The sequence below is a fragment of the Lathyrus oleraceus genome, chromosome 2, assembly GCF_024323335.1.
Source record: "Lathyrus oleraceus cultivar Zhongwan6 chromosome 2, CAAS_Psat_ZW6_1.0, whole genome shotgun sequence".
NCBI lineage: Eukaryota > Viridiplantae > Streptophyta > Magnoliopsida > Fabales > Fabaceae > Lathyrus > Lathyrus oleraceus.
The window spans coordinates 53,118,124-53,190,212 of record NC_066580.1 but is presented as its reverse complement, the minus strand read 5'-3'; the positions used below and the strand labels follow the sequence as shown (position 1 = coordinate 53,190,212).

General features: G+C 36.2%; 4 protein-coding genes across 4 annotated transcripts; 2 read left to right on the top strand and 2 right to left on the bottom strand.

Annotated features, from left to right (window-relative positions):
* Nucleotides 1–1,090: 1,090 nt before the first annotated feature.
* On the bottom strand, nucleotides 1,091–2,569 carry LOC127121897 (uncharacterized). Its single transcript, XM_051052325.1, has one exon. The coding sequence runs from the start codon at nucleotides 2,567–2,569 to the stop codon at nucleotides 1,091–1,093; it is 1,479 nt and encodes a 492-aa protein (XP_050908282.1).
* Nucleotides 2,570–3,227: 658 nt separating this feature from the next.
* Nucleotides 3,228–4,943, bottom strand: LOC127121896 (uncharacterized). Its single transcript, XM_051052324.1, has 2 exons — nucleotides 4,155–4,943; nucleotides 3,228–4,016 (listed from the first exon to the last, which is right to left on the bottom strand). Exons 1-2 carry the CDS (start codon nucleotides 4,941–4,943, stop codon nucleotides 3,228–3,230), a joined length of 1,578 nt encoding a protein of 525 aa, XP_050908281.1.
* A 26,368-nt stretch (nucleotides 4,944–31,311) lies between these two features.
* LOC127121895 (uncharacterized) lies at nucleotides 31,312–34,005 on the top strand. The gene is made up of 5 exons (XM_051052323.1): nucleotides 31,312–32,092; nucleotides 32,605–32,675; nucleotides 32,748–33,008; nucleotides 33,082–33,415; nucleotides 33,854–34,005. Exons 1-5 carry the CDS (start codon nucleotides 31,312–31,314, stop codon nucleotides 34,003–34,005), a joined length of 1,599 nt encoding a protein of 532 aa, XP_050908280.1.
* Nucleotides 34,006–57,955: 23,950 nt separating this feature from the next.
* Nucleotides 57,956–58,930, top strand: LOC127118064 (cold and drought-regulated protein CORA). The gene is made up of 2 exons (XM_051048205.1): nucleotides 57,956–58,122; nucleotides 58,379–58,930. Exons 1-2 carry the CDS (start codon nucleotides 58,011–58,013, stop codon nucleotides 58,726–58,728), a joined length of 462 nt encoding a protein of 153 aa, XP_050904162.1. The 5' UTR covers nucleotides 57,956–58,010; the 3' UTR covers nucleotides 58,729–58,930.
* Nucleotides 58,931–72,089: the final 13,159 nt, after the last annotated feature.

Below are 72,089 nucleotides of genomic sequence, written 5' to 3'. Positions count from 1 at the left end.
GAAGCTCAAAGTATTACAAGCTGTGATGTTTGCCACTACCCCATCAAATTGGTCTACTGTTATGCTTTGTGTTACATGAGCTTGAGCAAGCACCTTTAACAAAGCCTCCCTATGGGCTTGGGAGTTCAGTAGCAGAGACAGAATAGAGATTTTAGATGGTGTTTGATGCAGTTGATCCACCACTTAGTAGTCACTTCTCTTGATTAACTTCAAGAATTCAACAGCATCTTCGGATTGGACCACTTCGGGTTCTTTAGTGGGAGCTGCAACTGTTGATTCCTTGGTCGGCCTTTGAGGAGTTACATTGAATTCGGGCGTATAAACCCGACCACTACGGGTCATTCTGCTCATTCCTGCAATATTGGTGACGTCTTCACTTACAGCTTCTGTCACCTCAGCGTCTGAACTTCCTTCAACCACCTTATCCACATCAGTAATCTCATATTTCCAAGGCACAGCCTTGGTGCTCTCGTAGGGAAAAGGCGTGGGTATACATATCTCGACAGGCGATGGCTTACTGTTCACCGGGACCACTCCACCACTATAATATGGGATTTCGACTGGTTCAGGTAAATTGAAACAAGGTTCAATCACCAACACATCTTCGTTCTTCACAGCACTGGATATTTGAAGCATTCCTTCATCCATCAAGCCTTGAATATTGTCTCGCACCACCTGACATCCTCTTGGGTGTGTGGCACACTCTTCACAGTTGTCATGATCAACATTAACCAGGCCAGCTTCCACCAATCGGGCATGGAATGCTGCCAAAGGAGTCTTTACATCCTCCACCTTATCAACCGTAACACCAACAGAAGCGTCTTCAATGGCGTTGACTTCAGGATTTCCATGGGGAGGAAGGGGATTGTTCTTCACATTCGGTCCCATGTCCTTAAAAGACAAGATCTTGCTCTCAATCAACTCCTGAACCCTATGCTTTAGAGCGTAACAACCTTCTAGGTCATGCCCGGGGGTACCTTCATGAAAAGGACAGTGTGCATTAGGGTTGTACCATGGAGGAAGACGATCAGGTGGAGGTCCCATAGGTCTGGGAACTACCAACCCCTTTTGCAACAAGGAGGGATAAATCTCAGTGTAGGACATTGGGATTTGGTTTGAAGGTCACCCTCTCCCCTTGTCTCCTATTTTGGTTCTGAGCATTCTGCCTCGGCGCTTGAGCTCTCGGTTGTTGATAAACAGGAGCTGCTGGTGCTTGTTGATAAGTTGGCGGAGCCGCAGCACGTTGTTGAACTGGAGCTGGTCGGTAAGCTGGAGGCGCTTGATAAGCCTGAGCAGGTTGTTGATTGAATGCGGGCGTCACGGCAGCCACGTATGGTTGCGGAGCATACTGGACGGGATACATGGGTTGTTGAACATATTGCTGAGGTGGATATTGTTGTGGTCTCCTTCTTGGAGGAGCTCTTCCTTGACCAATGGTCACAGCATTTGTTTCCCCTTCCTTCTTTTTAGGAAACCCTCCAGAGAACTTCTTTTGATTAGCGTTTGAAGTTCCAGCTACAGCCGCCAGCTTGCCATTCCTTACACCATATTCAACACGAGCTCCTATAGCAACAAGCTCGGAGAATCCCAAGGAAGCACTTCCAACCATCTTCTCGTAGAACTGGGGTTGGACAGTGTCGATAAACAGTTCAGCTAATTCCTTCTCAGCAAGAGGTGGTTCAACCTGAGAAGCCAGTTCCCTCCATCTTTGAGCATATTCTTTAAAGAACTCCTTATCATGCTGGAACATGCTTTGCAACTGTCTTCTGTCAGGCGCCATGTCCATATTGTATTTGTAATGTTTTATGAACGCATCTGACAGGTCTTGGAAACACCTGATCCTGTTCTGATCCAGACTCAAATACCACTTGGAAGGAGCCCCACTCAAGCTATCCTGAAAGCAGTGGATCATCAGCTTGTCATCCTCCACGTGTGCAGCCATTTTGCGGTAATACATGATGATATGGCTTTTTGGACAAGTATGCCCCTTGTTTTTGTCGAAGTCTGGAGTTTTGAATTTGGCCGGAATCACCAAACCGGATACAAGGCACATTTCTTTGGCAGCAGATCCAAAGACGTGGTCTCCTTCTAGATCTCGGAATTTCTTCTCAAGGAGCTGCATGTTCTCCTTTACCTCCCTGAAGTCCTCAAACCTTACTTCGTCACCCGCAACAGTTGAGTCAACAGTCTGATACATATGGTTTTGATCTTCATAATGAGGAACATGCCTAGCGTAGGCGGCTGGTGGAACCACAGTATGGATGACTGGACGTGCGTCGGCGTAAACTGGTAATGGCACAGCTTGTTGGACAGATTGCCCCATTTCGTGCACCACCTCCGCTCGGGGGACAAAATCATAGGGTAGCCCATATGGAGGAAGGGTTGAGGGTAACGTCCTTTGAGGTGGGACTTCCACTGCTGGGCCCGTGGTCTCTGAAATAACGGTCGCTTGTGGAACCTCAAACCTGAAGGTTAAAGCTTGCAACATCTCTCGCATCTGGGACATGCCTCCTTTGATTTCGTCTAGTTCAGCTCTAACTCGGGCGCTCTCTTGTTCTTGTTCAGCCATTCTCTGTCTTGCTCTGGCGCGAGTATTATACTGGTGTTGAAAATTCAGCGTGAAACTGTTGGAAGAAAGGGCGGAGTGAGACTCTTTTTTTTTTGAAAATGTATGAATGCATGTATGGATGCATTTGTTGCAAAACTCTTAGTTATCTTTATTATTTATTCAAGCAATGTTAGAATATAAGAACAACATGTAATAATTGAGACCCAAAATGACAACTTCCATTAATTAAAATCAGATTCGAATACAAAGGGATTTCACTTCAAGTACACATGATTCGAATACAAAAAGATTTAAACACCAACAATTCAAATTCAAGTACAAGTAAACTTAAGTTCTGTCTCAGCTCTTAAGATCATAGCCAGATCTGTGGTGAGCTCATTCATCATCTTCTTGATAAACTTGACGAAGTTGAAAACCTGAGGAGGTGTGTTTTCTAGACACATACACAATCCGCTTCCTGGAGTTTTTCTGAGAGTTCCAACATGTTGAGGTTAACAAACCTAGCCAAGTTGCGGAACTTACCATTCCATTCAACATAGAGCTCTTGGAGTTTCTGGACGACCTTTTGATCTTCATCTAGGGTTGCTCTAGCTTCTCTGTACAACCTCTTCCAGTACACACAATCATTTTTTAGGAGTAAGTAGGCTGCATCACCTTCCTAGCTCTCCAAAACTGCAAACCTCCTCGTAGCTTCTTCCAACTGGTACCTGAGACGGTGACAATTTCTTTCAGCTTCTTCCTTTTGGAGGATCTCGTGAGACAACTTTTCCTCGCATTTCTTCAGAGCGTCCCTCAAGTCACGGATTTGTGCCTCAAAGTCAAGCTTAATTTCTTTTTTATCTATAAGAGATTTATCCAACAGCCTCCCTAACTCACAAATCCTATACTCAGCTTTCTTGAGCTCTTCCTTCCTGGTTCGGATCACTGATGTGGAACCTAATAGGATATGATCAAGATCATCTTTCTGGTCTTCCAAAAGCCTAGCTCTCTTGTTGCTATCCTCAAGTTCTTGGGCTTTTCCCTTACGTTCCTCTTTCAAATTCTGATTTTCCAAGATAACCCGGTTCATCTGAATTCGTAATTCAGTATTCTCCACTTTGAGCTCCTTAACCTTAGTAACGAGTTTCTCCATGTCCTCAGGGAGTATGGGCTCAGGCTCAGGAGTTTTAGGAAAAGCTGGAGCCTTTAAGATATATGGCAACTGGATTTTCTCAACTATTTCTTTCACCCATTGCGTGTAAGGTTCTTTGGCAAGAATGTTTCTCTTTCCAAACTCTTTACCCTTTCTTACAATCTTTAACCAAGCCTTTCGTACTGCTCTTACATCAGGACTGCTTGCTTGGATGTCAGAGAGCACAAATGGCTGTAAGTCCTTTGCGTCAGGAGGACCATCCATGGGGTAACCGTGTTGTAATCGAGATAACATAGGGTTATAGTTGATGCAACCCTTGGTGCCCAACAACGGTACATTAGGAAATTCCCCACAACTGACTATAATGTCTGGGGTTTCCCACTCTCGGATATACCATCTGATGGAACTTGCGGTGAGAGAAGCTAATTTCTGAGGAGACTTAAGTTCTTTTGCCACAAAAGGACCTTCTTCAGGCATGTGTTGCATGAACCAAGTGTAAAGCAAAGGAGCACAACACAATAACATTCCACCCCTCTTTTCATGTCGAGCGTGAAGGGCATAGTAAATATCAGCTAAGAGAAATGGTACTGGATTGCCAGAGAAAAAGACTTCTATCGCCACTTGATCCACAAATTTTTCAACATTTGGGAATAACACAATCCCATGGATCAATAAAGCCACCACAGCATAGAATGCATTCCAATTTCCACTTTTCTTGAACTTTAGAGCTAAATCCTCCAAAAACATCGCGGCAAAACCTTTGCAACCCCCTTTTTCAGCCCAATTGTCTCGAACAGTCGGGACATTGATGCTTAGGGCCGAAGCTATCTTCTTTGGTCCCATATCTCCTTCGAGCTTTGGAAATGGATTAAAATCTTTCATTTTGAGACCCACAATTCTCTCAACTTCTTCCAAAGTATGAGCTAGCTGGAAATCAGCGAATGTGAAACAACGCAGAGGTGGATCATAATATTGTGCCAAAGAGCCAATAATTCCATAGTCAACTTTCTTATTTAGAAGGTTCAAAATTTTCCCATAGTTTTTTCCGAACTCATCACGTCTGCCGAGAGACAAATCAGAGATCAAACCCTTTAGACTGTCCAACTTAGGTTCCTTGTACTTAAGCGTGAAAGTGTGTCTCATTGAAGTTGTCATTTTCAAGTTCTCAATTCCTGAAACAAATAAGAGGTAACTAAGAGCTTGCTTTTTATGATGTTGATGCAATGTATGAATGTAATGCATTTTTTGTATAGGTTCAATATGCTTAAGGCATGGATAAGTCTGATTGCTTTGTATAGAACATGGTTCTCACCAGGTATGATTTAAGGTTTTTTTTGAAAAAGTTCCTAGAGTCATGGATCCATTAGACTGTTTGTTACCTGCGGCAACTTACTTGTCGGGCATCAACTCCATCTAAAGAATCTACTCTAAGTGAGGTTCTCGTATCGATCCAACGAGAAATACATCTCGCAGACCCACACTACGCAACCATATTTCCTAGTTGGGCAAAGAACTAAGGTTCTACAAATGGTTCTCAGAGTCATGGATCCTAAAGAAAATATCGAAGCTTACGGCAACTTACTTGCCGAGCGACAACATCCTCTCAAGAATCTACTCTAAGTAAGGTTCTCGTACCGACCCAACGAGACATACATCTCGCGGACCCGCACTACTCAACCCCGTCCTATCTTATGTTTTTACTCGAGACTCGGGTAAAAATTCTTTCCCACAAGGTTTGCAATCAGAGTATCCAAGTACCAAACCATAATCGAACCAATACAACATATTCATATCAATATGACAATAGAGATAGTAAAAACAAAAAAGAAAAGCCACATAGGTAAACAAACAAAGGCACACAAACGACCCAACTAGGCTTGACTCACTTAGGGATTTGTCCTCCCCAGCAGAGTCGCCATCTGCCGCACCTCGAAAAAAATGGGGATACGACTTCAAAGCGAAGCGCGATCGCACGCTCGCAATGATGGACTGAACAGAGTCGCCACCGAACTTTATTTATTCCTAAAAAGGAAAGGGGAAATATCGATAAAACCTCTAAAAGAAAGGATAAGATATGGTCATCGCAACCAATATCAGGGTTCGAGAGTCGATTACGCAAGGGGAAGGTATTAGCACCCCTCACGTTCGTTGTACTCAACGGGAACCATTAGGTCAGTTGTGTGCGTTAGTGTTAGTTTGAAATGTTAGGCTTTTCAGTTTATTAGGTGGGAAAAGAAAGAATATAAGAGAGAAGAAATGTTTTTGGATTTTTTTAACGAAGGACTTAACCTAAGTTTTTTATTAGTGGGCCTGACAAGATTTACAAATCCTGCTCCTACGTATCTCAAAAGAGAAATCAAGGCTTACGTAGTTTTGGGTAGAAAAATGTTTGTTTGTTGGTCGATTTTAGCGAAAGCTATATTGTATTAATCGACAAAAACATTGTTTTACCCAAAACAGATGAGGAGTAGACGCATACCACACATCGAACGGATTTATAAATCTACATTCGGAAAAGCGTCATTTATCTCTACTCAACAATCGTGGCCGAAACATTGTTTTGCATCACCTTAAGACAATATATCTTTCATTTATAAAAAGGTTTTTGATTAATCGCACGGCGGCGAGAAAAGAGTTTGATTGGTTGGAGGTATTTTGAGTGATGGCGAGAACTTGGATGAGCGAGATATACATCTCGAATCCTAGCCTCAGGAGTGCACGGTATACACCATGTTCCATTTCCATCTTTATTGGCAAAGTATTAAGGTAAGAATTAGGTATTTTGAAGTTTGAAAGACGAGTACTTGTGACCTACAAGCTCTTACAGCTTGGGTCTAATACTCGGGACTGCGTCTGGACATTCCACCCAGGCAGTCTGTTTCTTTCCAATATTGCTAAGAAAATGATTCGAATATTTATGAATGTTTTGGAGGGAAGACGAATATTTATGGCTTGCAAGCTCTTACAGCTTGAGCATAATATTCGGGATTACAACTGGATATTCCCTCCAGGTAATCTTTTTCTTCCAACTTTATTAAGAAGAGGTTTTGAATCTTGGAGTGTGAAAGAGAAGACGAATATTAACGGCTTGCAAGCTCTTACAGCTTGAGCCTAATATTCGGGATTAAGACTGGATATTCCCTCTAGGATAATATTTTTCTTCACGTTTTATTTAGAAAATGATTTGAATATTTGAGTGTTAAACAGAAGACGAATATTAACGGCTTGCAAGCTCTTACAGCTTGAGCCTAATATTCGGGATTACGACTGGACATTCCATCCAGGTAACCTTTTTCTTCCAACTTTCATTTAGAAAATGATTTTGAATATTGGAGTATTAAAGAGAAGACGAATATTAACGGCTTGCAAGCTCTTACAGCTTGAGCCTAATATTCGGGATTACGACTGGACATTCCATCCAGGTAATCTTTTTCTTCACGTTTTATTTAGAAAACGATTTGAATATTAAATTAAAACAATTAAAGTATCGAGGTTTGAAATTATTGAAAGTTTAGTTGATGTTGCTTAAGAGCTCATTGTAAGAAGGCCCAAGAGTAAGCCATGTGAGGTTGATGGCGATGCTTAAAAGCAATCGACTTACAAGGGTATGGAAATGGGCTCGACGTTGAATCGAGAATTAAGTGATATTTATCATTATTACTCTTTTTTTAATTTATTTTTTATCAATGAAATTGAGATGATTTATCATGATTGAAACATATCTCACACATAAAAATAAATAATTCACATAAATCCCAAAGAAAGAATAATCACCTAAGTTATGTTAAAAATAAAATTATAAAAATGAATAAACAATAGAAACATGTTAGTTAAGTAGTAAGACTATATAATCAAATGTGAGAATTAAAGAAATATGAGAAAATCAAAAATGTTGAAAAACCAAGACCACACACATGGGTGTCAAACACAGGACCAAAGAGGAGGTGAGTTAATCTCCATCTCCACTAGGCCACAAGTTTCCTGTTGCTAGACTTAGGACCAACAAATAACAAAATAAGGGTGGAAACCAACTAACCGAAAAAAATAAAAAATAAAAAAATGAAATAGTAAACATGAACATGAATGAAGGATATGAAGGTGAATGAAGAAAGAATGCAGACGAGTGATTGATGGGGGAAAATTTTCAGGGCCAAAATCGGGGTATGACAATAACCAACCCCCTTACCCCGATCTCTGACATTATTATTAGTTTTTGATTCGATAAAACTTCTCGGTTTTTGTTCGCTTTCTAACCTTTCCTTTGGATAAATAGAAGTGCGGTGGCGACTCGACTTGTATGGTTTACTTTTGATTTAGTCAATAAATCTAAAGGTAACGAATACCCCGCTACAAGTTATAACTACCAGCTATGGGCCTTGGCACAGATGAAGGGTCTGCATCAGATGTCTTTTACTTCTTGGAGGATATGAGTTTTCTAGGACACATTTATGCAAAAAATCAAACAAAAACAACATAAACCACATCATAACCATTAATCAATCCAAAAGTATGTTTTTACAATCCTATGTATAATAAAACATGACAAAAATACCACAAAATTTGACAAAACGAGAAGTTGGGCAGCAGGTAGGGCGCTAAGCGCCATACATCGTGTTAAGCGATAACAAAGCCACTACAGAACTTTTCTTCACATGGTTTTGAGCCCTGATGTATCTTACAACAACACTATCACTCTATAACAGTTTGCATAGTAATTTGTTCGACATAAATGTACATTAATCTAACCATAACATGAACAATACAAGAGGAAAAACCACATTCAAATATTTAGAAACTTGAAAAATGAAAGTTAACCTTAAACAATCTACAAAATGAAAAACTTAGAACTAAAATAGAGATCTACCAGAGGATTGATATTATAGTGAGGAAGCAAAAATGGTTTGGAGGAGTTATTTTTTGCAAGGGTTTAGTCTTGAGAGAATTTGGGAGGCTATGGTTTCTAAATTTTGAAAGGGAATGAGGGTTAGGCAAAGTTTTTGTGGATGTTTTTTCTCAGCAAGGGCTTAAAACGGGCCTTGGTAAAAATTGGTCTCAGTATGTAAAACCTAACTTTTTAACTAAACTCATAGAGCGTGCTTAACGCCACCTGAATGTGCTTAGCATGATATATGTTGCCTCAATTTTTTCAAAATGCTCCAAAGCACGCTTAGCGCCATCAGTCATGAAATTTTTTCTTGTTTGCCTCAAATTTCTAAGACAAAATTGGGTTACCTCCCAAGAAGCACTTGTTTAACGTTAATTAGCTCAACGTTTATTTGGTGACTTCAAGGATCAACAACTAGAACTATTGTTGTTAGCTGATCAATTTCACTACGAAGGTAGAGCTTCAATATTTGACCATTGACAGTCCAACTTTCTTTTGAAATTGGATCTTCCAACACAATTTCACCATAATGCTTCACTTCCTTGATTTGGAAAGGCCTAGACCATTTGGAATTTAATTTGTTCGGAAACAGTTTTAATCTTGAATTGAACAATAACACCATTTGTCCAGGTCTAAAATATTTGATGAGGATTTTATTGTCATGGTAATTCTTTACCTTTTGCTTGAATAGTTTATGGGAGTCATAAGCTTGAAGTTTTAGCTCATCCATCTCATGTAACTGCAACTTTCCTTTTTTCTCCAGATAGCTTTGAATCAAAGTTCAGAAACTTCAATGCTCAGATCGCTTTGTGCTCTAACTCGACAAGAAAGAGACATGCTTTCCCATATACCATTTGAAAAGGAGTAAGACTAATTGGGGCCTTGAAATCTGTACGACATGCCCACAAAGATTCATCAAGCTTGAGAGACCAATCTTTTCTTGAAGCATAAACGGTTTTCTCCAAGATTTTCCTGATTTCTCTATTGGAAACCTCAGTTTGGCCATTTTTATGTGCATGGTATGGTGATTCTACATTGTGCTTGACACCATAGTGCTCAAGGGCTTTTGGTAACTGAGAATTGCAAAAATGCGAACCTCCATCACTAATTAAAACTCTTGGAGTACCAAAATGAGTGAAGATGTTTTTCTTTAGAAACTTTATCACTGTGTTGCCATCGGTCTTTTGAAACGCAATTGCTTCTACCCACATGGAAATATAATCAACTATTACCAATGTGTATTCATTTGAACATGAAGTAAGAAATGGACCAACAAAATCAATGCCCCAACAATCAAAAACTTCAAATTCAAGCATGTTTTGCAATAACTTTTAATTTTGTTTACTCATTCCTCCTGTCCTTTGGCAACTATCACAATTTTGGGCATGTTCATGTGTACATTTGAATAAGGAAGCCCAATAAAATCCCAAATGTATAACTTTTGTTGTCGTCCTTTGACCATTGTAATGAGCGTCATAAGGAGAATTGTGACAATGCCATAGTATGCTTCTTGCTTCTTCTTTAGTAACACACCTCTTCAACAAATTATCTACTCCAATTTTGAACAAATACGACTCATCCCAAACATAAAACTTTGAATCACAAAGGAATTCATTTTTCTGTTTCTAAGTCAAATCCTTATGTAACCAACCAGTGGCCTTGTGATTAGCTAAATCTGCAAATCACATTCTTTCTGGTATCATTAGTAAGTTTTTATCAGGGAATTCTTCCATACTTATTTTTCTTTTTTTGCTATTTCATCATTCACTAATCTAGACAATTGATCTGCTGCCAAATTTTCTGTGCCCTTTTTAACACGAATCTCAAGATAAAATTCTTGTAACAAAAGAATCCATCTTATGAGTCTTTGCTTTGAGTCAAGCTTGGTAAGCATGTATTTTATGGCTACATGGTCAGTATAAATAATATCTTTTGAACAAATGAGATAAGATCTAAAATTTTCCAATGCATACACTATATCAAGCACTTCTTTTTCTATGGTAGCATAATTAATTTGAGCCCCATTCAAAACCTTACTCGCATAGTGTATATCATGAATTTGTTTTGTCTTTCTTTGGCCAAGAGCTGCACCTACCGCATAATCATTTGCATCACAAATTTGTTCAAAATCAAGTTTCCAATCAGGATCAATGATTATGGGTGCAATTTCAACCTTCCTTTTAAGTCCTCAAAAGCAATTAAACAAGAATTATCGAAATCAAAAGACTTATATTTGTTAAGAAAATTTCTCAACGGTTTGGCAAATTTTGAGAAGTCTTTGATGAATTTCCGATAGAATCATGCATGTTCCAAAAAAGTTTATGATTCCTTTGACATTCAATGGTGGTGGAAGTTTTCCAATCAATTCAACCTTTTTCTTTATCAACTTTAATGCATTTGGAAGAGATTTTGTGGCCAAGTACTATGCCTTCAGTGACGATACAATTGCATTATTTTTTGTCTATGTTTTTCATTATGTCTTGGAACTGTTTTGATGTTTTAATGTTTTTGTTTCCGTTTGGTTTTCATTTTGGTTTCTAATGTAGTGAATTATGATGATGTTGGTTCTGTTTTTCTTGGTTATGTAAGCCTTAGTATGTTATGTTATATCATGTTCTATCTATGTTTGTGTTATGTCAAAAGCATTGTGTTATATTTGTCAAAGATTTATTATATGTTCATAATATTTTCAAAGACTTTTCCCATCCTTTTTGATAATGACAAAAGAGGAGAAGATGTTATTGTGTGTGTATATGCATTTCTCTAACATTTGCAGCAAGCAACAAATTTTCAAATACTCTAATTCAAGTATCAAGGGGGAATATTGATCAAATGGGGAGTTAATATTGTTAAGGGGAGAAAAGTTTATCGAAATTTCAACACTTTGTCATCATCAAAAAGGGGGAGAATGTGAACTAAAGTTTCTCCAACTATTAGCTTTGTTGAAGACAATTTAGAAGAAAATGCTCATATCAAAAGAATGGAAAAATCCTTCATGGTAAAAGATAAGGCATCAAGTGTTCAATATCATTAAAATTTATGAAGACTAGCTTTGGGACTTTTGGTTGATCAATATTTTTGAGGTGCAAGTAGAAATTACATTATTTTAATACTTAAGTGCTCAAGAAAAATCATGTTGATCATTTACATATGCTTACACTCATTTTAAATATTTTGGAACTTGGTTTAAACACATTTTTTAAGGTATTTTTTTATTTCAAATCAGGTGTAACCGGTTAAACCCTTCCTGGTAACTGGTTACACATACATAAATTTGACTTCTTTGTTGTGCAATAACAGGTGTAACATGTTGCACCATTTCTGGTAACCGGTTACACACACGAAAAATTTGAATTTTTTTATACTGCTTAAGGTGAAACTGGTTACCCATTTCTGCTAATCGGTTGCCATTGAAGCAGTGGCATTGTTTCATTCAAAATTAGATTTTAACGAACTTAACTTTTCATCCTTCAAGCATGGCATCTTTTCATGATTACATGAACATTCAAAAAGGTATTGAGGTACTATAAACACTGTGCTTATCATATTTTGAAAAGTTACCTCTTTCATTACAATTTAAACTCATTACTCGCTCAGTTTCAAAACAAGTGTCTTGTGATACAAAGTTTGTATGAAACTTAATGCATACATTTTCATTTCATTTCTGAAAGTTACAACATTATAATCTTTGAGAACTTTTTTAACATATTGTGAATTGTTTGCTTGATAGATAAGATCAATTATAGTAATTGATACATTGTTATCCAACTTTAAACTCTTGTAAAAATTCAGATTATTGTGAATGCATTGCTGTCCAGGTTTGTTGGAAGCAAGAGAATGAAAATTTCAATTTGTGAAGATCATAAGGGGATTGTCCTTATTGATTAATTTAGGAACTTATGTATAGTGGCTAGGATAAGCTTGTACAAAGTTCTAAATAGATAGTGAGATCTCTTATCACGTAAGAGGACTGGAGTACTCTCGGATTGTGAGGGGAGCCATGATACATCGTCGTGATCTTTAAATTTCAACACTTCACTGCTTTCTAAATCATCACTAAACCATAAAGTCATAAGCATAATTTCAATAAACCAAAAATTGATCAAAGTACCTAATTCACCCCTTCTTAGGTGCAATATCTACTTACATATTTGATCTTAATAAATCTTTTTAGCAAATCTTTTTAAATAGCATACTGCTAAAGAGATACAACAACAAAACTTATTTCATTCAAATAGAATTTTGCTCAAAAAAATTCACTGATTTTGTCTTCCAGGCTGGGGACAAATGTTTCACACATGCTGGAACATCTTGTTCCACATGTTCCATGTAACACCCCGATAAAATATGATAATTATTTAATTTAAGTTAATAGTATATTTATTAATTTAATTAAATAATTGGAATATTATTGGATTATTATTATTGGAATAATAAAGTTGGAATATATATAAAGAGTTCCATTTGGTAAAAAGGGTTTTTCATTTGAAAACCAGAGAAGCGACAGAAACTGAGAAAAGGGCAAAAAGGAAGAGCAAGAGAACAAGGGTTGAAGAAGGGAAAAGCTTGAAGCTAAAGGATTTGTCGGATTAACTCAGGTAAGGGGGGTTTATCGTCGTTTGATGGGTATTATGGATTAACATGTGATGGGTAGTAATAAGCCATTGATTGACTCTAATTAGGTTTTGAGAAATACCTTTGAATTGGGATGAATAAGTTAGGTTAAAACTGTGAATGAACCTATATTTGGATGAGTTGTGATTTTCTAGACGTGTAGCTTTTTACGGAATCGAAATCGGAGGTCCGGAAGGCCTCCAACGGCGAAAAATGCGGGTAATCCTGCATTCTGTTCGTGTTAGCGCAGGAACAGCTTTCTGTCTTGCGTTAACCGGTTAACCCAGGGTGTTAACCGGTTAACACTGTTATGATAATTAAAAGAATTGATGTTTGTCTGCGTTAACCGGTTAACCCAGGGCGTTAACCGGTTAACACTGTTGGAAAAGTGAAAATTTGATATTCAAATATTGTGTGCATATTTGACGTTTGGCCTATATTGGTGTATGATATAGTAGGGATCATTTCCCGTTGTTTTGAGCAGTAGGGGTATTAGTAGAGTGTGCTAATACTGTAATTTATTATTTGGCATGACATGATATGATTCTGTGATAAACATGCTGATAATGTATGATGGTATGCATAATGCTGTGAATATATCTATTATGTATGCAATTATGGATGGACTTTTTATGGCTTAGAGTGTGAGCATATGTCCATTGTGGATTGTTGTTGATGGTTGCATGCTAGGTGATTTAGCGTGCATAGTATGGCCTTTATGGTGGTAGCTAATTCCCATGGTGAGGAATTAGTGAGTGAGTTATTGTGGATTGTTGTTGATGTTTGCATGCTAGGTGATTTAGCGTGCATAGCATAGCCCTTGGGGTGGTAGCTAATTCCCATGGTGAGGAATTAGTGAGTGAGTCACTAGGTCTCAAATGAGTGGGACTAGTGAGCTTGGTAGCCGTATCTGGGTTTGATCGGTGAGGTTGAACTATGTGTTCACGAATAGTCGGTACCGCATGCATGGAGTCTCATTGCATAATGTATGTATGACGTATAATATGAATGGATGTATTCCAATATTACACGTGTGTTTTGTGTTGTGTTGTGTTGAGTATGATTATGAGTTGATGTTGCCGTTGCTGAATGTGTGATATGATTAGGGTGATGAAATGTGTTAATTTACTTAGCATTACATGATATTTTATAATGCTTATTATATCGATTGAGGAACTCACCCTTACAACTATGTTTCAGGTAACGAGCAGTGATTGAGTAGAAGCTAGTGCTTGGAGTCTAGTGTAGTTCCTTAGTGGGTCATGCTCTAGTAGATGTAACATCGGGACGGGATGTTTTACCTTGTCTTCCTTTTGGTTGTTGAACAGTTTTACATGTAATGTGATTACATGGTTTGCATGATTGATTAGATCTCTATCCGCTGCGAATTGTGCAATGTTTTATTTTGATTAATAAATGAGCATGACAAGTTATTATGGTGAATGGTGTGAAGTGTCAAGTGTGACACCCTTAAATTGCATATCTACTCTGATTTATATTTTGTTGAATTAATTAATTATTGGGGTATTTTAGAAGGGTGTTACATTAGTGGTATCAGAGCATAGTCGGTCGAGTCGAGTCGTAATTATTCTGTTTCCCTGTATGTGATAGGTATTGTGTAACCCTATCAGTACTTATTGTTTTTAGCTTGTTGGATTAACTCAGAATAGAGATGGCTGGAAGAGGTAGAGACGATGCTGCGATTGCTGAGGCCCTGGGTATGCTAGCTGGAGTACTTGGAGGGAATCCGAATGTTGTGGGAATGGGAGCTGCTCGTCAACTGAGTGAGTTCCAGAAGAATAATCCTCCAATGTTCAAGGGAGCATACGATCCAGATGGTGCTCAGAAGTGGTTGAAGGAGATCGAGAGGATCTTCCAAGTGACTGAGTGTGCCGATAACCAGAAGGTCAGGTTCGGTACGCATATGCTGTCAGAGGAAGCAGATGATTGGTGGGTTGCTGCCCGCACTGAGTTGGAAGCTGCGGGGAGCGCTGAGATCACTTGGGCGGTGTTCAGAGAGAGATTCCTGAGGAAGTACTTTCCAGAGGATGTCAGAGGAAAGAAAGAGATAGAGTTCTTAGAATTGAAGCAGGGCAACCGGTCTGTTACTGAGTATGCTGCTAAGTTCACAGAGCTGTCGAAGTATTACACTCCCTATGATGAGGCTACTGGGGAATTTTCAAAATGTGTGAAGTTTGAGAACGGGTTACGTCCCGAGATCAAGCAGGCCATTGGATATCAGCGGATTAGAGTGTTTTCTGACTTGGTTGACTGTTGCAGGATTTTTGAACAGGATACCAAGGCCAAAGCGGAGAGCTATCAGCAGAGGGTTGATAGGAAAGGCAAGAATCAGAATGATCATGGGAAACCGTATGCAGCTGGCAAAGGTTTCCAGAGGCAGAGTGGGATGAGGAGAACTAGTGGGGGAGACTCCAGTGCTCCTGCTAAGTGTTACAGATGTGGTCAGGCTGGACATCGTATCCATGAGTGTACCAGTACTGAGAAGAAGTGTTTCAAGTGTGGCAAAGGTGGTCACTTGGCTGCAGAGTGTCGGTTGAAGACTATGACTTGTTTCAACTGTGGAGAGGTGGGTCATATCAGCCCACAGTGTCCTAAGCCGAAGAAAGAGAACCAGTCGGGAGGCAAGGTCTTTGCTTTATCGGGTTCTGAGACTTCTGCAGATGATCGTTTGATCCGAGGTACGTGTTATATTAATGGCTTTCCTCTTGTATCTATTATTGACATAGGTGCGACTCATTCCTTTATATCTTTGGATTGTGCTGTTAAACTTAAATTAGAGATATCTGAGATACATGGGAGTATGGTGATTGATACTCCTGCGAAGGATTCAGTGACTACTACTTCAGTTTGTTTAAATTGCCCTTTGAGTATTTTTGGTAGAGATTTTGTGATGGACTTCGTGTGTCTTCCACTAGTGCAGATTGATGTTATCCTGGGTATGAACTGGTTGGTGTTTAACCGGGTTTATATCAACTGTTTTGATAAGACTGTGATCTTTCCTGAGATTGAGGAAGGAAAGAGTTTGTTTCTATCAGCAAGGCAGGTGAATGAGGCAGTAGCGGATGGGGCAGAGTTGTTTATGCTGTTAGCGACTTTGGAGGCTAAAGATAAACTGGTGATTTGCGATCTAGCCGTGGTGTGTGATTTTCCTGATGTGTTTCCTGAAGAAGTGAATGAATTACCGCCAGAGCGTGAAGTTGAGTTCTCGATTGATTTGGTACCTGGTACTAGGCCGATATCCATGGCTCCGTACCGTATGTCTGCTGTTGAGTTAACTGAATTGAAGAGTCAGCTGGAAGATCTGTTGGATAAGAGATTTATTCGTTCGAGTGTGTCACCGTGGGGCGCACCAGTGTTATTGGTTAAGAAGAAAGAAGGTACTATGAGGTTGTGTGTGGACTACAGGCAACTGAATAAAGTGACGATCAAGAATCGGTATCCTCTGCCGAGGATTGATGATTTGATGGATCAGTTGGTTGGTGCGAGTGTGTTCAGCAAAATAGATTTGAGATCGGGGTATCATCAGATACGTGTGAAAACTGAGGATATTCAGAAGACTGCTTTCAGAACAAGGTATGGACATTTTGAGTATTCTGTAATGCCTTTTGGTGTGACTAATGCGCCTGGGGTATTTATGGAGTATATGAATAGGATTTTCCATCCGTACCTAGACAAGTTTGTTGTGGTGTTTATTGACGATATTTTGGTGTATTCGAAATCTGAAGAAGAGCATGCTGAACATTTGAGAGTGGTTTTAGGAGTTCTACGAGAAAAGAAGTTATTTGCTAAACTGTCCAAGTGTGAATTTTGGTTAGAAGAGGTTAGTTTTCTTGGTCATGTGATTTCAAGAGGTGGTGTTGCTGTTGATCCTTCTAAGATAGAAGCGGTATCTAAGTGGGAAGCTCCGAAGTCAGTTTCTGAGATAAGGAGTTTTCTTGGACTTGCAGGTTATTATAGGAAATTCATTGAGGGATTTTCTAAGTTGGCGTTACCGTTGACGATGTTGACTAGAAAGGGGCAAGCGTTTGTTTGGGACTCAAAATGTGAAGAAGGTTTCCAAGAGTTAAAGAGAAGGTTAACTACTACTCCTATTCTGATATTACCAAGTCCATCGTAACCATTTGAGGTTTACTGTGATGCTTCATTGTTGGGTTTGGGTGGTGTTTTGATGCAGAATAAGCAGGTTGTAGCTTATGCTTCGAGACAACTGAAGGTTCATGAGAGGAACTATCCGACACACGATTTAGAGATGGCAGCTGTGGTATTTTTTCTGAAGTTATGGAGGCATTACTTGTACGGGTCAAGATTTGAGGTTTTTAGTGACCATAAAAGTTTAAAGTATTTGTTTGATCAGAAAGAGCTGAATATGAGACAGAGGAGATGGTTAGAGTTTCTGAAGGATTATAACTTTGGTTTGAATTACCATCCGGGTAAAGCAAACGTAGTGGCTGATGCATTGAGTCGGAAATCATTGCATATGTCTATGTTAATGGTTAAGGAATTGGATTTAATTGAGCAGTTTAGAGACTTGAGTTTGGTGTGTGAGAGTACTCACAATAGTGTTAAATTGGGAATGTTGAAGTTAACGAGTGGTATTCTGGATGAGATTAGAGAGGGTCAGAAATCCGATGTGCTTTTGGTTGATAAGTTGACTCTAGTGAATCAAGGTCAAGGTGGTGAATTCAGAGTTGATGAGAATGGTGTTTTGAAATTTGGTAATCGGGTGTGTATTCCGGATGTTACCGAACTTAAGAAGAGTATTCTTGAGGAAGGACATCGTAGTGGCCTGAGTATTCATCCTGGGGCTACGAAGATGTATCATGATTTGAAAAAGTTATTTTGGTGGCCGGGAATGAAAAGAGAAATTGCGAGTTTTGTTTATTCTTGTTTGACTTGTCAGAAGTCAAAGATTAAGCATCAGAAGCCGTCTGGGCTAATGCAACCGTTGGCTATTCCAGAGTGGAAGTGGGATAGTATCAGTATGGATTTTGTTTCTGGTTTACCGAGGACAATTAAGAATTTTGAAGCTATTTGGGTGATTGTTGACAGATTGACAAAATCGGCTCATTTCATTCCGATCAGAATGGATTATCCGTTAGAGAGATTAGCTGAGTTGTATATTGAGAAAATTGTAAGTTTGCATGGTATTCCGTCGAGTATTGTTTCGGACAAAGATCCTAGATTTACATCGAAGTTCTGGGAAGGTTTGCAGAGGGCTTTGGGAACTAAGCTGAGATTGAGTTCTGCATATCATCCGCAGACTGATGGTCAGATTGAGAGGACGATTCAGTCACTGGAGGACCTTTTGAGGGCTTGTGTTTTGGAAAAGGGAGGTGCTTGGGATTGTTATTTACCTTTGATTGAGTTTACCTACAACAATAGTTTTCATTCGAGCATTGGTATGGCACCGTTTGAAGCTTTGTATGGTAGGAGATGTCGGGCACCTTTATGTTGGTATGAGTCCGGTGAGAGTGTTGTGGTTGGACCGGAGATTATTCAACAAACTACGGAAAAGATTAAGATGATTCAGGAGAAGATGAGGATTGCTCAGAGTCGTCAGAAGAGTTATCACGACAAGAGGAGGAAGTCACTTGAGTTTCAAGAGGGAGATCATGTGTTTCTTCGTGTTACTCCGATAACTGGGGTTGGTCGAGCTTTGAAGTCGAAGAAGTTGACACCTCGATTTATTAGTCCTTATCAGATTTTGGAGAGGATAGGGGAGGTAGCCTATCGTATCGCTTTACCGCCGTCACTTGCGAATTTGCATGAGGTTTTTCATGTGTCTCAGTTGAGGAGGTACATTCCTGATCCATCGCATGTGGTCCAAGTAGATGATGTACAGGTGAGAGATAACCTGACTGTTGAAACATCACCTATGAGGATCGAGGATCGAGAGTTGAAGCAGTTGCGGGGTAAAGAGATTGCTTTGGTAAAGGTAGCTTGGGGAGGACCAGCAAGTGGCAATGTGACTTGGGAACTTGAGAGTCAGATGAAGGAGTCTTATCCAGAGTTATTCGCTTGAGGTATGTTTTCGAGGACGAAAACTCTTTTAGTGGGGGAGAGTTGTAACACCCCGGTAAAATATGATAATTATTTAATTTAAGTTAATAGTATATTTATTAATTTAATTAAATAATTGGAATATTATTGGATTATTATTATTGGAATAATAAAGTTGGAATATATATAAAGAGTTCCATTTGGTAAAAAGGGTTTTTCACGTGAAAACCAGAGAAGCGACAGAAAGTGAGAAAAGGGCAAAGAGGAAGAGCAAGAGAACAAGGGTTGAAGAAGGGAAAAGCTTGAAGCTAAAGGATTTGCCGGATTAACTCAGGTAAGGGGGGTTTATCGTCGTTTGATGGGTATTATGGATTAACATGTGATGGGTAGTAATAAGCCATTGATTGACTCTAATTAGGTTTTGAGAAATACCTTTGAATTGGGATGAATAAGTTAGGTTAAAACTGTGAATGAACCTATATTTGGATGAGTTGTGATTTTCTAGACGTGTAGCTTTTTACGGAATCGAAATCGGAGGTCCGGAAGGCCTCCAACGGCGAAAAATGCGGGTAATCCTGCATTCTGTTCGTGTTAGCGCAGGAACAGCTTTCTGTCTTGCGTTAACCGGTTAACCCAGGGTGTTAACCGGTTAACACTGTTATGATAATTAAAAGAATTGATGTTTGTCTGCGTTAACCGGTTAACCCAGGGCGTTAACCGGTTAACACTGTTAAAATGTGCCAGGAAGCGTGTTCTGTTTTGCGTTAACCGGTTAACCCAGGGCGTTAACCGGTTAACACTGTTGGAAAAGTGAAAATTTGATATTCAAATATTGTGTGCATATTTGACGTTTGGCCTATATTGGTGTATGATATAGTAGGGATCATTTCCCGTTGTTTTGAGCAGTAGGGGTATTAATAGAGTGTGCTAATACTGTAATTTATTATTTGGCATGACATGATATGATTTTGTGATAAACATGCTGATAATGTATGATGGTATGCATAATGCTGTGAATATATCTATTATGTATGCAATTATGGATGGACTGTTTATGGCTTAGAGTGTGAGCATATGTCCATTGTGGATTGTTGTTGATGGTTGCATGCTAGGTGATTTAGCGTGCATAGTATGGCCTTTATGGTGGTAGCTAATTCCCATGGTGAGGAATTAGTGAGTGAGTTATTGTGGATTGTTGTTGATGTTTGCATGCTAGGTGATTTAGCGTGCATAGCATAGCCCTTGGGGTGGTAGCTAATTCCCATGGTGAGGAATTAGTGAGTGAGTCACTAGGTCTCAAATGAGTGGGACTAGTGAGCTTGATAGCCGTATCTGGGTTTGATCGGTGAGGTTGAACTATGTGTTCACGAATAGTCGGTACCGCATGCATGGAGTCTCATTGCATAATGTATGTATGACGTATAATATGAATGGATGTATTCCAATATTACACGTGTGTTTTGTGTTGTGTTGTGTTGAGTATGATTATGAGTTGATGTTGCCGTTGCTGAATGTGTGATATGATTAGGGGATGAAATGTGTTAATTTACTTAGCATTACATGATATTTTATAATGTTTATTATATCGATTGAGGAACTCACCCTTACAACTATGTTTCAGGTAACGAGCAGTGATTGAGTAAAAGCTAGTGCTTGGAGTCTAGTGTAGTTCCTTAGTGGGTCATGCTCTGGTAGATGTAACATCGGGACGGGATGTTTTACCTTGTCTTCCTTTTGGTTGTTGAACAGTTTTACATGTAATGTGATTACATGGTTTGCATGATTGATTAGATCTCTATCCGCTGCGAATTGTGCAATGTTTTATTTTGATTAATAAATGAGCATGACAAGTTATTATGGTGAATGGTGTGAAGTGTCAAGTGTGACACCCTTAAATTGCATATCTACTCTGATTTATATTTTGTTGAATTAATTAATTATTGGGGTATTTTAGAAGGGTGTTACATTCCATCTTCATCAAATATACATCTTGTAATACCTATGTTCTTTTACCAAATGCAGCCAGCCATAGGAATAACAATAACAAGAGTCCTGGTCCATATGGGTTTAATTTTTAGGAGGTTTTGTCCCCTTCTTAAGGATGAGATTGGACTATGTTCGAGTAGTTTTACCAGTTTTCTTCCTCCCTCATGGTTTCCCCTCATTATTTATGACCTTGGTTTCTAAGGTCGAATCTCCATCTCATATGAGAGATTTCTGGCCTATTTCCTTTGTAGAGTCTCTTTATAAACTACTGGATAAATTTTTGGTTGGTAGGCTCATTGATGTTATGGATAAGCGTATTTCTTCCAACCAATCATTTTTCAAAAAGGCTGACTCTTAGTGGATTGGGTATTATCTATTAATGAGCTGGTAGATCTAGCGAAGAAGAGTGAAAATTCTTGCTTCATTTTTAAAGTTGATTTCAAGAAGCTTATGACTCGGTTAGTTGGTATTTTATGGATTATATGCTCTCTAGATTTGGTTTTAATGATAGATAAGTTAGATTCGCGTGCCCTAACTAAGAAATCAGTATCCGAAGAGGGTTGAAGAAAGCCAACCTTTTGTCTCATTTCCTCTTTCTCTTGGTAGTTGAAGGCTTAATAGTTTATTTTCTAGGGCTGCAGACCTTTAGGCGACTTCACTCTTGGAGGCATGTGTATATATGTTTAGGAGGGCGGGTAATTCCTTTTAATTATAGTCTTAATGATATTCCTATTTTACTTTTGTCTTTTTTAAGGATGTTTGTTAAGGTTTGGAAGAAGATTGTGAGAATTCAAAGAAGACTTTTGTGGGGTGGTGTTAGAAGAGGCTCTAAGATTGCTTGGGTTATATGGTATGATGTTTGCAAACCCAAGAGGTTTGATTGCTAGGTGTTAGTGACCTCAGAATGGTTAATCATACTTTGTATAGTAAATGAAGGGTGGAGATTAATTTTAGGTGTTTCAGGTTTATGGCGAGATATCCTATTTAATAGGTATATAGTTATTCTGATTGCGTTTGTCTTGGTAGGAAGAGATGTCTCTCTTTTGTATGTGTCTCCTTGGTGGAGAAGGGTGTCTCTTCTAGTTGGCCAAGGGGAGGACCCCTCGGATTGGTTTTCAAATAATATTGTTAAGAAAGTTTATTCTAATCCCCTCACTAAGTTCTAGAGTGATCCTTGGGTGGGTCTGATTCCTCTCAAAGTCAGGTTTTCGTGGCTTTTATCTAATCTTCGAGCAGAAATAATGTTTTATAGGGGAGGTGGGTAGGGGGATGGGAAGTCTTGGGTTTGTGATTTTAAGCATGAGCATGCATGGATAATTGATCTTCTCTTAGTTGTTAGAGGCTTTACTCCTTCTTCCCTATCTGACAAGTGATGGTGGCGCCACTCTAAAGGAAGTTCTTACTCGGTGGCCTTAACATATTCCTTTCTTTGCACCTGCAACTTTCCTAGTGATCGTCAGCTCCCGTTATTGGATTTGGTCCTTCCTAGTATTTGTAAAAGCTTAGCCCCTTCTAAAGTTATCATTGTCTCCTAACAACTCCTCCTGCATGATAGGATTTCTACAATATATAATTTACTTAAAAGAAGGATCTTTCTTAGTTTAGAGGGTTTCTCTTATCCTTTTTGTTTTAGAATCATAGAGTCGTCTATACATCTTTTTTTGACCTAGATGTAGTAGTGTCTATTTGGTATAGGATATTAACCCAGAGATCCCCTGATTCATTTATAGATGTTTTTGGTCTATAGCTTTACCCAAAGATCCCCTGATTCTTTTCTAGAGGTTTTTGTTTCCTATTGGTGGTCCTTCTAGGCTTAGGCGATGATGTCTTATGATTTGACATGATGTGATCTGGTTGATCTAGAAATCTCATAATGATATTGTATTCTCAGATAAATTAGTGACTACGAAGGACGTGGAAGACATGAGTATCCTTTTGCCTTGGAAATGGTATCTTGGTAGGTTTGTCGGGAACTCATGTACTTTCTCGGTATGGCTTGAGAACCTTATCATGCATATGAACCAATAGCGGCTTGAAAGTCTTCGACCTCCTCTTGATGTGTTCTTGTTGCTTCGGTGGAGTTTGGTTGCTAGTTTTGCTTATCCTAATTTATGGAACTCTAGCTCGTTCTTTGTCCGGTTCTTTCTTTTTTGCCTTTAAATTCTTTTTCTTTTGTGTTTCTTTTCTTATAGATTTTGGTGGTTGTGGTGTGAAGTTTTGTTCGTTTTTATTTTCTTTTGGATGGATTGCTTTGATACCTATTGTGCCTCTTTCAACCTCCTCATTTGTACTTTCATTATTGTGTCTCTTTACCTTTATTCTATATAATATATTTGTTTTAAAAAAAAATTACTTGATGTCAAAATATGTTTTTAAATTTAAAAAAATGTTTCAAAATACTTTCTGTATTTTAAAAAATAGTTTTTTATAATTAAAAAAAATTAAGTTAAAATTAACGAGACCTTAATAATTTTTACAAGATTCTAGATATTTTAAGTGTTTTTATTGTAACAAAAACTTTTTTTCTTTCTAACCCATCATCATTTTATTCGTTTAGATTGGTCAAATCATTAGAGAACTAATATTCTAATAAGCCAGAAGTAGGTGTAATAGTTCAATGATATTTACTAATTGAATTCGATAGATGTAAACTGTTGGTAAAGAATTCAAAAAATTATTGATATTTGTAATTTAACAAATAAAAAAAAAACTACACTAGGCAACAACGCGGATACCAATATGAATTGTACTATATATATTTCACAAATTGCAGTGTTATTTGTCTATTTTTTAATGACTAAATCTTTGCTAACATTAAAAGTAAAGAACTGATAAGCATTAAATGCTTACTTATTGCTAAACTTGAAAAAAAAGAAAATTTCAAAATAAGTAGATGACTATCATTATCGTAGTTGGCAATTTCAACATGAAGTAGTACTTCTGAGTTGTTTTGTCAAAATATTAAGAAAAATTAATAATAATAATTTAGAAGTAATGTATATAGTCATGATTAAGGGTATCATTAAAAGAAAGTAAAATAAACTATATAATTTTAATATATATAAACTTTATTTATAAAAAGGAAAAAATAAAGATAGACAACATAAACCTAACACAAACAAGAACGTTTAGTAATAGTAAAAATAAATAAACACAAAATATAAAGAGCTACTCAAATTACGTAGATTATACCTTTTTTGAGCAGATTTTATGTAACCGAAATTTTTAGGGAATAATTCTTTTTCTTTCTTTTAGAGATCACTTTTATAAAAAATTGTTTACTAGCCAGTAAAACCATTATGCAAATATTTAATAGGTATTGATAACTCTTTTAGATAATAAGTACATATCATATGTTCAGTTTTTCTAACTTTTTAGCTTTCATATTTTGCAATATATCCAAATCATGAGAAAAACACATATGTATATTGTCATGAGCAACAATAACATTTAAATATGTATGCATCACTTTTAAAGTTAACAATATGCATATCTGAATATGCATCGTAATTAACACTCAAAGTAATATATATATATATATATATATATATATATATATATATATATATATATATATATATATATATATATATATATATATATATATATATATATATATATTGAAGACTACGATTTAGAATAAGTTAAAAAAACTTATTCATCGAGTAAATTGATTCTCAGTTATATATATATACACAGAGTATCACTTTATAAGACTTATTTTATAATTCACAAATACGTTTTGATATATTATCAACCACGTTTTGATAATGTTGAGAATAGTTGAGATTAATGAAATTACTTATCTGACAAGTTAACTTGACTATGAATGTTGAGCTATGACGTAACCATAATAACTACTTTACATTAGGGAGTTGAGATATAGTTAGAAGTTGGTTATCATGCATAACTAACTGTGGTTACTATAAGTAGCGGATAGCTCAACATTATGCAGCAGATTTTGTGTAATCTATTTTCATCGGTGCAAACCACTCAAAATTATCCAACTTCTTAGTCATCACTCGCATTACCCGATAATGAATTTCAACTTAAGTGATCTTCTCAAGTCACTCACCCTTTTAATATTTTGTCAAGATTATCGTTTCAAATTGATTGAGAATGCAATTCAGTTTCCTAATTCAGATGAATCTTCAACTATTTCTACAAGTAAGTACACTCTCTCCTCTTCTATATCCTAGCATAACTCATATGTCACACATGCTCGATACCTTTCCAACATGACTCTCTCTTCTTCTATATCCTAGCATAACTCATATGTCACACATGCTCGATACCTTTCCAACATGACTTCCATATTTGAAGGGATTACTTTATGCCAAAGAAAATATGCAATTGACCTTTTATAAGGCACATGATTGAGTGGAGCGAAACCTTGCAATACTCATATGCAACCTCATATAGAGTTTCACAAAGAATCTGGTACACCACTATCTGATTGTACTGCATATATGAGATTAATTGGAAGGCTTCTATATCTAACTCATTCAAGACCAGCGATTTGTTATGATGTAAGTAAACTCATTCAATTTCTTAGTTCACCAATAGATGAGCATATGTTAGTAGGACTGCATGCTCTAAAGTATATCAAAGGTAGCCCTGGTAATAGCCTCTTATTTAGCTCACCTACTTGGTTGAAACTCAAAGGTTTTTCTAACTCTGATTGGGGAGCATGGCCTGATACAAGGAGATCTACAATTGGATTTTATAATTATTTGTCATTACTAATCATTGATCACTTTCTTCCCGTTGAATCAAAGGAACAAGTGGCAGATATTATGACAAAGTCTTTGCATATAGGACCTTTTAATAGTCTTCAAAACAAGCTAGGAATGATTGATATCTATTCCAACTTGAGGAGGGATGCTGAACACAAGAGGATAGTTGAGATTAGTGAAGTTACTTACCCAACAAGTTAACTTCACTATGGGTGGAACTATCAAGTTGAGCTATGATAACCATAATAACTAATTTCTGTTAGGGAGTTGAGATATAGTTAGAAGTTGGTTGTCATACATAACTAACTGAGATTACTTTAAGTAATGGATAACTCAACATTATGCAGTTGATTTTGTGTAATCCATTTTCATCAATGCAATGCAAAACTACTCAAAATTATTCAACGGTGTTTTTAGTTTAATTTCAGAAAGATAGTTATGTAACCTTCAACATCTAGATTGCGTTCAATATTTGATTTTTTAATATTTTGTCATTACCAATCATTCATCTTTTAGGAATGAAATTGGTTGAATTGTGCTATTTGTACATAACGTTATCCTTTATTCCATGTATTGTCACAACTATGATTATGTGATCATTGAGATAACATTCTATGTGGCTTGCATGGGTGGTGATATAACATTGCAAGTCTTCATTCATCTGAAAAAAGGTGATCAAATCTTCATTTTAATATATTTGATCACTTTTCTTTGAGTTTTCTTAAATACAAGTATAATATAATATAAACTAATTACAAGGTAAAATAAAAGGTCCCAAAAGGAACTAATACAGGGATAGCCCACAAGTTCAAGAAATAACAAGGTACAACTTAAGGAAAAAAAAGAAGAAACAAAGGAAAAAACACATAAGTCAAAAAATTACTATTGCAAAAAGGAAAAAACAAATAAGAAGCTTCATCCAACAACAAACTTCAATAAAATAAGAACAAACATAGACCCCATATCATTGAGAGAAAAACAAATAGAACACAACACAAGAACCACTATTAACATAAACATTATCCTCCAAAAACTTGCAAGAGCACTCTTTCAGAAAAAATAAGATTTTAAAGATGAGAAAGTACTCTTATCTTTCAAATCCTTCACGTTTATAGGCTTACCTAAAATAGTGCATCATTCTAGAATTTCCAAATTTATCCCACAACCAAATTCAAAACCATAATAATACCATACATAACCATAGAAACTAATCCAACTCTGGGGTACTAGTGATCATGTTTGCCTTGGGGAATGTATGGTCAACCTTGTTGACTAGTGCACAATGATCATTACTTTATCTAAGACATAAGATCATTTCTCTTATTTGTACATAGATGACCAATTTTCCGTATTTCCCATGGATGATTATAAATTGTTCTATACGTTTATAAAAAACACATTAGTGTGCCATTTTTTGTCAACTAAATTGTTATCATCAAAACTCCGCAATGAGAGGCTATTGTTCTTCAAAACATTTTTGTTCGACAATCTCCCTTTTTTATAAAGACAACCATATATAATTTTATGAACCACTGTCCAAAAAGAATTAAGATGGTCAAGTTTTAAAACTCTCCATGAATCTAAGTCAAGTTAAAAAAAAAAACAATTTAAATAAACATGTAGCTTATAGAATGTAATACTCTGAATTCAATTAATTTATTTAATTGAATTTTGTCACTTGATTTAATTATTTAAATAGTTTATTATGCTTTTAATCATTTGATTTGTGATAATATATGTTTTGTGGTGTTTAGGTATTATTAGAATTTGAATTAGTTTATTTAATTAAAATAGTATAGTATTAATTAAATAAATAGAAAAATAAGAGAAAAATAGTGATTTGAGGCATAAAATATAATTACTAGAAAAATAAGGGGAAGGGGGAAAAGTGGAGATTAGTAGACGGATAAAAGTATGAAAAGGGAATTAATTATTTTTTTAGGTTAAAATAAATAGTAAAGAGAGAGGGGAGCCAAACTTGACAGTACATAGAATTGAGAAAAAAAGGCAAATGTGAGACTAGAAGAACAAAAGTTTGAGAGAGACGGAGAATCCTTAGATATGCTTAGAGCTTTTATTGGAAATTCAGGTAAGGGGGGGACTACTTGAATATAGGTGTATTGCATGAAGGATAGAGAGGGATCCCCACCATTCTCTAGGTTTTTATTCATCATTGTTGTGTTTTATGAATCCTCGAAATATGATTATATGTAATCCATGATAGTTGCAATATTTGTGTGTGAATTCGTGCTTTGTTACATGTTGAGTATTATGTATGATATACTGGTATGAATTCTGAATTTGATTGTTGCCATTGATGTGTTTTGGTTATGAGTATAACCTTGAAATTGGGATTGATTGATGAAATTGAATAATAATCGATGAGTGCACTATTACAAAAGTACCTTTCTTAACTTCATTTCACCTCGGCTAAAGTATCCACTATGGTAGAATCTATTCACTTAAGCGCTTTTTTTTTATTTCATTTTTAAGCAACTTTCACCACGGATGGAACTTCTAATGATGGTGAAAAGTGGCGCATGGCCATGAGTTTGAATCCTAGCACCTACAGTTTTATTTTTATTTATTTTTAAGCCACTTTTTACCATTATTGGAACTTCCAACCGTGGTGAAACGTTACTCAAGGTCATGGGGAAATATGAGCGTATTTATTGAGTTTCTTCACCGTCCTTAAACAAATCTTTCTCGTTGAGTTATTAAGAATCAATGCTCAAGAGATTGTCATTAGTGATCCGCATGAAACCTAAAACTTATATGAACTACCAACTTAGACAAACTTCATCTTCTACCTTCAAACATCATATTCCATTTACGACACTCTATTTCTCCACTAAACCAAGCTCGAAAACATCATTTCTTCCATAAACAAAACTTGAAAATATCATTTCTTTCATTAACAAATTTTAAAACTCTGTCACCTCTTCTCCAAGTTGAATGAGACAAGGAAAACATGGATTCAAGTTAGCAATGTTAGTTACTGTTGTTGTTGTTATTATTGTTATTGTTGTTCTTTTTCTTGTTGGTATCCTTGTTGTTATTTTTGTTATTCTTGTTGTTGTTATTGTTATTGTTTTAGTTGTTGTTCTTGTTCTTGTTGTAATTCTTGTTCTTCTTATTGTAATTTTTGTTGTTCTTTTTTTTGTTGTTGTTGTTGTTGTTCTGCTGTTCGCTGTGAATTTCGGCGAACAACCTCTGGTTTACCAAAACTTGTAGAATTGGGTTACTTGCAGGATCAACCACACAAATCCTAGGACATGTGCAGATCTAGATAGTCTTGAAGATGTCTAAAATCACTTTCATATCTTTCATTTCTGTTCTCTAAGTGTTTTACGTCGAAATATGTTGATTACAATGTTAAGTGGATGTAAATTTAACAAGATAAAGTAAATGGCGGAAAATAACTGACGAAATGTAAAGTGTCGAAAAGGATAAAGTGCAGAAAGATAAATGACTGGAAAACATAAAAGAGATTTGTAAAGAACTTTGAACTTTATAAAATAAACTTTGAAGGAATTGGTGTTTGTTTACACATACATTTTCCAAATATGACTCTTTTCTCTCACACGGGTACTTTGAGTGTTTTCAGGAATTTTGTATAAGTAATTCTTCACACCCTTTTTTCTGATAACAACTATCCTATTTATATACAAATAAAACAACTGTTACTAACGACTAAATCCTAAAACTATGACACATGGCTCTCCTCCTTTCGCCAGATGCTTCCACGCGTCTTCTGCCAAACGTCACAACCTTTTAAATTCAAATTTACTTTTAAGTCGAAATGACGTCTTCCTTCAGGATTTTTGTCGAATTATCAACATACTGCCATGTTCTCCCTATCTGTCAAAAGTGCTTTTCCTAGGTGCAAACATCTTTGTCGAAATGACGAAACTTCCATTTTGTCGAAGTGTCGAACCATACTTATTAATCAAATCGTTTCAACCCATGTCATCATTTGTCGAAAAAATCATTTCTTACACCAAATCTCATGGCGTCGAAAACGCACGTATACAAATTGCCCCCCAGCAAAGACGTTTCGACCGTTGTTCTGGAGAAACAGTCATTTGTTGTCAATCAGTGTTTTGATGCCATGTCATTTAATCTTCATTAAATGCAAGTCTGATAATCTCAATTCCCAATGCAGGTTCATCATTACACTTTCTCCACAATGTCACGTCTAGCCCACGTTCACAATCTACTTCCATCATTTCCTCACATCATGGTTTCTTTTCAACTTCCACCTCTTTATCATTTCCATCAGAAATGGCCACGTGTCCCACTAACACCATTACATCTAAAACGTTTCAACATCTTCTTCCTATAAATACCCATAAACCTTTTCTTTAAACCTTTTTACGTTTCAGATTTCCTTTTTTCATACCCATTTCTCAAGCTTTTCACATTTTCTGAGAAATCTTCTTCAGTTTTTTCCAGCAATGGCGCCTCAAAAACCCTTAAGCAGTAAACACTCCAAGAAGAAACAAGACTCATCTTTTCCTCCTGTGCATGATTTAAAAGGGCCAATGACCATTGGAAATCAACAGTATGTTCCGGAACCTCCAAATGAAAAGGAAAAAGACTGCATCTATAAATCTCAGGTACTAATCCCTGTTCTTATTTCTGGAAATTATCACGCTATGTTAGGTCCCCTTCCAAATCCAGAGATTAAACCAGAGCGTTTAAGAGAATTTTTCCATCTTACTTTCACACAAAACCCATAGGCGCTGGAAGAAAACCTCAGCCTAAAGAGAAAGTTGTAGAACAAAAAGATTCATCGAGTTCGACGGATATTGGAGAGTTGGACTTAACCTATTTGAATTTTCCCAGGATATTTAGAACCTGCCCATGGTCGAAAGATCCTTCTGACTACGTATCTTGGTTAGATAAAATCGAAAAAGTTAAAGGGTCTTTTTGGAAAGAAGTAGGCATTTTCGACCTTATCCAGTTGTCGAGAGTAGGACCCAATATCTGCCCAAATATGCTTTTGGCTTCTCTCTACTTTTGGGATAGTACTTACAACACCTTTCACCTTCCTTGTGGGATGGTTACGCCTACCCTTTTCGACGCAGCAGCCATTGTTGGTCTTCACCCCAATGGTATAGATTTCGACCCTACTGTCTTAAGTGAAGATACCATTGCTTTCGAGACTAGCCTTGCACCCTACTCCTTATTCATGTCCTATTACCATGATAAGAGTACCACTGAAGTTTTAGATGTCGAACATATAGCCTTTTTGACACTATGGCTGTCCAAATATGTGTTCTGTTCTCGCTCTCTTCAAGTTGCCAAGAGATTTATCACCATAGCCAATCAGCTTCATGCAGGCACAAAACTATGTTTGAGCGAAATGATTCTGGCGAATCTCTATGAATCTCTGAGCGAGAGTGTACATTTCTTAAAGAACACCAAATCCCAAGGGAAAATCAACTTATCAGGACCTTTTTGGCTCTTGCAACTATGGCTCAATGCCACCTTTGAAGCTAGTCTTCCTGTAGCACCAGAAATAGATGAAGAAGAAGTAAACAATAGGACTGTCGAATGGCCAAGATTAGTGCTACTAACGCCAACTGATGAAGGAATCAGCCTTCGACAAGCTTTTAAAAGCTATGTTATGATGTTTGCTAAAAGTCATCAATTTACTTCGACCATGGCACCTTTTGCTGATAGAAAAATCGGACCTAAGTGGTTTACCCAACAGCTGCCCTTGGAGATGCAAAAGGACGAAAACACATTTCTGAATGTTTGGGAATCGTTCTTGACCCCTAGGCTCCTTTTTTCTTATCGTAACACCACTAAAAACCAAATTGCTTTGATAGTTTATCAACCCAACCTTGTTTCTAGACAATTTGGTCTAATCCAAATCAAACCTCAACCTATATTCCCCAAAAAGGGGTCCATCATCTTTTATAACTCCCTTCACACTGAAGACGAAGGCAAAGAGCTGTCGAAGAAACTAGCTGATGCTTCTCTCGACATTCGACCAGTTATTTTTCGACCATCATTCTTATGCACTCCTGAGTTTGATGAATGGTGGAAGGATTATTATTCCAACAAATTTTTTGACGTAGCTGCTTTTGCTACACATTTGACAAATGCTTTCGCTTTTGTGCAGGATCGGACCAAAAAAGGTATTCCACGACATGTTAAGGAAATACAGAAATTTCAAAAATATTTTGAAACTGCGTATAGACCTGATGATCTTAGTCGAACCATATGCGAAGCAGCGGCCGAATTAAAACGTAAATTGACAGAGAAGTTTAAAAAACTGTCATTGCCTTCCAATCTTTCACCAGAGGCGCGCTATGACCTGGCTTTCAATTTTCATCCACCAAAGTTTCCTCCTTTGCCAACTGCTGACTTTGGGGTGGCGTTTGGTTTTCCACTTCCAGACTGGTTCCTTTGTGGGGATTTTATGAAAATTCTTCGTCAAAAGTATCAAAAACCTGCTGAGCGTGTGGTTCCGACTAAGTATCATCTGGGCGAATATCCAGGACACCTTCATATTGGAATAGAACACGTTCGCGTGGAAGATACCATTCTTGAAGGTGTTCACAGAAAAATATGATTTTTCTTTCTGTTATTCTAACTGTCTTATCATGTATCTCTTATATTTGTTTCTGAATTTTCTTTCTTTCCTTAGCCGTGAAGATCCCTGCTAAGAAAGCTGTTGTCGAAGCGTCGCCCAGTACTGCTAAGAAGCCTTCGACAAAGGTACAACACTTTTTTTTCTTATTATTTTCCTTCCATTATTCAAAACTAACTGGCTTTGGCCTGTATGACTAGGTAAGTCGAAAACCCTCAACAATCCAAAAGAAGAAGAGTGAAGAGGAGAGAAAAGAGGATAAAGTCCCTAGTGAAGAGTCTGGTGATGAATCTCCAGAGTTAGTCCCTCCTCCTCAGAAGAAAAAGAAACTCACGAAGGTTTCTTCCCAAAGGTCCATCGTCAACCCAATCAGGAAGGATTCTGCCAGTACTTCTCCTGCCAAGCCTCAGTCGAAAGATACGGGGAGTGGGAAATCCGGTTTTAACACTGAAATTCCTGAGGTAATTTTTCAATTCGACAGCATATGTTTACCTTTCCTACATCTTTCTTCTACATCTTAGAATTTATTTTTAGGAACAAGTGGCTGTCGAAGGAACGTCTGAGAAAATTTTGGAGGAAACAGCGCCAGAGGAAGATATCCCCGCCAGTGACCATGACATGCAAACCGTAGAAGAATTCGACACTACAGTGGGTGAAGCTTCTGAAGATGAATCTCCTCCTCATCCAGGATTACATGTTGCACCTCAGGGTGATGATATTGAAATGGAGGTTGTAGTCGAAGATGATCCTGAAGATGGAGCTGCCAGAGATGGGGACAACCAGTTGAAACGAACAGAGGTTGAGCCTACTTCGACGCGAAACACTCCACCTGCTCCTGACCGGGCCCAAGGGAGTGGCAAATCAACTGGTTCGACCAGTTTTTCTCGCGAGGAGCTTGAGAATCTCAAAGTGCAAAGACCTTTGGAGTATCTGAAAGCCATGCTTAGCACCCGTTTTAATTTTCAGGATTCTTCGCAGAGTAGTTCGACCACTTCTGGGGCAACTTCTGAAGCACCATCACTTGGCAACCTCCTGACCAAAATCAAAACGAAAATCCTTGATGTCGATTTGTTTAAAGTCTTGGAAAAAAATTCCCTTACTCAAATTGGTCTTAAGAAAATTCTGAAGCAAGTGAATGTCCTGGAAGCTTCTGCTGAGATTGGAAGTTTTGTGATGGAGCTGATGACTCTCATTGACTTGGCCACTGCAGATCTCCATCGTCAAAGGGATCTTACCAATCAAATCTCCTCCAAGTCTGAAACTCAAACTGCTGAATGGGATGCTGTTTCGACTTCGACTGACAAAGTTTCAAAATTGCAAAAGCTCTCTGAAACGTATGTCGAAGAAGTTGCTGCTTGCAATGACAATATTCAAAAATGGAAAACACAGATAGCAGCACTTCAAGAAAAGATCTCTCAAGAGGAGAAACGTAAGGCATCCATTCAGCAACCCAAGTAGAGCGAGATTGACGAAGAATTGAGGGTGGGTATTCGACATGCAGAGAAAGCCCATCAACTTAGTCAGGAGATTGAGACTCTCTCTACTCACAAAGTCTTTGTGATCATCGACTCCAACTCCAGAGGCAGAAGTTTGCCACTTTGAGGGATACTTTTGCCAATTTTAATTTTTAGTCGAATTTATTTAGCAACTCTCAGCCCTTTGAGGCTTTCTTTGTAATAACTTTTGAATGCCATTTTTATTTGGCCCATCTTATCACAATTATGTTTTGCACTTATTCTGTTACTACTTTTACTTCCTGCAATATAGGCTTATATTTTTTCAAATACTTGCCATTTATTCTTAGGATTCTCTTATCCTTCTCTATTTCTTCTATTTCATACGCGCCGTTTGAAAATGTTCTCAAGACCTGGAAAGGTCCCTCCCATTTAGGAGACCACTTTCCCATTAATTTATCCTTTCGATCCATAGGAAGGATTACTTTCCACACAAGATCACCTATTAAGAAGGTCTTGAATCTTACTTTCTTGTTGTAAAATCTTTCGACTCTCTCCTTTTGTCTTCTTATTAGGTCTAGCGCGCGCAGCCTTTCTTCGTCTAAATCAACTAGTTCGTCCTCATCATACTCCAATATGTATCTGATGGGATTTCATGATGCCTTTGCACTCTGACTGACTGCAGATATATTTCGACTGGCAAAACTGCATCGTGTCCGTAAGTCAACTTGAATGGAGTCGAATTCGTTGCCTCTTTGGGGGACGTTCGACAAGCCCACAAGGCTTGATCCAAAGTCTTATGCCAATTTCTAGGCTTTTTCCCCACATGCTTCTTAATCAAGTTTATCACTACCTTGTTGGCTGCTTCAACTTGCCCATTTGCTTGAGCGTAGTAAGGTGTCGAAGTAAGGAGCTTAAAACCTGTCTCTTGTGCAAACTTCTGCATGTTTTTATCGGTGAACACAGATCCTTGATCTGTTGTTATTGTCTCAGGTATCCCAAATCTATAGATTATGTATTTTTGGATAAAGTCTATGACTGCTTCTTGATCCACATTCGCCAATGATATGGCTTCGGTCCATTTTGTGAAATAGTCTATCCCAACCAAAATGTACCTTTGCCCTTTTGAGGAAGCTGGTCGAATCTCCCCGATCAAGTCCAACGCCCATCCTCTGAATGGCCAAGGTTTTATAATTGAGTGCAACTCACTTGCAGGGACATGAGGTATGCCTGCATGTACTTGACATTCCTGACAACCTTTTGCGAATTCGACACAATCTTTCAGCATTGTTGGCCAATACATTCCTTGTCGAAATAAAAGCCACTTCATTTTGTGACCTGCTTGGTGCGCGCCACACGCTCCACTGTGTACATTCGACAAGGCTATGTAGGCTTCGTCCTCACTCAGGCATTTCAACAAAACTCCTTCTGCAGTCTTTTTGAACAATTCATTTCCCAAAAGTACGTAACTCAAAGCTCTGTATTTTACCTTTCTTTCCGCTTTCTGATTTGGGTCTTGTAGATAATCCTTGACAGGCTTTCTCCAGTCTGTTATTCCTGAATCATCTATGTTGAATATCTCGAAGTTTTCTTCGTCACCGTATCCTAATCTTATTGACTCTAGATCTGATGGGGACAACTTGGTGGACACGACTCTTCCTCTGACTTCAATGGCTTCTTCTAACTTTTCCTTCGACACTTTGTATCCGGACGCTAGTTGAGCAAGATCATTCGCTTCTTGATTCTTCAACCTGGGAATGTGCCTGAAGACGACGTTGTCGAATGCTTTGAGAAGTCTATTGGCTATTACAAAGTACATGATTAAATTTTCTTTCACGCACTTATACTCTTTCGTCAACTGCTTTATTACCAGTTCGGAATCACCCATTATTTCGACTCTCGTTGCCCCCAATTTCAACAAGATTTCAAGTCCAGCGATCAAAGCTTCGTATTCTGCTTCATTATTTGAACACAGACTTTCAACTTTGTACTTGAATTTTGTTGGAATTTTTTCAGGAGAAATAATCAACATCCCAACGCCCGTTCCGTTTTTATGACTGGAACCGTCGAAGTACAGTTTCCAAGGTTCCAGTTCGACGTATTCCACGTCTTCGTTTATAGAGTGGTCCGCTATGAAATCAGCGACCACTTGTCCTTTCACTGCTTTTAAAGGCAGATATTTCAAGGAGTATTCTGTTAAAGCTAAAGCCCACTTTCCAATTCGACTATGTAAAATAGATTTAGATAACATATACTTTATTACGTCGAAATGGGAAGAAATATATACATCGACAGGTTTTATATAATGCTTTAGTTTGATACAAGAGAAATATACACACAGGCATAACTTTTCTATAATGCTATATCTAGTTTCGGCATCGTTCAGGACTCTACTGAGATAATAAATGGCCCTTTCGACGCCATTCTCATCTTCTTGACACAACATACTTCCTAATGTTTTGTCTGATGCCGAAATGTACAATCTCATATTTCTTTTTCTGCAAGGAGACATCAGGATTGGGGGATTAGCCAGGTACTCCTTGATTTTGTCGAAAGCCGCTTGCTGTTCTTGCCCCCATGCGAAGTCTTCTTTCTTTAGTCGAAGTAGAGGAGAGAAAGCTTGTGTCTTCCCACTGAGGTTGGAGATGAATCTTCTGAGAAAGTTGATTTTCCCTAGCAGAGACTGCAACCCCTTTTTGGTTGATGGCGCTTTCGCTTCCATTATGGCCTTGGCCTTATTTTCGTTTATTTCGATCCCCTTCTTGTGGACCACAAAGCCTAAGAAATCACCCGCCTGCACACCAAAAGCACATTTAAGTGGGTTCATTTTCAAACCAAACTTCCTCATCCTTTCAAAGGATTGTCGAAGATGATCTATTCGATTTTTTCCTGAAACAGACTTAATCACAATGTCGTCAATATACACTTGCATGAAAGTTTCGATGAAATCATGAAAGATGGAATTCATGGCACGTTGGTAAGTCGCTCCAGCGTTCTTTAAACCAAAAGGCATTACTACCCATTCGTACGTTCCTATGGCTCCAGGACAACGGAAAGCCGTTTTAGGAATGTCTTCTTCAGCGATAAAAATTTGGTTATAGCCAGAGTATCCGTCTAGCATGCTTAAGTACTCATGGCCGGCTGCAGAATCTATGAGCATTTCTGCCACTGGCATAGGATATTCATCCTTTGGGGTAGCCGAGTTTAAGTCTCGAAAATCAATACATACCCTAAGTTTGCCATTTTTCTTAATTACTGGAACAATATTTGCAATCCATTCGACATACCTGGTTGTGCGGATGAACTTGCATCTTAGAAGTCTTTCGACCTCTTCTTTTATTTTCGACAGGATTTCTGGTGCGAAGCGTCTCGGAGTCTGCTTTACTGGCTTCTTCCCTTCCATTATTGGCAACTGCATTTCGACCAGACTTCTGTCAAGACCAGGCATTTCGTCATAATCCCATGCGAAGCAATCTTTGAATTCTTTCAGCAACTGGACTATTTCGACCTTGAACTGGGGGTCCATTTTTGCGCTTATGTACGTTGGTCTATGTTCTGCCCCCGCTCCTATGTTTATCTCTTCTAAAGGATCCTGCACCACCATCTTCTCGTTAGTTGACACTGGATCTTTTTCGAACCCCAGAGGTTCGTCGTCGTAAATGGCGTCAAGCTTTTGGTGTTGCCATCCGCCCATTTGGTTGGTGACATGATCTTCCGCAACGTCTTCTTGAGGACATTGTTTGTTGGAGTTCTCTTGGTTGGCTTCGACAGCCATATTCTTTACCTCAGCCTCAAGGGCCTCTTTTAGTTTGTTTTCGGCCATGTAAGCCGTAATCTTTTCGATCGCTGATTGTTCACTCGTCATCGTCAAATTCACTACCGCATCCCGTCGGCGCTATATGAGTGGTTCCCCATATGTAAGTTTCGCCAATCACTTCTTTATCCCACTGGAAACCATGCGTTGGATGTAGGTACATGGAGCAATAGGCATTGTCTGTCGTCTTCAAGTCGAATTCTGCCGGGCTGCAGGGAGGTATATGAGCCAGGTTTTTGTCGAAGCTTTGGCTGTTAACAGTGTTTACCTCGGTCATGAAGTAGCTTTGGTCAGCCTCGATGTTTTCGACGATTCCATCTGGCCTCCATATGGCTATCCGCTGGTGCATTGAAGAGGGTACAGCTCCTACGCCGTGAATCCATTCCCTACCAAGCAGCAGGTTGTAGTTGGCTTTCGAAGCGATGACTATGAACATTGTAGGTCTTGTTATGGTTCCTACAGTTAAGTTCACTTGGATGACTCCCATAGTTGTCCCTATCTTCCCTTCGTAATTCGACAGCACCATGTTGTGAGGCTTCGCGTCCGAATCGTCTTTTCCAATCTTCTTCAGCATGTAGTGGGGCATCAAATTCACTGCCGCTCCCCCGTCCACCAGTATCTTATTCACGCCGACATTTTCCACCTTTCCTTTTATAAACAGAGGTTTCAAATGCGCTTTCATGGAGTCGTCTGGTCTTTCGAAAAAAGCGTTCTGCTCTTCGACGCATCCGTTGTTCATCACATAGTAGCAGACGGGCTTGTGTGCCATTGTTTCTTCCTCCATTTCGTCTCCTTCATCCTCAATTTCCATGACTCTATCATAGTCTCTAGGGAGAACAGAGACCACGTTGCAAATCACGTTGAAGGATGCCTCTGAGTCAGAGTTAAAACTGTCGGTTACTTCATCATCTTCCTGCATCTTCTCTTTCGACGCCACCGATTCGACAACTCCGCTAGGATTGATCTGGAGGGGAGTCTCTTTCCTGCTCCTTGTCTGACGATTGTTGCTAGATTCTGCTTCGTTTGGACCATTCATGTTCTTTTTCGCCATCTCTATTTCTGCCCTCTTCTGCCTTTGGAACCTCCTCCATTGGGACCTGGACATGGGATTTTTGCCTTTGTAATTCTCTGACGGGTATGGTCTTGGCTTGTGTTTTTCCATTTCCTTCTTGCCCTCCATCGACGCGCCTCTCTGAACCTCGAACTTTCCCCATTTCTTCTGCCCCTGGGCGTCCCTAATGGGTTGAACCCATTTGTCGTCCGTCGCTTTGTCAGATGGTTTATAGGTGTTCTGGCGTCTCTCTCCGTGCCTCCACTGGTGGTGATCACTTCTCCTTGGGTCATATCTCACTGTTCCCCAATTCTCTTTCCTTTTGGTCTTATCCACCGCTTCCAGGTTGGTTGCTGCCTTTCTGTCGAAGACTGCGCTGCAGCGTGGGCACAACATCACTTCGGTTTTCATCCTTTGGCACCTCTTGATGAATTCCATTAAGTTTTCCTCCTCTCTAGGGTACGCCAGCCTTTGGTACTCTTTCTGACGACGCTCTTCGCCCTCTTCGACCTGGTCCTTCTGAGATATTTCTACCATATTTACCCCAACATTTTGTTCGTCGGCGATGCTTAATTCGTTCATCTTCCTGATGAGCCTCTCTTCTTCGCCTTCGACGCCTTTTGGTGTCTGGTCGAACTCTTTCTCTGGGCAACAGCACCAAGATATGGTCCTGGGACCATGTTTGCAACAGCATTTGTTCCAATTCCTTCTGGGGTCTTCCATTGTCCTACGCAGAATCCCACTGATCATGGGCTTCGAAGGACCGTTAGCGGCTTCCGCTTTGATTTTTGTGACCTCTTCACTGAAAGGCCCCATGGTGTTGACGCAGTTGGCGATATCACCTTTCTTTGCTTTGTTAGAATCAAGGCCTTCAGCAGCCTTGTTTTCAATCGCTGGGTCTTCAGTAACCCTCCCTTCGTATTAGGGGCATGCTCAATTGCGTCGACTGTCTCCTCATTGTTTTCTGAAGAGGCATCTCCCCAACCGCTTGGTTGGATTGTGTTGATGTCGATCTGAGAGCTTGCCGGCGCGTTGTACTTCACAAGAAAATCATATTTCCCACTTGGCTGTCCCAAGCGGTCCCAATTCTCCTCTTGTCGAAACTCCACATTCTCGACAGCATTGTCACCGTCCTTCTTGTCGAAACCTTCAGTAGTTTCTATTCTTTTCTGGCTTGCGAGATCATCAGTAATCTCGACCATGTTGACATTTGCGTCGAAGCTTCCAGGGGCTCCACCATTTCCAAATTGCCATCAGGAGCAACTTCGGCCTCCACCATGTTTACGACGGATGGTTCAGCGTAGTGGGCTTCGACTGCTTGCATAGGATTCGAGTCGATCTTCATCTGTTGTTTTGGTTTGTCACCAAACTTCAGCCTTCCGTCCCGGATAGCATTTTGAACGAGATCCCTGAAAAGGAAACAACGAGACGTCTTATGGCCCAGAAAATTATGGTATTTACAAAAACCTCTCTTTTTCTGTTGTTCCATAGGCGGTTCTTTAGCGCCTGGTGGTTTTATTAATTGACCATCTTTAACCAACAGATCGAAGATTTCGTCACATTTGGTAATGTCGAACGTATAAGTCCTTTTGGGGAACTTATCGTTGGTTTCGACTGGGTTTCCGTTCGACGGAGTTAGTACTTTGCACGAATAAGGTGGCCCTTGTTTTAGTTCTGCTAGGTCGATTTCTTGTTCGTCGAAGCTACTTGGTTCGTGTTCGTCGAACTCATCATCTTGGCGAACCCCTACGTAGGCTACCCTCTCTTTTTTATTCTTATTTGCCCTGAATTTTTCGTCCCTTAACCTTTCGACCTGTCTCACTCTATCCGCTAATTGGGCCATATCCCTCAGATACTGGGTATCTAGTTTCTTCCTTATAGAATAGTCTAGTCCCCCTGCGGCCATTTCGACCAACTCATGTTCTGGCACTGGGGTGAAACATCTAGCCTTTAGCAATCTGAACCTATTTAAATAATCATCTATTGGTTCAGAGTGTTTTCTCTTGACACTGGCTAATTCTTTCAGACTTATTTTTGTTTGTCCCATGTAGAATTGTTCATGGAACAGCCTTTCTAATTGGGTCCACGTGTATACTGAATTTGCAGGCAAAGATGTAAACCAAGTAAACACGTTTTTTGTTAAGGAACTAGGGAAATATTTTATTTTCAAATTTTCGTTACGGGCTATCTCCCCTGCCTCGATCAGGTAACGTGCCACATGTTCTATAGTGGACTCACTAGTGTCCCCTGAGAACTTTGTGAACTTAGGGACTTTCCACCTTGGTGGCAATTCTTCTTGCAGAATATATTCTGATAGCGGGGATGCGTAACTAGGCCTTTGTAAACCCATGTTCATCCCATTTTGTGCCATTATCGTTTCGACCATGGCTGCCAAATTATTTTCGACAGGCGGATTATTATACTGCATCCGTTGTTGCAATACAACATCCGCGTCCTGGCCTCTCTGGATTACTATCCTTCTAGGCTCTTGTGGAATGGGGATTTCGACACGAGGCTGTTCGACTACATCCTCTCGGTTTCTGACGTTCGTTTGAGGATTGTCTAACGGTATCTGGTTTATCGTAGGTTCTTCTTGGACCGCTACCGCTGGGTTATGAACCACTTGTTCTCTGTGTCGAGTTTGAGGGACTCCAAAGAAATCAGCAATGCGCGTCATTTGCGCTGCCAACGCTTGGTTTGTTTGAGTGGTGTTCTGTATTAGTGGATTAAACACCGCTCCCATTTGTTGCGTCAACATTTGGACCATATCATGATTACTCTCGTCCATCTGCTGTCTAATCACTTGCGCCGAATTATTTGTTATCGGCGGCACGTAAAGTGGTTGTTGATTCAGTCTACTCACGTTTCCACCATATCCTGACCCTTGTAAGGGTGAAGACACGTTGGCCATCGAGTCTGAATATATTAACGGGGAGTTATGTAAATTTGCCATCACCGAAGTTGGCATTCCGAAGGGTTGTTCCCTACCAGGCGGAGGCATGGTGAAATTCGTTACAAAAGGCCTAGAAGTGTTTCCCACAGGGGGGGGTGTCCCAATGGGCATTTGTTGTGCCCTGAAGGACGAACTAGGCGCGTTTTGTGACATCGAAACCGCTGGTATCGACCCCGCTGACGAAGGTACAGCCTCTGACACAGGGACCGATCCTATATTGCCTTCTGTCGAAAGGACAGGGTTAGATACTGGGATGGATTCGTTAGGATTATTTGGCTGGTTCGCCATTTTCCTTACTCTTGTTCTTTTAGGTATTTCTACTTCGGATACGGCTAATTTACCGCTTCTCAGTCTCATACAAATGAAGGACAGATTTTGACTAGCGATTATCTAACTTTCTAAATTTTTGCACGGTCCCACTGGGCGTGCCAATTTGTTCGCTGTGAATTTCGGCGAACAACCTCTGGTTTACCAAAACTTGTAGAATTGGGTTACTTGCAGGATCAACCACACAAATCCTAGGACATGTGCAGATCTAGATAGTCTTGAAGATGTCTAAAATCACTTTCATATCTTTCATTTCTGTTCTCTAAGTGTTTTACGTCGAAATATGTTGATTACAATGTTAAGTGGATGTAAATTTAACAAGATAAAGTAAATGGCGGAAAATAACTGACGAAATGTAAAGTGTCGAAAAGGATAAAGTGCAGAAAGATAAATGACTGGAAAACATAAAAGAGATTTGTAAAGAACTTTGAACTTTATAAAATAAACTTTGAAGGAATTGGTGTTTGTTTACACATACATTTTCCAAATATGACTCTTTTCTCTCACACGGGTACTTTGAGTGTTTTCAGGAATTTTGTATAAGTAATTCTTCACACCCTTTTTCTGATAACAACTATCCTATTTATATACAAATAAAACAACTGTTACTAACGACTAAATCCTAAAACTATGACACATGGCTCTCCTCCTTTCGCCAGATGCTTCCACGCGTCTTCTGCCAAACGTCACAACCTTTTAAATTCAAATTTACTTTTAAGTCGAAATGACGTCTTCCTTCAGGATTTTTGTCGAATTATCAACATACTGCCATGTTCTCCCTATCTGTCAAAAGTGCTTTTCCTAGGTGCAAACATCTTTGTCGAAATGACGAAACCTCCATTTTGTCGAAGTGTCGAACCATACTTATTAATCAAATCGTTTCAACCCATGTCATCATTTGTCGAAAAAATCATTTCTTACACCAAATCTCATGGCGTCGAAAACGCACGTATACATCTGCAACTGCATTTTATTTTATTTTATTAAAATACATACAAGAATAGTTGTTTAAAGTAACCATTGTGATATGTTGAGACATATAACGACAGTTGTTTAAAGTAACCATTGTGATATGTTGTGTGTTACTTGTCTTATAATCACAGTAGCACGACCGTGGTGGAAAGAATCATACATACAATCACACCTTACCTCACAACGGTTGATCAGACGTGGTTGTATTCCGTTTCCAACCGTTATAAGATGTGTTTTCCTTAGTAGTGTTATGTTATGATTTAATCTATGTATCACATATATCCCTTATTCTATATGTAAATCAGGGTAATGGGGGTCAAAATCAGGGCTTCGAATGAGCTTCCATGGTCAAAACACAGAAAATTGCATTCTGCACAGTGTGATAAGCTGGTTGTCACGTGCTTGGGTCAGCTGTTGGTCGTCAGCGGGGTGACGGGGAAACTATCATGGTCTCTAGGAAGAAATTCTTCCGCCGATTGTCACATAGGTGACAAGTAATGAAAGAGGGTGGTCACGGGATGGGTGTCGGTCATCACACAGAAGACGACCAGGTTCTCATGTTGTTAAGGACTCATTTTTTAATGGTTGGTCCAGTTTCTGACGTTGTTTCCTCGGGTAATTGATGTTTGACTGTTGCTTTGGGGTTTTCAGTGTAATTAATTAATTAAGGTGAATTATTATTATGATGAAGTAATAATTAAATTGATTTGTATGATTGTATGTGTTGAGTTATGATCATGTGTGTGAGTCGTTGTGTTATGAGTATAATTATGTGTTATGAATATAATTGTTTGTGTTATGTTGAGGTGTGTAGTTCAGAAGTGGGGACTACTGTTGAATAATGTATTGCATTGTTGGTTATGGTTAGAAGTTGAACCATAATTATTGTTGTTGCATTATTGTATGATATGCATCATATTGTGTCTCTGTGTTGAAAGAGGTGAGTCATGGTTCAAAAGTGCGGATCTATGATCTTCCTGAAAAAGAATAGTGATCCAAAACGCAGCGGAATTTAAAATTTCTCCTTTAGTGATCCTTACGAATGGGCATGATCAGTGATAGAATCGTTACCTCTTGTGACGATTGAAACCTTTGAAGCAGATCTACGGAGCGATCACGAACGTTGAACGATGACAACGCCTATACTCAGTCCATACGAACAGATTCCTTCAATCTCAGTGCTAGCTGCTACGAATGAAGGCTTTGAGTGAGAGAGAGAGAGAGAGAGAGAGAACGAAATTGCAACTGCAACAAATGCTTCTGCACAAGGGTTCTATTTATAGAACCACTTATGTGGGCTACAAGATAAAAGCCCACTTAAGTGTATGTGGCCTGTAGCGGTGTATTCGTCGCTATATGATCTATCGATTAAATCATAAGCAAGTTATACAATGAAATTTCGAGTCGCCACCGCACTTTTATTTATCCAAAGGACTGGCTAAAAAGCGAACAAAAGCCTAAGAAGTTTTACACGTAGAAAACTAATAAAAAGATCAGAGATTCTGGGTAAGGGGTAAATTACGCAATGGGAAGGTGTTAGGCACCCACTACGTCCTAGGTACTCCTAGGGAGCCCTTTTCACACTTGTTGTACTAAATTGTTATTTGTCATGACATAAGTATTGTGCAAACATGATTGGGATGATGAGAAAAGAATGTACAAGTTAGTTATTTTTGTGTTATTGGGTTTGAACGGATGAACCCGCTGCCTACGTACCTTCCATCAAAGGTAAGGATCAAAACGCCGTAGTTCGGCTAAAAGATTTCCAAAAGTTGGTGGATTCAGTTTTAAACACAAGCACTGAGGCTTTTCATTATCAATGGGAGAACACTCGACCAAAAAACAACATCCACCATGCGAGGATAGCTTCGACGTACTAGAGGGGTTAGCCCTGTTTTCAGTACGGAAGTCTTACTGTCGACTCACTAAGGATAGGCAAGATTTACATCAACCACAATGATAATTGAAACCTATGGCTAATGCATGAAAAGATTAACAATGGACAGAGCCAAAACAAGTGAATGAGTGAAGTTAATTGATTGTGATTATGAAAATGAAGTCAAAGTATGATTAAGATTGATTTGAAAGAAGTATTATGAAAATGAGTTTGAAAAAAGTCAAGGACTTGGGGTCCAGGTTTTTAGTTAAAAAAACATGAAGATGTTTGCACAATATCTATGTCAAGTTTGAAATCAAAGTGCGAAAAAGGTTTAGGACATAATGAGGATGAATGGATGAGGATGGATTGTAAAACTTCTTAGAAGGTTCACTTCTTGAAATCATATAGGGGATGATTCAAGTGTGTCCTTTGGAATAGCAATGGATAATAATAAACAAACAAAGCAAAGAAAGGCGGATACTGGATGCCAATCAATGGTCTTATACCAATCTCCTAAAACAAAACGGGATATCAGAAGCCACTCAATGGTCTTACACTAATCTCCTCAATCAAAGAAACAAAAGGCGGATGCCGGATACCAATAGATGGATTTACACCAGTCTCCTAAAATAGAAATGGATATCAGAGGCCACTCAATGGTCTTACACTAATCTCCTAAAACAAAATGAAACTTGGATACCGGATGCCAATCTGTCTGGACTTATACCAATATCCAACATATGATCATAGGAAAAGCAAATGCCAACTTACAGGGACTTACAGTTGCAACCTCACATAAACAAACAAAAGCAAGACATGGATGTCAGATGCCAATCTATCTGGGCTTACTCTAACCTCCACAGTATGGTCCTAGGAATACAAATGCCAACTTGCAGGGACTTACAGTTGTATCCTCACATACAAACAAACAAAACAACATGTGATCATAGGAGAGCAAATGCCAACTTGCAGGGACTTACAGTTGCTTCCTCACATACAATCAAGTAAATGCATCAGGCAAAGATAAGATGAGTGGCCAAGGTGATGGTCTTATACTCACTTCCATATCATAGGAGCAATGGCCAATGGATGGTCTTACAATTGTCCTCAATGGGTAAACAACAATGATAATGTCACAAAGACAAATGAGATGATTATGCATTGATGAGCAATTAATGATGATGAGTGCACAAAGCATGAAAGCAAACATGTGTATATGAAGCAATCAATCAATCAATCAATATCAAACAGCACACTCTATAGCCAAACAAGGAGGCTCACACAAGAGGGTTAGGCACTGAGGCCAACTGGAATAGGGTCAAAGAGTTGCTCTTAACCTTGCCATTGAGAGGCTAAGGTGAAGCAGATGAAAGGAGATGAGGGGTGCGCCTCATTGCTCTTATCCCTGATCAGGGAGAGCATATCTGAAAGTGTGGGAGCTCAGAAAGTAGGAACTCTTTCCACATTATTGACTCGATAGATCTTGGGTTTTTATCTCAATGCTACAACCATGTAATGGGAGCAAGGAGAGGACTCACTGAATAGTAGGGGATAGGCTACTTATCCCTTTGATCTACCAATTGCCTTACTTGAAGGACTTTTCCTGCTTGGGACAATTTTAAACACACACAAGCATTGCCTCTTAAGGAGGACTTCAGACAGTTTGCCCGGCCAAATAACAGGCCGGGTCTCCAGACTACATGAAGAAGAAGTAATTATACCTCAAAGCAAATTGCTAAATAGCAAAGCAAAGCAAGTTCAAAGAACTTAAGCAACTAAAAAGGTACCTGAAAAAGTCAAACTAATCAGTAAACAGTTCAACAGTTTAAATCAAAAGGAATGGATAAACAGTCCACACAGAGGGACCAAGGTGCATAGCACACGACTCAAGTCACATGAGTCAACCTACAAAACAAGGGTTAGCACATGATCTATAATCAAACTCAATCCAATTTGAATGATCATTGAGGCATTGGTGCTTAACCTGAAACATTAACTCAATTGTAAGCTCAAAAGACCACTAGGACTAGCCTAGGGTCAAGGATGAAAGAAAAAAGTCAAAACAGCAAGGAAAAGCTAACCAAAGTCAAGGTCAAACATTTAAGAAGCTATCTCAATTGGGCCCACATCCATATCATGCATCATTGTCATTTCATAAACCAAAGAAGTCAAAACATGGCAAGAGGGAGCACAAAGAGGTCAACAGCAAGACTTGGCTCAAACTCAAACATAAACATTTCCAAAAATCATGAAATAATTCATGCTCAATCACAATCCATAACATAGCAGGCATATTAAATTTCAACTCAATTGGATCATGGGAAGATAGTCAAATAAAATCAGGAAGTCAACACAATTTCAAGTGTGCACAAAGAAGGTCAACAAACATGTATCAACTTCAAAAAATCATAACAAATTGGAAACAGATGAGAAATGGATGGGATTAACACCAATGCAAAGCTCAAGATGTCTAGTATGCATATATGAAATTTCATGATCATACAATAAGGCATGAGGATTTCCCAAAGGATTTGGCAACATGTATCACATAAAGTCAACAATTGACTAGGCATGGAAGAAAATTCACAATCAAATGGAAAATTGCACAATTAAATCCAGGAAAAATCACACATCAACTAGACATATAAAGGATGGTTCATACAAAATTTCACATTATTTGGAGGCCAGGAAGCATGTGAACAAAAATCATGAACTTGCATATCATTGGTGTGACACAAATTGTCACACCCTACTTCAAAAATTCATAACTCACACACCACAAATGATAAATCCACAAACTTTACATCAAAACAAAGATGAATGAGTCTAGTTTAACCACAAAAATTTTCAGAACCAATGGATACAAACTCATCATTTCACAAGGGTTTTGGCAATATGTATCATTTTTGGTCACTTTACATAAACCCTAAGGCCAATTAAAATCCAGCCAACCAAAAATTCAATAAAAATCATGATTAAATAATAGACATTCAGATGAACACAATGCTGAAAATTTCATGAATTTTGGAATTAAAATGAGTGAATTATGATTTTTGTAAGTTTGTGTAACAAGATGAAAATATATTATGAAATGAAATGATTTAACATATGATTAATTAAAAATAATTAAGCACGGTGGCAGTATGGTAAATATTGGCCAACTTAAATGAAACGGTGAGTTTGGTCATCCTGCGTGGCAAACAGTAATTCGGCATGGCAACAGCACAGTGGGATTTCATGCAAACGCGATACAACAACAGCCAAATGCCTTTCACGAATTCTGGGAAATGTTTTAGGGTTTTGAACAGTGCTTAGGGTTTGAGCGTGTACAGTGACGGTGTTCATCATCAACAATCACTCAGAAATCATTCGCCCAGAAATCACCAACAGCCATACCATTCGAACAAGTAAATCAAACACAATCATAATATAACAACCATTTTTCTCAAATCAAGCTATCAAAGGAGAAATAATCAAAAACATATTTGATAGTGAAACTTTGAATCCACTTTTCTCACTCGATACTGGACCATTTTTAGTGACTCAAGGCTTATTGGAATCAGCAATCTAAGATCTAACCAAAGCACCTCATGATTTTTGAAATAAAGAGGGTCGAAAACTTACTTGGATTTGAAGAAATGGTGGAAACAGTTGTTGTTTAGATGTTGTCAGCTCAAACAGTCGAAGGTCCAAGCTCCAAATGATGGGTGATGAAGTTATTTGAGCTCAAACTTGCTCGGTTCCACTCTAAATCCAAACTGCCATTGAAGGGTGCTTGGTGAAAACAGATGAGGAAGATGCTGTTACAGCAAGAACATAAAGCTTGCCATGGTCTCCAAATGATGTCCAGATGAATAACAACCAAGAGAGGCTCGTGTGGTTCTGAAGTTTTGAGCAGAAAATGCAAAAGTGCCAAAATGCAAAAATGAGAGAGTGAAGGTTTTCTGCTGCGCAAAGGCTGTGGCTAGGGTTTAGTTGTGCAGAAAATAAGGTTATATACATCTGTTTAATGTTGGTTAATGAAGTGCTAAACAAGATTAGTTCAAATGAAGCATTTTTGTCATTTTGCTAACTTTCACCAACTTGGCAATGGGGTGTGAGTCTGCACGAAATGTGCTTTGTAACATGCTGCAAATGACCATTATATTTGCTGTTTTATGTCTGCTCATGAAGTGCTAACAAGGATTTACTTATTTCAACCAATTGCTAATTTTGCACCTTTGGCCAAAATGATGGTATGATAGTAGCATGAGCATGAATTTGGGCTTGGAACATGTTGCAAATAGCCTTCCAAACAATTCCCAATTGGCCAAATGTGCTGAAAACCTTTAATTTGAAAAGTCAACTTTTGGTCAAACTTGAATTTAAATGAAACAAGTCCAAAATTGCCATTTTGCATGGTGAGGTTTTGATGGATGAAATTTATATTTTTGGAAAGAGGAGATGAAATGTGGTTTGTAGGAAAAAACCCCACCAAATTTGGCTTTATGGTTCATGAGATATGGCTCTTTGAAGTTCACAAATTTTTGAAATTGAATTGATCATATCTTGCAAACCATTCATGGGATTTGAGTGTCCTTGGACTTTTTGAAAATGGGAGAACAAGATCTTCAACTTTCATGTTGGGCAAAAATTCATTTGAAGCTTGTATCATGATGTAAGTTTAAGATCAAGAAGTTTCCATTTTTGGCAGTTGAAATTACAGGTCCACTTTCTATTTTTGGGAAATTTTCTGTTTGACTTGATTTTCTTCCATGATGAGGTTGGACATGATATATGAGGCTCATATGGACATGAGTGAGCTCCTTCAAATCAATTCTATCCATCAAATCACTGATTAAATCCACAGTTGACCAAGTTTGACTTTTCTAGGGTTTTGGATGACTGAACCTCTTCTGATGAATTCCAAACCCTAATTTCTTGAGAACTTGATTTCAAATGATGTCTCAAGTTGTATGAGCTCTTGATTATTGATCATGGTGCCCAAATTCTGCAAGAATGGCCACCATCCACTGCTTTGACTGACTGTTGACTGTTTTTGACCTAATTGCTGATGATTGCTTCAACTGCAAGCAACAAGGTTAAACTGACAATATTTTGGTACTTTTTGGTTAGTAAACATATGAAAAGCAAGAATATACAAATGCAAGACATGCTTGGTGATCAAGAACCACACTCACAAAGCAACCTACCCACTAGGAGAGAAGCTAGGGCATGCAGTGATCCTTGAGGCCATGATATGATATGATATGGGCCATGAGGGATCTTAGGGCCCAAAATTGGGGTCTTACATGGCCCATATTTTATAATATGCCAAAATCGCTTAAGCACTTGGTACCTTACCATATTTCGTATTCTACTTAAGTACACCGTACCTTACGATGTTCTACAATTCACTTAAGTGCACCGTACCTTACGGTGTTCCTTAGTTACTCTATCTCTCATCAATTCGTCCTTTGTGTGTTACCCTGTAGGTTTTCGCAGCATTGGCAATTATATTAAATCAGTATTTAACATAATAAACAGTGAGCAATATCTAGCAACACATCACTGCTACCCAAGACACGAAAATATCATGTGATATGACAAATCATTTTGTGATAATACTTATGTGTACAATTACCCTTTTGCCCTTATGTATATATTGAATACAAGGCATAGACCGTGTCATCCTTGTCCAGTTCAGTATTGGGCCCATAGACATTTATCCTGTTACGCAGGATGGGCAAATTCCATCTAGGTCACTCATGTCCCTTAGCATGCTTCGTGGAGTACCTATCAACTGTCTTTATGATCATCGAGTTAGGGACAACGTTTGATCAACAATAAGGCACTCGGCTCTACATCTAGAGTCCATAGTGGTTTTAGGTCGAAGGGTGGTATACACCATTATCACCATGAGAATAACTTATGACACTTTGCATAACATTCTATATAGTATTCTCATAGCGGGTCAATCCAGTATAAATATTACTCTTAATATTCATACCTATGTTCAAGACTTGATAACTCCTTATCCATGATCCATGAGATGTGATCATCAGTCTATATACATAATAGTCTTAATGCTTTAATGTTATCCCACTTCACAATAAAGCTCGACTACTGATACTTTAAGAATAGTGTCCTTATGTTTAATGTGATCTCATGATTAAGTCATACTTGATACATTAAACGGATTAGCTATTCTAGGGACTTTATTAAACAAACATAATAAAGAAAAAGTCTTTTATTATTAATAAATAATCCGATACAAGTACCAAAAATATTGGCCTCTAGGGCTTACAACAACACTTTCGGGGTTCAGAAGTGGGAACCCGGGGGTTTAGAAAATCCACAAAAGACAAAACAAAAAAAACTAAGATTGACACAAAACATGAGGATTTGTCTTTGTCGAAATGGTCAAGGTAAAAAGGTTAAATAAAACTCAAAATTAAGGTATCATATGTAGACATTGTTGTTAGAAAGGGTGATTTATGAATAAAAAAACTAAGCTCAATCGTGACTATGCAAACACCAACACACATGTCATAGTTAAATTCTTATAATTAATTAAATTAGATTAAATGTTGGCGATTCATCACTATACACTAATTTAATCAAGGGATTTGCTTCTCAGTCACCAATTTGCTTTAAACAATTTTACACTACTACAAATATTATATTTTATGATAATGTTTTCACCTCTCGTAACAAAACACCGAGGTATAATAACTTAAAACACTGTATATTTTTCTTTCTTTTTAAAATGAGAAAATTATTCCCTGGATTTTCTAGAAAAGTCGAGGGATAAACTAATTTAAATTGTCACATCAACTTTAGTTTATGATTCAAATTAGATTATCCATTAGTTATTTCTAAAAAACCAAGGAGTAAACTAATTTAGGGTACATACTTCAAATCACTACAACTTCAATTTATGTTTTTAATCCAAAAATAATCCACTTTACACCTTGGTTTTGTTTACCAATCAAGGTGAAATTGTTTACTTTGATATATATATATATATATATATATATATATATATATATATATATATATATATATATATATAGCTTAGCTCGCAGCGTTCAGTTTTACTTACCTAAAAAACATATACTAAAAAAACACCTACAGAACCCTAACGAAGAGCTTTAGACAACAAGAGCGTTAAACACATATCATCCTTCAACTCCTAAAAAAGTAAGTAAAGACGAAGATGATATGTGTTTAATGCTCTTGTTCACTTCTTCTTTTTCTTCTTCTTCTTCACGGATCCGACATGTCTAACATCACTATTCATGTTACACTTAACGTTGTTGTTATTGTTGTTGTTGTTTGTTTTTATTGTTGAAACCTGAAATAATAGAGGTTTAATCTTCTTCTTGTTGTTGTTGTTATTCTTTAACTTGAGATTGATTTTATATTGTTGATGTTGTTGTATTTTCGTTGAGAGGTTTTTTATTAGTTGTTGTTTAGATTTAGATAATGTTAATTTTTTAGTTATTTATTGTTGTTTTTGAGGTGTTGATGTTATTTTTGTTGTTGTATAGTTGTTATACTTAGATTTTTTTTTTAAATCTATATGTTAAGGATTTAGTTGTTGTTATTGAGTTTGAGTTTGAGTTTAAGACTAAGATTATATTTTTTGTGATTCTTTGTGCATCTCTCATCCTGTTCCTCTGAACATGTCAAATGCCGATTGTTTATTTCACTAACCCCTCTTTGAACATATAATATATCAAATTATTTTTGGAAATAATAATATGAAAAATTATGTTGTGTTTGAAAAACATCTAACACTAATAAATGTTTTCAAGCATTTTCAAACATTTTTCATTCAACTTTCTTCCATACTTGTTTAATGAAAAAGTATGGAAGAAAGTTGAACGAAAACAAGAAACATTGGAGAGATTTTAACCATTAACGAATATGAGAGGAATGATGAGTTGGGAAATACTCGAAAATCATCAATTAGTGTAATTTGTTCTTCAAATATAATTTCTCATATAATTATATTGTAAATCAATTTGAAAAGTTATATGTTTAGTTAAGGCTAAACGATACAAGCAATCCACATAAGATATAATAAACTCAATCTTGTTTACTCGATAGTTATATTTCAAAACCGAGGGGATATGTGTTTTTACCATTTAAAAATTACAAAAAATATTTCTTGGGGATTGAATCCATGATCATTTCAACTATCCCCTCGGTTATTCAGAAATTGAGGGATGAAATGACATGTTTTCATGCCGCCCTTCGTTACCTCGCCTGTGTAACAGAGGTACAATCCACTTCGCGTCTGAAGTAAGATGTGTTTTTTGTTGTAGTGATAATATTTATACCTATATGAAGACTTAATTTTTTTTATCCAAGATCAGTTAGATGGGATGATCAGTCTATCCACATCATAGTCTCTATGCTATAAAGTTATTCCACTTCACAATAAAACTTTACTACAAATATAATTTAAGAATAACATCCTTATGTTTAATGGGGTCTCAAGATTAAGTCACACTCCATGTTTTACTAAATAAACTAGATATTCTAGGTACTTTATTAATTCGAAGAAACAAACATCATAAATGAATGACTTATTATTATTAATTAATAATTCCATATAAGTACTAAGTTCTAAAAAAAACTATTGACTTATAGAGCTTAAATTAACATTGAAAGGATGCAGTCTAAGATCTCATGAGTTAAACGGTCTGATGTGTGTATGCCCAATAAAAGAGATGGGATGGACTTTTGTGACTTTCACTTGGTTAATCTGTCTTTTCTAGGTAAACGAATATGGAGATTGATCTTTGAAGTTACATGTATCTAAACGGAAATATAAATGGCATTAATTCATTCCTCTATATATGGAGATTAGGTGTTTCCTCCTTCAAAAGGGGTAGGTCATCTAGTTTTTTTTTAATCTTTTTCTACCTGGTGGAAATGAGTCTCTCTTATAGGTTCTGACCTCCGGAATTTCTTCTATTGGTTTATGCAGAAGAAAATGGGTACTAATACTTTCATCTCTTTCTATGAATACCCATGGATGGAAAAAAATCCTCTTAAAGTTATGTTCCCTAAACACTATCTTATTTTAAACCAACGTGATAAGAAAGATGATGGGATTGGTTTTGGGGAGAATGGTGTTTTGGTTTGGGACCCCTAGTGGAGGACATGAGTTTTCCTTTAAAAGCATTTGGTTGCTATTGATCTTCTTCTAGCGATTTAGGAAACATTTTTTTCCTAGGCAGAGATCGTTGGTGGTAGAATCATGGAGAAAATGATATTTATTTTGTTTCCCTACTTATACTTCTCTAATGGATGTCTATTCATAAATTTCTTATATTGGCTTGTGGAGAGACTGCATAAAAAAGTGGGTAATAATATTTTCATCTCTTTCTAGAATGACTCATTGGTTGGAAATAATTACTCTTAAAGTTAGGCTCCCTAAACTCTACCTTATTCTAAACCAACATGATAGGAAAGGTTGGGAGATTGGTATTTGGGAGGATGAAATTTCATTTTTGTTTGGTGTGTCAAGTGGAAGAGATGATTTTTTCTCTGGAAGCATTCATTGGTTATTGATATTTTCCTAGTTGTTTAAGGACGTCTTTAAACATCAAGGATTTGAAAGACAAAATCACTTTCTCTTCTTGAAAATGGTATCTTTGTAGGTTTCTAGTATATTCATGTGCTTTCTCTGAATTGTGGGAAACCCTATTATCTATTTGGGCCAGTATTTTTAGGAAGCTAAATCAAGAACCCTGCACAACTACAAAAAACACAAATTACCTCAGACGCAAATTAGATGTTACCTCAGTTATACAAGTGAGGTAACAAAGTGCGACATGAAAAATTTCCATTTTACCTCTCGGTTTCTGAATAACTGAGGTGTAAAATGGAAATGGTCATAAGTTTGATCCCCACTGAGATTCATTAAGGAATTTTAATTGTAAAAAAACACATCCCCCCGGTTTTGAAAAATAATTGATGGGTACAATAAGCTTGAGTTTTTTTTTTATATCTAATGTGTATTTTTTGTATAATTTAGCCCTAGCTGAACATATAACTTTTCAAATTGATTTACAAAATAATTATATGGACAATTATATTTGAAGAACAAATTATACTAATTAATATTTTTCGGGCATTTTGCAACTCATCATTCATCTCATTTTTTTAATGGTCAAAATCCCTTTAATGTTTCTAGTTCTCGTTCAACATTCTTCCATACTTATTCAATCAACAAGTATTTAAGAAACTTGATCGAAAACAAGAAGCATCAGAGATATTTTAACAATTAAAGAACATGAGATGAATGAGTTACAAAATGCCCGAAATAGTGTAAGATGTTTTACAGATACAACACAATCGTTCCTATTATTATTTCCAAAAACAATTTAATAGATTATATGTTCAAAGAGGGATTAATGAAACAAAAATCGATATTATATATAATAAACTCAATTGTATTTTCTGTCACTATAATGTCCTATTGACATGTTCAGAGAAAAAAGATGAGAGATGTACAAAGAACCACAAAAAACATAATTTTAGTCTCAAACTCAAACTCAATAACAACAACAGAACCCTATACATATAGATTTCAAAATTTTACTAAGTATACCACCTAGACAACACAACAATAATATCAACAAATCAAAAACAACAACAAATAACAACAACATGAATATTATATCAGTCTAAACAACAACTAACATTAAACAACAATTAAAAAATAATCTATCAACAAAAATACAACAACATTAACAATAAAACTATAACATCAATCTCAATAAACTTATAACGTATTTATTTATACCAAAACAATATGTAACACCAATCTTAGTTTAAACAAAAACAACAAAATTACACCTCTAACGGGTCTAAAAAATAACAACGAGATTAAATCCTCTAAGGTCTCGGGGCTAAAAAACAACCAACAACAACAACAAACAACAATAACAACAACAACAACGACGACGACGACACCAACAACAACATTACTAACATGAATAGTGATTTTAGACATATCAGATCCGCAAAGAAGAAGATGAAGCGAACAAGAGTCCTAAACACATATCAACTTCGTATTTCCTTGTTTTTTCAGGAATTTGAGGATGATATGTGTTTAGGGTTCTCGTTGTTTAGAGCTCTTTGTTAGGGATCGTTAGGAGTTATTTTATTATATGTTTTTTAGGTGAGCTAAACTGAAGGCTACAAGTTAAGTTATATATCAGAGTAAAAAAATTTACCTCGGTGTTTAAACAAAATTAAGGTGAAAAGTGGCATTTAAAACCTAGATTTTATAAAAGAAATGAGATAATATATAACTTTGAAAAAATGGTGAATGGTAAAAAATTGAAGAGTAACATGTATTGTTTCATTTTTCAATTATTTACCATTCATCGTTGTATTTGTGTGTTTCAATATTCAAACAAGGACTTGTACTGGAAACAACAACAACACCTTGAAGATTTTTCTGTCTTGCAATCTATCTCAAAAAATGATGTGTACGAGTTTGGACCGGCTATATATGAGTTATGTTTAGGGTAAAACTTAATGAACGAATACTTTTATAGTAAAATCTATTATTTATCCCTAAGTTAATTAAGAAACCGAAGAAATAGATAATTTAATTTATAAATTAAAAAAAAAATGTACCACTTTTAAAGAAATAAAAACATAAACTACATATGATGGGATTCAAAGCATGTCCTGAATTATATTTTTTTCATCAGTTATACTCTTAAAATGAGGGAATATATGATATTTTAAATAAATAAAAAATACGGTGTGTCTTGGTATTACACCTCAATTTTTTATTCAAAGATATGAAATATTTGTTATAAAATGTATTATTTGTAATAGTGTCAATAAAACTATAAAAAAATAATAAAATTCTAAACTAGGAAATAGTAAAATAAGAAATAAAATAACTTTCATTAATTTTTGATTGATTTTTTAAAATAACACATTACAAATATATATATATATATATATATATATATATATATATATATATATATATATATATATATATATATATATATATATATATATATATATATATATATATATATATATATATATATATATATATATATATATATATATATATATATATATATATATATATATATATATATATATATAATTCTAAATATATCATAGTGGCACAATCTTAAATACTTAGGAAACTTCTAGAATGTAATATTAACTAAAAGTACTAATTGAAATATCTAACTAATACCTAATAAATAAATTTCCTATCAAATATCATCTTGAGAGTTTTGATATGGTTCTTTAGGTGAAGTGTTTCTTGATGCTTTTGGAGGATTGTTGGTGTCTGGTATCCTTTGAGATTTTGTAATTTGGGCTTAGTTTCTTTCATTAGGTGGAGCATTGTTTGGGTCTTTTCTTCCTCATCGTCCTTTTGAGATTTTGTAAATTTTGTGTTTAATGTATGTACTTTCCCATAAAAGCTTGGTACCTCTAGTGCATGTTACTTGATCCATTGAACTTAATGGTATTCTAGTAATATTGTTATATATATATATATATATATATATATATATATATATATATATATATATATATATATATATATATATATATATATATATATATATATATATATATATATATATATAAGTGTTTTCCTTTCCATATGTAAAACTTTGACAATATAAATGACTAAACCATTTGAGAATGCCGCTCCCCAAAATAGCTATGGTTGACTATGTACTCTGATTTCTAAACTATCACTTTCCGTTCATAGCAAGTAGATATATACATAGTAACTGAACTGCTTCATTCCATAGCCTCCAATATTTACTACTCAAAATCAATCAAGATCAACAAAGAATAATTTCACATATTAAAGATAAGATTGAATTAATACATATTAACTCCTTCCCAACTACTAAATAAATGTTCCGTATCGATTCCTACTTCTTTCCATTATATATAGACCACACTTTCATACTATTTTTCTCATCCTTTACTACCAAATATCACATTTGAGTACAATGGTTTCCAAAAATGCAATCCTCGTACTTGGCCTATTGGCCATGGTTGTTCTTATTTCATCAGAGGTGTCAGCTTGGGACTTAGCAGAGACTTCCACTAATACCAAAGAGGGTATGCTTGCTATACATATTTTATATTTAGTCTCTAAAATAAGAGACACATTTATTTCATTAAAATTTATTAAAATTTGTAATCTTTTTTTTCTGCAAGCCTCTATTAGACTATATTTTTTTTTCATGAGCATTTTAAGGATATTTTATAATGTTGGAGTTTTTTTCTTTCTTACTTATAGAAACAAATAGATATCTATACTCAAAATGAATTAGATTAAGATGAAATAAATGATGCCAAATATTTGTATTTGCAGAGGTTGTTGAAAAGTCAGATGAAATAAATGATGCCAAATATTATGGTGGAGGCTACGGTGGTTACCACAATGGCTATGGTGGTTACCACAATGGCTACGGTGGTTACCATGGCGGAGGTTACCACAATGGCTATGGTGGTTACCATGGTGGTGGTGGTTACCATGGTGGTTACGGTGGTTATCATGGTGGTGGAGGTGGTTATGGAGAAGGCTACGGTCATCATGGTGGTGGTTACAATGGTGGTGGAGGAGGTTACGGTCATGGTGGAGGTGGTTACAATGGTGGTGGAGGAGGTTACAGTCATGGTGGAGGTGGTTACAATGGTGGTGGTTTTGACGATCGTAACTGATTATATCATGATGCATGCAGGTAGTAAGTGTAATAAATTTCATGAAGTAAATAATGTTGGGGTTGAAGAAAAGAGGTATAGATAGACATCCTTTCTGGTTATGTATTATCTATCTCACGAGTCTATAGTATACATATTTTACGACTCTATAAATCAGTGTCTGTCATGTGTAATATATCAAATAAAGGGTTAGTTGTTGGAATTTTGTCTTTTGTGGCTGTTTTTCTGGTTTGTTTGGCATAACTGTGTAATATATCAAATATGGGTGTTCACGTTGCGGTTTAGGCGGTTTCAAAGTTTAAAATTATGTGATCCGCAAAAGAAAAAAACCTAAGATTTGGTTTGGTTTGGTTGAATTTTACAAATAAAACTGAATCAAACCAAATCAAACTAATTCAATTTGATTTGTTTCCGTTGATTCGATTTTTTACACATGTTTTATTGAGTCATAAATGACAACATAACTTTGTGTTTAGTCATTAATTCATAACCAAATAATAACAAAATTTATTATATTTAAACAACAACTTCCCATTTAATATATAAAAATTAGATTAGACAAAAATGAAATAATAAACATAAAACAATAACCTAAAACAATATATGAAACAAAAAATAAAGATGAGAGATTAGTGAAGATGAAAAAGAAAGAAAATAAGAGATGAGATATTAGAGAAGAAAATGTCCATTAAAATAAAATTGGATGAGAGAACAATAACATAAAAATGAGAAGATGAAAAAGAAAAAATATAGTAAAGTAGAAATTAGGGGGGAAAATGAGAGATGTACCTAACGAAGAACGCGTGATACTGCTAGAAAGATTTGAAAAGATTGAAACTGAAATCTTAAGCGTGAGGAAGAAAAAATCATTCATATAATTGTAAGACTAAGACATAATAGATTTAAGTTTGGGTTAGACGTGGGTTAAGTGAATTTTGGATCGTAACATAATGCAGTTTGATTCAGTTTGGTTTGATTTATAAAATAAAAACTGTAAATCGAACTGAACCATGCAGTTTTGTTTAAAAAAATGGTCCAAAGAGATATGTATCAAATACATTTTTTTACGATTTTCAATTTGATTTGATTCTATGATTTGTTATTGGACCGGCTCGGTATTGAATACCCCTATATCAAATAGTGGCTTTGTCTTTATATTGATGGATTTTTATTTGTTTTACTTTTATATTAATATATATGTGTCATTAAAAATATTAAAACATTATTCCTGTCTAAATTCAATTATTAAAAAAAAAATTGCAAAAAAATCATTTCATATTATTTCATTACCTCTTACTCCTCTTGATGGAAAGATTGTTCTTCCTTAAGAAAGATATTTTTCAATTGGCTTGAGGATAACCCGGTTAGAAAGGTAGCATCGAGTTTATAGACCTCATTTTAGGGTGATCATTGAATTGGAAATATAACTCTTATGAATATGTTTGAGAGACTTTTCATAATTTTTTGAATTCAGGATGAGAAAGTGAGTAAGATAGGTATGTGGGTTGAGGGGTCATTTTTTTTAGAATCTTAAATGAAGGAGACCTTTTTTTGTTCATGAGGATCCTATGATCGTTGAGTTTCTTTTTTCTGTTCTCCATTAGGTTCACCTTAGTGATGAGAGTTATAAGTGCGTCAGAATAAATTGTTCTTCAGATCTCAAATAAATGTGAAAAAGGTAGATCGTAAGAGTCTTTTGTTGGCTTAGAATTGGTTTCTTTGCGGTCACCACCGAATTCAACTTCACTCTTTGATTAGCTTCAGAATCTTATCATGCGCCTTAGTTAAATTTTCATGAGAAGTGCAGCGATTTTAGTTTTCATGAGAGGTCTCTTGTTTTGTTGATGATGAGCATATTTTTTTGAGCTTTAACTAAGTTCTTCGGATGTTCAAATTTTGGGTTATAGGCTTTTGTACTGAAGATTTTCTATCTCTTTGATTTTTATTGCTCATGTTTGTGATTGTTTTTTTTGTGTGCCGATTTTTGATTATTTCGCTTGTTCTCTAATGATTTTTTTTCACCTCTTGTGATTTTGTTGTTTTGGATTTTTTTCATTTTTTCATCTTTAATATATATATATATTATTCTAGAATTAAAATTAGTATTCTAAAATTAAAACACTAACATACATCTAAATAACTTAAAATATAATTTTAGTGAAAAATTAGAATATACTATTTTCATTATAAATTATATGATGTTTTTACCATCACTACAATAGAATATAGTTTTTTTAACGATTTTTCAATTCCCTTAAATATTAGGTCGAGGTAAAAACAATATATGTAACTTACTCTTTCGATTAGAGGTAACGGATAAAAAAGGTATTTTAGAGAAGCATTTCGATTTCCAATAATTGTATTTTTTTTAATTTTATTTAAAGAAAATAATACATATTTTCTCTTTTGGACAAGTAACATATGGAAAATTTATTTCAATAAGAGTCTTACTTTTATTTTTATTTTTAAATTAAAAAAAACATATATCCCGTCATATTTATTTTCATTCAATAGGAAATTTCTCGGTTGTACAAATAACCGATGGAAAATCTCAATTGGTGCTTCTAAATTATTTGATTTTTGTCGCACTCGTATCATATTTCTAAGAACCCTAAGAACATTTAAGTGCCTCCTCAATTACTTTTTTTTATTCAAGCGTTTTGTCAAACCAATTTTTTTGATAGATTACAATGCAGAAGGGGAGAAATTTGCAACAATGGATTTAATACCAAATACATTATTGTTGAGTGTCATATTTTGGTTGATAATTTTGGCCTTTAATGGGAAGCTTGCTTTGATCTTTACATGAAGTTTATCCGTAACGAATGCTCTTTGTCACTAGAGAAATGTTGGTTTTTTCTTCTTCATCATCTGAGAATTTCATATCACTGTTTTCATGCGATGTAAGCTTTCTTCTTTTTCTGAATTTTTTATTTGCTTTCTTGAATAAAAGACAATATGGTTTGATATGCTATTTCTTTCCCCAATTGTAGCATGTTGGAATGAATTGTTCTTTTCTTCATATTTTTATTGCTCTTGCTTTTTCTCATTCTTCATAAATCTTTTGAAGTTCTTTACTATGAGAGTCATGTCACCATCAGATTCAGATTCTTCAGCTTTAAGTGCTATATTTTTGTTTTTGTTTTCTCCTTCTTCGTCTATGGTAAGTCTTTTGAGTTCAATTTCATGTTCTTACAATTTATCAAAAAAAGTGTGTGTTTTCATAGTCGCCAAATTCTTATGGTCACAGATCGCAATGACTTTGGGTTTCCAACAACAGTTTAGGCATCTAAGAATTTTCATGAGTAATTCCTCATTTATGAATATTTTTCCCAGAGTTCTCATATGACTCACGATATGGGTGAATCGTGTTTGCATTTGACTTATGTTCTCTTCAGGTTTCATTCTGAAGAGTTCATATTCATGGGTTAATTTGTCCAACCTTGCCCTTTTTACCTCAGTAGTACCTTCATGGGTAATTTGGAGGATGTCACACATTTCTTTAAATGTTTCGTAGTGAGAAACTCACAAGAAACCATCAAGACTAAATGCGGTAGTGATGATATTATTTGCTTTCAAATTGTGTTGCACATTCTCTTTGTCCTCTTTAAACCAATCTTTTTTTATTTTTTTCTACTACAAAACCATCAACATTGTGTGTAGGGACAAATGGTTCTTCTTTCACAACCTTCTAAATATCACGATTTGTCCCTTCTATGAAAAATTCCATTTCTCTTTCCATAAATTGTATCCTTCTCCATTGAAGGATTGAAGTTTGTTTATTGAATAGCTTGAAGACATTTTCCTCCTGAGACGATTAGTCCTTAACATAAGTTAGACTCTGATGCAACCTGTTGTACAAGTGATTTCAAGCACAAGAGAGGGGGGGGGGGGGTGAATTGTGGTATTTAAATTCGTAATTTATTTTATCTTTTTCACGATTAAGATTGTATTAGTGATTTTGATTGAATGTGTTGCAGCGGAAATAATAAAAAGTAAACTGTGGAAATTAAAAGGATAAAGTTAAAGATATTTCCCTAGATATTTTTAGAGGTTTGGCCGAACATTTGTCTAGTCCTATCCCTATGAGAGCTTATTGAGAATTTGACTATAAAATTTTAGATTTTGAAGGTTATGCTCGCGAACCTTAATACAATTTTATCTTGATATTTTTTACAGACCAACCCCCAACCAATGACAACTTTTACTCAAGCTAAGATAATAAATCATTTAGAGATTTATGGCTTATCTCAATAACCAAAACAAATCATTTTCCGGAAAAACTTAAGAAACCAACCACATAGATTTTATGATGGGTTTATCACATGGACCAAACTGGATCTCTTAAAAGTATCACACTCTTAAGAATTTAAACGACCAACACGATTACTCATAATAATTTTTTCCTCACAACCAAAGCTTCACTTACAAGCACTAAGGAACTATAAAGTGAAAAGAAATATATATATATATATATATATATATATATATATATATATATATATATATATATATATATATATATATATATATATATATATATATATATATATATATATATATATATATATATATATATATATATATATATATATATATAGAGAGAGAGAGAGAGAGAGAGAGAGAGAGAGAGAGAGAGAGAGAGAGAGAGAGAGAGAGAGAGAGAGAGAGAGAGAGAGAGAGAGAGAGAGAGAGAGAGAGAGAGAGAGAGAGAGAGAGAGAAATTAGAGACATAAATTTCAAAGAAATAGTAAAACATTGGAAACTGGTGTGGTTTGAAGAGGATGAGTGTCTCCCTTTTATAGTAGTTGTAAAAACAAAAAATGTAAATAATCCATGGACCAAACTAATGAGACAATTGATTGGCACAAAGCTCCAATCGATTGGTCAGTTCATTTTTAAGCGATTAGCAATCCCAAATAGGAAAGTTTGGATATAGAGTTGTTCCAAGTCATTTATGTTTTGTCCTTATTATTTAGGTAATTGATTATAACTCTTCCAATTAATTGGCTTGATTCTCCAATCGACTGGATGGGCCAAAAAGATTTTCCAATCGATTGGCACAACATACCAATCGATTGGTTAGTTCAAAAATTAGTTTCAAAAGGTTTGGACGACCTTTTTAATCACTTGGATTTGGCTGAGATGATAATTTTCAAGAGAAAACATTTGAAAAAAATATTTTTGATATGTGTATATGTGTGAGTTATCTTAAAACTTCTAAGCTACTTCCTTACTTTTACAATCTCAGGTCACTCAGACAGACAGATATAGACGACTTGACGAGTTTTCACACTTTATCTAAGGCTTCAAGATTCTTTGTTGGATTGCTTCTGATTATATAAGAATTTTTATCTTGAATCTCTTTTTGTTGATGAGGCATGAAATGTTTCTTTGGATAGATCTCCATAATCAAGGTTGAAAGCTATTGACACAAACTTTAATCATTATTGTCATCATCAAAACATCAGATAGAGCTTCAGTGGCATTTTCAACTTTATACCTGTAAGCACATAGATTCACACACATGCAAGTTAAAGTTTTTTTTTTATGTAATGAAGCTGACATAAGATAACTTTTCTACTTCCTCGTTAATAGCGACCCTCTTTTCCTCTCCAACTTTTCTCTTCCTCTGCGCCAATTGTTTGGCATATTTGTTCATGGAGAGGCGATTACTCACCAATTTAGTGTCTATCTGTGGCATATCATAAGGGGGACAGGAAAATAAGTCGACATTTTTAATAAGTCGGTCGACTAGCTCACGTTCTTCTTCCTCGGTAAGCGAATTATTTATTTTTGTCACTTGATGGACTGAAGGGCCTAGTCGAACCTCCATTAAATCCTTCATGGGTGCGAGTCTTTCAATGTCAACACCCAACATGGGATCCCAACAATCGAGGGCTGCATTTGGGACTTCAGGGAGGGGGTGCCCACATGGGAAATCTCTTCCCTCTTTATCTTTATTCTATTCTGATAACATTCTTAAGCGAGCTATCGGTGTGTCGCACCTCGAAAAATGAGAATACGACCTAGCGAAGCGCAATCGCACGCTCACATGATGGACTGAACAGAGTCGCCACCGAACTTTATTTATTCCTAAAAAGGAAAGGGGAAATATCGATAAAACCCAAGAAACAACGACAATGATTATGATCGTCGTAACCGATATCAAGGTTCAGGAGTCGATTACGCAAGGGGAAGGTATTAGCACCCCTTATGCCCGTTGTACTCAATAAGAACCATTAGGTTAATTGTGCGCGTCAGTGTTAGCTTGAAATGTTAGGCTTCTCAAGTTATTATGAGGGAAAGAATAATAGGACCAAAAGAAAAGAGAAGATGTTTTTGGATTTTTTACAACGAATGGGATTAAACCTAAGTTTTTTATTAATGAGCCTGACAAGATTTCGCAATCCTGCTCCTACGTATCTCAATAGAGAACTCAAGGCACACGTAGTTCTGGGTAGAAAATTCTTGTTTGTTGGTCGATTTTATCAAAAGTTATCTTGTATTAATCAATGAGAAATATTATTTTACCCAAAACAGATGAGGAGCAGACGTATACCACACATCAAATGGATTTATAAATCATCATTCGAAAAAACGTCACTTATCTCAACTCAACAATTATGGCCAAAGCATTGCTTTACATCACCTTAAGACAAGATGTCTTTCGTTTATGAAAAGGTTTTAAAGACCGCACGGCGGCGGAAAAGAGGGGTTTGATTGGTTGAATGTATTTTTGGGTTTGAAAGACGAATATTTATGACTTGCAAGTTCTTACAACTTGGGTCTAATACTCGGGACTACGTCTGGACCTTTCACCCAGGTAATCTTTTTCTTTAAATTTTATTGAGAAAAGACGTTTGAGTATTTACAAATATTTTGAAGAGAAGACGAATACATATGGCTTACAAGCTCTTACAACTTGGGCCTAATATTCGGGATTACGACTGGATATTCCATCCAGGGTAATCTTTTTCTTCAAATTTTATTTAAGCAAAGAAATTTGAATATTTACAAGTGTTTTGGAAAGAAGATGAATACTTATGACCTGCAAGCTCTTACAACCTGGGTCTAATATTCAGGATTACGATTGTATATTTCATCCAGGTAATCTTTTCTTCTAACTTACTTATGAGAATGGTTTGAATATTGAGGTGTTTTAAAGAGAAGACGAATACTTATGGCTTGCAAGCTCTTACAACTTGGGCCTAATATTCGGGACTACTACTGGATATTTCATCCAGGGTAATCTTTTTCTTCAGATTCTCTTATGAAATGGTTTGAAGTGATTTGAGGATAATTGAAATGCAGACAAGTAAATGTGAGCACGCAAAAAGAACAAAGCTCATTGTAAGAAGGCATAAGAGTAAGCCACGAGACTGAATGTTAACCAAAACCGAGAGCAAACTGAATTTTGCTCTAAACTAACTTAAAGTAGACTCATGTATGAATCACTATATAAGACGCCGAGAAACATAATTTATGCGTTCGAACGATTTTCGAAAGTTAAATTGAATTTTAACTTTGAGATCGCAACACAATGAAATTAAACAATAGCAACCCGGTATATGATTTGTTTTGCAAATCAAAACTTATAAAATAAAAATGCATCACCAACACAAACTATTTACAACAACACAAAAATAATTACAAATAAAAAAATGATTAATAAATTTAATTTAAAGAATGAATAGTATAATCTTAACCAATTTTCATAATAACAATAATAACATATAATAATCTAAAAGTGAGAATAGAAATAAATAAACAAGTTTGTGAAAAACAAAACTATATATATATATATATATATATATATATATATATATATATATATATATATATATATATATATATATATATATATATATATATATATATATATATATATATATATATATATATATATATATATATATATATATATATATATATATATATATATATATATATATCAAATATTTGAAACTAAACTAATATTAATAAAACTTAATAAAACAAAAATAAATATATACAAACTCAAAAAAAGTCTAACAGTATATAAAAAACTCAAAAAACAGAAAGTATATGTATATACCAAATTTGAAATTAAAACTAAATATATATATCCCTAAAACAGAACGTTTTATATATATATATAAAACTTCCAACTCAAAATAAATATATATATATATATATATATATATATATATATATATATATATATATATATATATATATATATATATATATATATATATATATATATATATATATATATATATATATATATATATATATATATATATTGTTATTTTGAGTTGGAAGTTTTATATAATCATATGAGGATATATTAAAATAACAACTAATTATATATAAAAAGCTTGAAACAATAATAAATTTATAAATAAAAAGAAATCTAAACAAAATTCATATGAGGATCTCAACAATCAATATATCAAATTCAAAATGAAAGTGGGTTTGTGTGAGTACAGAGGGAGTATTGGTTTGAAATGAAGAAAAAAGGTTAGAGATGGAATATGTGTTGTTTGAGGAGGCATGAAAAAGTGATCAAATGTGGAAAGTGAAGATAGGATTTTAGAGTTTCTCTTTTTCAAAGTTCTATTGTTGCAATCCATAGACAATAATATGTTTTTTCTTTTGAAACAAATGGATCTCGTCTCTATATGCGCCGCGTGTGGATTTCTTCCGGTCTCCTTCCTTATACATTGACTTATATAGCGGTAACACTAGGTTTTAATAATTTTTCAAAATACCAATATTACCCTTTTGGATAATTACAAGATAAAAATAAATTAAAAACTAATTAATCCACATAGAATTAAACACTTAAAATTAATCAAAATAATATCGAAATAAAATCACATTTAATCCTATTTATTTTTTATGAACACGTTGATAAAGAGATAAAAATAAATGGACTCAAAGTCAATAAAAATCGGGCGTAAAAGTGCTCAAAAAATTAAACTAAATGCACCAAAATGATCAGTGCGGAATAAACTTATTGGAAAAATACAGCGTTTCTTTTAATTTTGAAATAAATTTTGACCGGTTAAACAGGCTCGAGATGATCAAAAAATGGCCGAAAAATTAGCTGAAAAATAAATCGAGCATACTAGATTAAACTACGCGAAACGTAGATTAATAAAGCTGATGTCTGGAAGCTTGATTTTAAAAAATTTCGTCCACTGATTTGACGCACATCCGTCGATTAATTCAACCGGTTTGCCTGTAGATCTAAAAAAATTATTTCGACTGATATTCTAGGCACTATGCAGTATGTAATGCATGTTATGATATGTAAAGATGCAACGACTATGACGAATGTGTTAAATTGGTGATTCAGGGTCAAAATTGGGGTGTGACAGTTGCCCCTATTTAAGTATCTTCAACTAGAGAATATGAAGTAGGAAACTCTTCATATGATCATAGTGGAAGATAATTAAATACTAAGAAGACTCGGATTTTGACCATGCATGCACATGGCATGATATGATATGTTATGCATGGGTGCGAGACTCTTTTTTTTATGATGATTTTAATCTGCTATAGATATGATGAACTCTAGCAAAAAAATTATGATGGATGATGGACAGACTTGTGGGGAATGATGGAAATATAGGGTAAAGGTGGCCCACGGAAAACAAAAAATGAGGATAGAAATTCACTGGGGATAACAATCCTACTGGAGGAAAGACAAATGGGGAATATGCAAAGAGATTTTAACAACAGGTTCATACATGACCTGACAACACCAGAATATTCAAGGAATTTTCAACAACAAGTTCAAACATGACCTGACAACACTTGATTATTCAAAGAGTGCTTAATTAACATGTTCAAACATGACCTGATAGAATTGGGGAACATATAAAGAACGTTTGAATAACAAGTTCAAACATGACCTAATGAGATCTTGAACATCAAGGAAAGTTTAGTCAACAGGTTCATACATGACTTGACAATATTGGCAAAAAAATCAAAGAATTCCATCAATAGGTTCATACATGACCTGACCATTAGAATATTCAAAGAGTTCCAATAACAAGTTCAAACATGACCTGACAATGCTGAGGGATATCAAAAGGTTCCATAAACAGGTCCAAACATGACCTGGAATACTAGAAAATATACAAAGAAATTTTCAACAAGCTCATACATGACCTGCCAGCATTGGAAAATTCAAAGTGTTTCAACAATAGATTCAGACATGACCTGACAATACTAGAAAATCAAGGAAATTTTAATCAATAGGTTCATACATGACCTCAACATTAGGATATTTAAAGAAAGTTTCATCCATAGGTTCATACATGACCTAACAATACTTGGAAAATCAAAGTGAGTTTTATCAACAGGTTCATGTATGAGCTGACGACACTGGAAAATTCAAAGAAAGTATATCCATAGGTTCATGCATGACCTGACAATTCTGGAGGTTTCACAAAGATTCTAACAACAGGTTCATACGTGACCTGAAACCACTAGAAAACCCAAATAAAACTTCAACAACAGGTTCGTACACGACTTAAAAATGTTGGAAAACCTATCAAGCGAGTTTCATCAACAGGTTCATACATGACCTGACACTTTAGAATACATCTGACAGTTTTGGAGATTTCTCACATGAAATTCATCCGATCAAAGATTTTGGAGATTCCTAACAGGGAATTTATGCAAAACAAAGATAAACAGGAGTCTTCTTATAAGTAGATCATCCACGCGAAAGGCTATGATGATTCTTTACAAAGAAATCAAACAAAACCAACATCATTGGAGTTTTCTAACACAAAAACCTCCAAGATTCTGGAAATTCCTCAAGATGATGAGTCATACATGACTTTCACGGAACCATCAGGAAAGAATGGGTAATCAAACTCTCTGTATGTGGCAACAACCATTGGACCTTGACCATAAGCAATGGATTACAACCAGCTTTTAACGGATAGGTGCCAATAACAATTGGACTTTGACCGTAAGCAATGGATTATAACCAACTTTTAACGGGTAGGTGCCAGCAACAATTGGACTTTGATCGTAAGCAATGGATTACAACCAACTTTTAACGGATTTTGCCAACAACAATTGGACTTTGACCGTAAGCAATGGATTACAACCAGCTTTTAACGGACTGGTGCCAACAACAATTGGACTTTGACCGTAAGCAATGGATTACAACCAACTTTTAATTGGTAGGTGCCAGCAACAATTGGACTTTGACCGTAAGCAATGGATTACAACCAACTTTTAACGGATTTTGCCAACAACAATTGGACTTTGACCGTAAGCAATGGATTATAACCAGCTTTTAATGGACTGGTGCCAACAACAATTGGACTTTGACCGTAAGCAATGGAATATAACCAGCTTTTAACGGATTTTGCTAACAACAATTGGACTTTGACCATAAGCAATGGATTACAACCAACTTTTAACGGATAGGTGCCAACAACAATTGGACTTTGACCGTAAGCAATTGATTACAACCAACTTTTAATGGATTTTGCCAACAACAATTGGACTTTGACAGTAAGCAATGGATTACAACCAACTTTTAACGAACTGGTGCCAACAATAATTGGACTTTGACCGTAAGCAATGGATTATAACCAGCTTTTAACAGATTTTGCCAACAACAATTGGACTTTGATTGTAAGCTTTAGTAAATAATTACTGGCTACAACGGAGTTTGCCAGCAACAACTGGACTTGAAATGATGTTGGTGACAACCAAACTTTAGATACCAATCACGATTATATTTACAAACAGAGTGACAGTGATGTCAACGACAATTGGGTTTAAAATTAGTTCTAGCAACAATTGAGCTTGGAATAATGCCTAGTGACAATTGAATTTTAGGAGACACCAATAATTATGAAATAATGCTAGGGAATGGCATAGGGGTTCTGGAAGTGCGTCAGAACACAAATGAAATATCTGGGAATTCATTAGAGAGCATAAGAATTACAAGTGATATTATGAAAATACATCAGAATACAGACACATCTGGTAATACATCGAGGAAATTCTGGAAATACATCAGAATACTAGACAGACATATTCGAGAATACATCAGATAGGTGGGGAAACACTTGGAAATACATCAGATAAGTTATGGAAATACATCAATAAATGAAGGAGTAGTCCGGAAATTCATCGGATAATCCCCAAAAGGAAATGAACCTCATGGACAAAATTGCCAACTGAGTTGGACTTGAAAATGACTGTGAAAACCGGATGATGGTTTAAGGGCACCAAAGAAAAACTGGAATTAGAGGTCAAAGGATATAGGATCAACAACAAGACTCAGGTCAATGCAAAATGAGCACGAAGTACATTTCAGCTATGCATGATTTGAATTTCTTTTTATGCATGATATATGAATGATCATGATATGAAAATGCTGACACTTGAGTGGACTGGGAGTTTGTAAAGGCTTTTTATGGAAGTCGTGATTCCTTAATACCAAGAACTCAACCAAATATTATATGTTGTCAAAGGAGAATTATATCAAGCTTGACATCCACAACTTAGCCAAATGGATCCTTTCGGAGGATTAATGAGTCGTGCTAGCATAATTTTCAGGCACTCATCTTAAACTCAATAGTTGTTGACGTATGGAAGAATTTGTTTGAGCAATTTGAAAGCATGAAGAAAGAGATTCTTCCCCTCTGTGGCTCATCTTGCCCTAATCTGCTGGGTCTTTGGAAATGTTCACCTTGATAGTGAGTTTGAAACAACTTGACATGAGACGATCTCAAGATGGCTTGCCCCAATGTTTGTATACCACAATGATTTAAACCTGATTAACCAAAACCTGGAATGGTAGACTTCTGATTGACTGTCTTTGGATAGTTGGACTCAATGAGCTTTTGAGGTCGCTTGCCCCGGTCTGAGTCTTGAATAAAATTACTCTTGGATAACTCAACCCTTAGGGTGATTGTCTTGGATTGACTGATACTCAAAGTGATTTTGCCCTGATTGGACTTCTTTCACTTTATCAAGTTCCTCAACTGTATATTATTGGAATTTCTTTGATGCTAAGTGTTGACTCGCAAATAAGATTGTTCATTCAAAAATGGTAATTTAATGCAATGCTTATACACAAATTTGAAATCAAAATTTATTGATATGAACGGGTGAAATACAATGAACGGGTCACTGATAAGAACATAATGATGATCTAGTCATTCATAGTACACATATTAGTGTGATCAAATGATTAACAAAAATCGTTTGGAGTCAGGTTAACACAACTTTGTTGTAGTATGCTTTCATAATAAACCATGCCTCAATTAGGTCTTTTAAGGGTTGTAATTTGGCCTGGTTCACGTTTTTTTAAAACAAAAGGATATAAGGCT

Bases quoted from the DNA above. Each gene is read 5' to 3' on its own strand.
- LOC127121896 (XM_051052324.1), bottom strand. From the start codon at position 4,943: ATGCATTACATTCATACATTGCATCAACATCATAAAAAGCAAGCTCTT. The intron at 4,017-4,154 runs GCAAAAGAACTT...TTGGGCACCAAG, and splicing joins CTGAAGAAGGTCCTTTTGTG to GGTTGCATCAACTATAACCC.
- LOC127118064 (XM_051048205.1), top strand. From the start codon at position 58,011: ATGGTTTCCAAAAATGCAATCCTCGTACTTGGCCTATTGGCCATGGTT. The intron at 58,123-58,378 runs GTATGCTTGCTA...TTGTATTTGCAG, and splicing joins TTCCACTAATACCAAAGAGG to AGGTTGTTGAAAAGTCAGAT.
- LOC127121895 (XM_051052323.1), top strand. From the start codon at position 31,312: ATGATTCTGGCGAATCTCTATGAATCTCTGAGCGAGAGTGTACATTTC. The intron at 32,676-32,747 runs GTACAACACTTT...CTGTATGACTAG, and splicing joins CTAAGAAGCCTTCGACAAAG to GTAAGTCGAAAACCCTCAAC. The intron at 33,009-33,081 runs GTAATTTTTCAA...ATTTATTTTTAG, and splicing joins TTAACACTGAAATTCCTGAG to GAACAAGTGGCTGTCGAAGG.
- LOC127121897 (XM_051052325.1), bottom strand. From the start codon at position 2,569: ATGGCTGAACAAGAACAAGAGAGCGCCCGAGTTAGAGCTGAACTAGAC.